The sequence below is a fragment of the Oryza brachyantha genome, chromosome 11 (assembly GCF_000231095.2).
Source record: "Oryza brachyantha chromosome 11, ObraRS2, whole genome shotgun sequence".
In the NCBI taxonomy this organism is placed as follows: domain Eukaryota; kingdom Viridiplantae; phylum Streptophyta; class Magnoliopsida; order Poales; family Poaceae; genus Oryza; species Oryza brachyantha.
In genome coordinates, this window is record NC_023173.2 from 9,216,618 (window position 1) to 9,288,706 (window position 72,089).

Below are 72,089 nucleotides of genomic sequence, written 5' to 3' on the forward strand. Positions count from 1 at the left end.
TTCCTATGCTGTCGTCTTAACCCAACTCCACGGGATAATGCCACTATCCCGTGCGGTTGGGTTAAGACGATCACACGAGAAAGTGCATCTTCCCGTGCAGGTAACGGCCTGAAACCGATCTACCAATTTTTCCAGGCAGAGCCACTTATGGCCCGCCTAGAAATAAAAGGGGCTAGCATCCATAAAAATCATTCATGTAGTAGTGATTACAGCTGATGGCCGGCCTTAATTATGGAAAACCTATACACTTTGTGAGGTGAGCATGGGACACTTTGTGATATGAGTAGGGGTGGCCCGATATTTTAGTGAATCAGATAACTACGATTTGAGCAAAGAAGTTCTTGACCTGACTATAACCGTACTAAATGTTGTTGTGTTGTGCCTTAGCGACTGATACACCTCTCTTGGCATTGACGATCTTGTTTGCACAGATCAACCCTATTCTTGCAAGCAATTGAGAACAAGCAAGAACAAGATAAAAGGAATCTAATTTGCAAATAGTAATTAAGTCTCAAGATAAATGATATAACTGATAAAGTGGGGTTTCGAACATGTAAGCAAGAATCCTAGCCAGATGGGTAATTCCATGGAAGTAGCAATAGCTAAACTTTGATCAAATAATCAAAACCTAAATAACCCTAAAGGAATAGCTAACTATCTAAATAGGTGGAGAAGGTCTTTGGTGCAGCCTCCCCCGGGTTGGGGTGTAGCCACCCTTCGGTCCTTCTTGGGCCGGGGTCCCAGACAAAATTATAAGCCATAGGCTATGGGTGATGCAAGACCTTGTTTTTGTGATTCCTATTGACTCGGATGGAATTTGACAATGAGGTCAGATCCGTTGGAAAAAGGACTCTGAAACATTTCCGAAAAAGGACTCATGGGCTAAAAAAGAAGCATGTAGGATGATTTTGCGATCATTTGACGTCAGCATTGCATCAAGTGGCCGAATTGAATTCTAGAACGTTTTGAACATGGTCTTCATCTTTTGATGCACCATGACAAGCATGGCCCACATACATATGTGCCTCCTTACATGTTGTGTGTCACGCCCGGAGTTTTGTCCTAAGCCTAAAATCGTAAAAAGAAATTCGTAAATAACAATTGGCTTAATTAACTCAGGAAAAATCCCTCTAAAAGGAATTAATTCAGTTAAATCAAGGCTCGCAAATCGACTAACAGGATTTAAATTTAAATTGCAGAAGTATAAAATTTGGCCAAACAAATTAATTTAAAACTCGGCAAAAGTGGGGTTTTCCTTTTTCCCTCCTTTTTCCTTTCTTTTTTCCCTTCCTTCTCAAATTGGGCCGAAGTCCAATTTTCCTCCTCTCCCTTTTTCTTTTTCTTTTTCCTCCTTCCCGGGCCGGCCCAGCCGAGCCGGCCCACCTCTCCCCGCCCGGCCGGCCCAGCCGAGCTGGCCTTCCACGCGCGCGCGCCTCCTCCCGGCCGGGCCGCCTCGGCCCAGCTCGCCCGCTCGCGCGTTCGCGCGACGCCGCGCCACGAAGTCCGCCTCGCCTCCCTCCTCCCTCGCGCCACTGACAGGTGGGGCCCACCTGTCAGCGACCAGGTTCCGTCAGCAGCCCGCGCCCGCGCCGCATCGCGCTAGCCGAGTCCGCCGCCGCCCCGAGTCCTCCGCCGCGCCGCCGCTGCAACCACCGCCGCAACCGCCGCAGCCGAGTTCGCCGCGTCGTCGACTCGGTCTCCACCGGCCGCTCCGCCCTAGCCGGCGCCACCGCCTATAAAATCCTCGCGCCGCCGCCCCGCCGCCACTTTCCCCTCTCCGCCCGAAGCTCCCCTCCGTCGCCGTTAGCCGCCGATTTCCCCGTCGGCCGTTGGACGTCGCCGCCCACCAGCGTCACCACCTTCGCCTCGGCTTCGCCGACCTTCCGCCGGCCCTCGTCGCCACCGGTGGTCGTCGAGCTTCGTCGTCGCCCCTTCGTCCCTCCCGCCGCCGTGCCCCGTCGTCTCGACCCCGTCGGCCGATCACGCCCACGAACGTCGCACGCTGTCGCTCGTCCGCGTCTCCACCTCTGCCTCCTCCTCGCCGACCTGCTGCCGCTCCCCGTCGCCACTGGTGAGCGCTCCGCTCCTCTCTCCCTCTTTCTTCCCTCTTCGCCGCCGCTGCCGACCTCCCCGTGCAATCGGTAAGTGCCGGTCGCCGTCCGCTGCGTCGCCCGCTTGTCGCCTTCTCGTCGTCGTCGTCACGCCGTTGTTGCCGTGCCGTTCGCCATCGCCGCCGTGCGCCACTGCTCCGGTTGCGCCGCCGCTCCGGTCGCGTCCGCCGCTCAGCTGCCAAGCTGCGTCGCTGCCTGGCCGACTCCACCTCACTCCTCCCTCGTGCTCCCGCCTAGCTCCTCTGGCCGCACCCGGTCCGCGCCGCCGCTGCGCAGCGCCGTCGCACCACCATCGCCTGGCGCCGACCGATCTCATCGCATCGGCCGTCGTCGCCGCGCCACCCCGGTGAGCCCGCTCTCCTCCCTTCCTCTGTTTCTTCGTGCGACCGCAAGTGCGCCCCGCCGCTCGCCGTCGGCCGACGTCCTCCGCCGCCACCCGATCCCGCGAGCCGTCGTTTGGTGTCGGGCGCTGCCGGCGCTCGCCGTTGCATCTCCGCCCTTCGCCACCATCGTCGCGCGGCCACCAAGCCTTCGCTGCCGGCGCCCGTCGTCGCCTCCACCTTCCGGCGCCATCGCCATCGCCCCTCCACCTGCCGTCTTCGTCGCCGCGCCGTCGCCGTGGTGGCCCGCCGCCGCTAGAGCGCCGCCGAACCTGGCGCGTTGTCGCCGCCTCTTCCCCGTGCCGGCGTCCGTCGCCGTCTTTCCCTCCCGCCGCTCGTCGCCGCTCCGAGCCGCGCCCCCCCGTCGCTATCTTCGCCTCCTCCGCGCCGACTCGTCGTCGCCGTTCTCGTCACCACCTTCGCCACCGCCACCTCCCCTTTTCCTCGGCCCTCGCCGTCTCCGCCGTCCCCCGCCGGTCGCCGTCCACCGCCGTCGGACGTCGCCGCCCCTCTCCCTCTCCCGGCCAGACCCCGCTCCCCTCCGCTCTGTTCCGCGGTCGCCGACCGACGGGTCCCACTCGTCAGCCGTTCCCCGCCAGCCCCTTCCTCTCTCCTCCCCGGGCCCGCGTGTCAGCCGCCCATTCCCCCTCTCTCCCACTGACAGGTGGTCCCCACCTGTCAGCCGTCAGCTTCCTCTCTCCTCGCTGACGTCAGCAGCCCCATTAATTGCGCAATAATTGATTTAGGACTTTTCTGTTTAGCTAAAAAACCCAGAAAACTTCTAAAACTCATAAGTAATTCATCTAGTCTCCGTTTAGGTCCATTCAAGTTTCATTAAATTCATAAAATTATCAAGAACCCATTAAAAATAGTTTCTTTCTCTGTTTCAGTAGTTTTATAGCCTGTTTTGTTTGTTTTGCCTCGTTTGTCGTAGGTGTTGACCCCGTCGAAGCGCCGTTCGTTCTCGAAGTCGTCGCCGAAGTTCCTCGTGGGTCTAAGCAAGGCAAGTGGCACCCTTCTTTGATCATATTGAACCTATGTTTATAAAATCCCCCGCTTTTACATTCAAACATGCATTGTTTTATGCAAATCTATTTATTGTATTTATCTATTGGGCTTTTACCTATATATCCGTTGATTCCCATTTATTATTGTCATCCCAGGGTTAATTTGACTAGAATTAGGGTTAGTCAATGCTTAGCCATGCTTAGTTCAACTAGCTCACCAATTATTATTTAATTATTGTTGCACTTTGGTACACCTTCGATGGTTGTTATCATTATTCATTTCCCGAGGTGGATTAATACAACTAAAATATTGCTTATGGTGGGCTGTGGGTGCATGGTTTTGAGAGTCGTGCCCATGGCAATTAAGGACCGGTTCTCAGGAAACCCTGCAGGTCTTACACGTACTAACCACAAGCCAGAATGGGCAACGGTGAGACTCGTAATCTAGCTTGTCCCTATTCGACGTACCCAGGCAAGGGTAGGCGTGATGGAGTATGGACGGGCAATCGTGGTGTAACGAAAGCTTCTCCTGCTTCCGGATCTACCAAGGCACAAGAGGGGACTGCCCGACTTGGTGTAAAGGAGGGGGTGAAACCTGAAGTGTGGTGCGATTGTCTAGGGAGGGTTAGGTGAAAGGTCTTATCATGGTTTCCGTACTGAGGTATCGTGGTGATACGTTGGGGCATGGTAACATGCTTGGCAGCCATGTCTTGTGGGTAAAGTTGTACACCTCTGCAGAGTAAAACTATTCGAATAGCCGTGCCCGCGGTTATTGGGCGAACCGACAGACTCACTGGGATTAGTTGAACCCCTTTAATAATTTGATTAATCTTGGAACTGGTTTGACCCTGCGCAATGTGGTGTAACGTTGGCAGTGGTTTGGGTCTGTCGCAACGTGGTTTAACGTTGGACAGAGGGTTGACCCTGTCGCTACGTGGTGTAACGTTCGACAGCGGTCTGGGCCTGTTGCAACGTGGTGTAACGTTGGACAGTGGATGATTATTTTAAATGTTTACTTTACTTTTATTTCAGTTTATTTTATCTACTGTTTTGCTAAATTACTGCAGCTTTTGTGCAAGTTAACCTTAGCCTTTCCTTGTTACCCTATTGCATTCATTATTCTCCCTCTCTTGGGTGTTACTTGTTGAGTACGGTGGTTTGTACTCAGCCTTGCTTAATTTTCCCCCACCAGAGCAAGTGCCAGAGCCGGTGTCAGAAGAAGGCTGTTCCGAAGGTTGAAGTGAGGTTCAGTCCGCCGTCGAGAATGCCTGTGGTGTGGAGCCGTCTTCACCAGCTGAAGCTGAAGATTAGTTGGTCTAGTCTTGTTTTCCTTTTCCGCTGCATTTCGATAGATAATTGTTTTTATTTGTTTTTAAGTCGTGGAACTGTGTATTAATTTGTCATAGTGTGTACTCGGGCTGATGCCTGGACCGAGATTTAATACATGCTATTGTGCAGAAATTCGTGTGAGGAATTTCTGGGCGTGACATTGTGCATACCTAAACAAACAAATATATACATTTACATCATTAGGTAACGTTGTATTTGTAATGCAGTTAAATTTGAGCTTCTTATAAAACGACTTCAACTCAGAGTATATGATGTGATCAATGATGCATCCTTGGCAGGCATGGTCTCATCACTTTGTAGCAACTCTAAATCTATTAGTGCATAGCAATATGATTTGATTTGATTTGTTCTGAATAAACATAACACAAATTCAATTATTGCTAAGTGTTTTTCCTCGAATTAGATAGTTTTAGTTGTAATATTTTGATTTGCACGTGGGTAGAAATCCCAAATTAAATATTTATAAACCTTTTGGCCTCATAGTAGATTGATTCATCTTAAACTCTGAATCTTAACGTGCATTGGAATTTAAAAGTTAGTAGTGAAACACTTTATCTTACAAATCTCAGTCTAATATCGTATACAAATTTAAATATATCATATATGCAACAAGAAGTTGTTGTACATAAATGTTACAAATCCATGAAACTAGTAAAAGAGTTTTAACTCATTTGATTCTCGCCAATATTTTATTTATCCTATTTCTTGTACATGGACGACATATTCAAGATAAGATATGATAATTAAATTATTCATATGTTTACAATTTTAAATTTTTCACTTTTCACCATCGATGATATGTTAAACAAATACATTCCAGACCATAAATATACATTACAGACCATAAATATTAACTATCATATGTACCAAATGGATGTTGGGTGTGTTATTTGAAATTATTTATTATCACCAGCTAAAGTTTTCATCCTACATAAATCAGCCTAACAAATGGAGTGTGTCTTGAAGTATCAACTCGATCTAATGAGATTGACTAAAGAGTGAGTTTTTTTACGTACTTATTACAAATACGAGATATTTGTAAAATAATTTCAATCCATTTGATTCTCTCCCATATCTCACCCATCCTTTTTCTGTACAAATACGAGATATTCATGATATTTATATAGCTAGAGAATTAAACAATATGTGCAGAAGTAATGCATGCATTTCTTGGGATAGCTAACTGGCCGAAGATCAAATAAACACCAATCGCGTGTGAGAGAACAGGCCATACTCGTCACAAGTAGTGCTGCAAACCACAGCCGTGCTTTGCATGCTTGACAGGTGAAGCAACCGCCGCCGCTGCAGACATATAGTCGTGTGCAAACACCTCAGTTCTCGTGAGCGTTCGGCGCTGTGGCGCTGAAAACATGTGGAAACACACGAGGTTCTTCCCTCGGAAGGCTGAGCGAGATCTCTAGCCATGGAAGGGACACGGACTTTGTCAGTTCAGACAATCGATGGCTGGCAGGGCCTTCCCAAGACGATGGCAGCACATATATAGCCACCGGTTGTCTATCCGCCAAATACGAACTGATAATTGTTAGATTTTGCTGTGTTTCTCGTATAATAATAAGTACACTTTAAAATTTATATTTGTCTCAGATAATATATTTATAACATTTATATAGTACTAGTTATCCCATCAATCACAGAATATTCAAATCACTATCTATTTTACTCTAATGTATCTCTCACTGTTTATCGTCTTGTTAATTAATGAGTGACAATTAACTATTCTTTTCACTAGTACAAAAGTGATTTTCCTATACAAGACCCCATGATTTTTGCAAACGGAAGATAATTAGTGGCGTCTGCAAAAATCAAGGGTCATTTTCCCATACGACTGCTTAAGTTGCCCGTATTGAAAAATCGATTTTCCCATATGGGCCTCTTAAGAGGGCCTCATTTTTGCATGCAGCTTATTTAAGCGCCCGTATGGAAAAAAATCGATTTTTCCATATGGACCACTTAAGCAACCGTATGCGAAAATAAAATTTGAAAAATTTAAAACTAGTGTATCTTACTCATATGAACTCCGAATTGGATGATTTTTTTCCTGAATATTTCTAAAATCAAGCTCTATCATTTTATTGTGTTCTTACTGGTATTATATTGCCTATTTTTTCTTATGACTTTGTTTTATCAATGAAAATTTTGAATTCCAAAACTTCAAATAATATTTTGAAGAAATAAATGAGTTCAACCGAAAAAGTCATCAATAACAAAGTTGTATAACTCATCAAGATCTATAACTTCTATTTTGGTCATCTCTTCGTCCGACAAAGTGATTTGTAAGAGATGTATAAGATATGTATATAATGTGAATAAGCTTACAAATCACTTTCTCGGATGAAGAAATGATTAAAATAGAAGTTATAGATCTTGATGAGTTATACAACTTTATTACTGACGACTTTTTCAGATGAAATCATTTAGTATTTCAAAATATTGTTTGAAGTTGTCATAATTTGAAATTCCTATTAAAACTATTCAAACAAAGTCATATAGAAAAATAACCAATACAAAAGTTATAGATCTTGATAAGTTATACAACTTTGTTTTTGACAACTTTTCCATTTGAAATCATTTACTACCTGAAAAATTATTTGAATTTTTTATATTTTAAAATTCAATTTTTTTGTAGTTCAATCAAACTTGAATGAAGAAAGGAACAAAAAAAAATCGGTAGATCTCAACGAGTTCTAAAACTTTATTTTTGGCAACTTTTTCATACAAGTTCATTTAACATCATAAAATTTGATTTAAAGTTCTCACATTTTTAAATTAATTTTTTAATAACTCTTTTCACATGCGGTCCACCTAAGGAGCCACATGTAAAAATCTATTTTTGCATGCGGCTCCTTTAACTGGACCGCATGTAATTTTTTCCCTCGTCCGCACTTCAAAAATTTTCTTGTCCTCTCCTCTCCTCTCTCTGATATCTCACCTCTCTCTTTTTCTTTCTCTTCCTCTCTCTCACTCTCTTTCTCTTCCTCTCTCTATTTATCTCCTCGATCTGCGCCTGGCCGAGGAGCCGGCCCCGGGAGCAAGCAGCGGGCGCTGTGGTAGAACAGCCGACGCTGGGGCCGGGACGAGAAGGAGGTGGCGGGAGCGAACAGCGGTGGCGGATGGGAGCGAGCAATGGCCAGACGGAGCGGATCCGGCGCAGGGTGACCTCCATCCCGCGGATCTGACAGCGGCGGCGGGAGCAAGCGGCGGTCAATGGGAGCGAGCTGCCAGTGCCGAGAGCGAGCAGTGGCGGCACATGGGCGATGATGACGACGATGACACCGACCCCGACAACAACGACGTGGGTGGCAGGGGCGGCGGCAACCCCGACAACGACGATCCGGCGGCGGAGAGCCTCGTCCCGCCAGGATCCTGTGGCGGCGGGTCTCGTCCCACCCATATCCGGAGGCGGGAGCGGCCGGTGGGAGCGGGAGCTGGTGGCGGCGGCGGCGGCGGGAGCGAGGGCAGGTCGTGGCAGATGGCTAGGGTTTGTTTTTTTGGAATTTTTTTTTTTCTGGTTTTTCTCTTTGCATGCGGTCGGCTTAAGCACCCGCATACAAAAATTGGATTTTTGCATGCGGGTGCCCTGGACGCATGGAAAGTTGGAGATCTTTGTAGACGATTTCTTGCATGCAGCTGTGCCAACCGCATGCGAAAATCGTGTTTGTCCGTTTGCAAAAACCGATTCTGTAGTAGTGTTTGCAACTAATTTGACTCTACAATACTAGAAATGCACTTGTTTTGCGACATGGGAGTCTTTAGTTAATTATGTATCTAGTGCTGGTACTGAGACACCGGTGCAAAACTAAATATAGATATGCTTATCATACTATATATATATAGTAATATTCGATAGATATATACTTTCTGTATCTATATGAATTATTATCGTAGTTCTATAAATTTATTCGGATATAACATTTATGTAGAAAACATGGTACGGCAAGGGTCTTGGGTCTTGTGATTGGGGGCCCAGCGCGGCCACACTGCTTCCCCGTAGGGCCGGCCACGATGTACGTATCTACTACACAATGACTACTTAAATGATCCTAAGGTGATTCTTATATGTGTCCTTCCCCAAAAACCAACACATAAGAGGAAATTTTCACCTTGCATACAGAGATAATATTTGCACCATTTATTTAATGAACCGGTAACAAAAATCCACCTAAGCCTAAATATTAAGCCAAACTCCTGTCTCTCTTCTCCCCCGCCACACTCTTACTCACACGCACCCCTTTGTCTTTCTCTCGGCCTCCCTCGATCATCTCCCTGTCTTCCGCCCTCTGCTCCCTCTCCTGTCACCTCTTGCTGGTTGCCATCGCTGGTTGGATGTGGTGAATTTCATGCACAACTGTATTATGTGGAAAAATACGTGTTCTAGCAACGACCATGACGGTAGGTGCTAAAACATGAATTGAAAGAGAGAGCATAAATATGCATAATATTTAGTTTCATTGAATCAATTTAAAGCATTATTGTTGATAAATGGAATATAACGTCATGGACATTGGCTTGCGGTAGCATGCTTGGCAATATCATCATGAAAAAGTTGTATGTTCACTGCTACATAAACTACTCATCCGTAATGCCACATCTTTGATGGATGACCATGACCCATCACACAAGATCTTATCTCTAATACAACAAAAAGGACCCATTTAAAATCACAACGTAGCACTCGACCCGTCTTATATGCATAGTTATCTATGATGGGTCACAGTTCTGACCAAAGACTAATCATCAATCTCATGCCACAATGCAACACACCAGCCCATTGATAGTGTTGCGGTTCGTTTGTGTGTTCTCGTTCTAGTTCGGCTTGTTAGGCTCGTGTGAAGCCCAAGTATTCGGTTGGTAAGTTTGTATAGGTTTTTGTCAGCTTATATACCTAGTTCACCTCAAGCATATCACCTTCGGTTAACCAATTAACCCAAAACAAAGATGGAAGTGTAAGTGACGTGCTATGTGAACGTGGGTCCACTCATGGTGTAGAGTGGGTTGTGTGGATTTGGGGGCTGAGTTGTTATAGGTGGTATCAGAGTCTCAACCCACGCTCATGCTACACGGATGTGCGGATGTGGTGACTGCAGTGCCGTGGCACTGAGGGGAGATCCTAGGCATTCACTAATGCCCTGAGGGGGCGAGAGTGTAATACCGAGCCTATTGGTAGTGTTTTGATCCGTTTGTGAGTTCTCCTTCATATGGTTTGGGCCGGCTTATATATCCACTTCAGCCCAAGCATCGTACCTCGAAGTTAATCCTTTTACACAAAGCAAGGTTAGTGAGGTTCTATGACATTTAGAGTCTAGGATGTTACGGGGGAGGAAACATTCAGAGTGTAATACCCCATAACATTGGCAGTGCTTTCCCGTTTGGTTTGTGGGATTAATCCCACATGGTAAATTTAGTTAGGTTTAGGCTGGATTATATACCCAGCTCATCCCAAACGTAGTACCTACGGATTAACCCTTTTAAACGAAGTGAGGACAAAAGTGTAAATGGAGTGTTGTGTGGATGTTGGTCCACTCGTTGTGTAAAGTGTGTTATATGTATTTAGGGGCTGGCGTGTGTTACCACCAAAGTTTTATAAAATTCCTTATTGGATTCAGATAAGAAAAGACGCAATCACCGATGGAAAATTTATCTGCAAGAGTTCAAATTCAACAGAGAATCATGAAGACCAATGCATGGCAGAGTTAGTTTAGAATTTTTCCTTTATCTCTAAGAGAGTTACAGTCCAATCAGGACTTATTATTTCCTTTATCTAACAGGGAACAGTATCGTATCCAATAGGGATTAGAGTCTAAATAGGATTTGTTATTTCCTTTTATCTATTAGGAATCGTGTGTTGTATCCGACATAGACTACTATCCATCCATGGGTATAAATATATATGCCCAGAATCGTTGTAAATCATCGACATCTATATTATATAGATCAATTACTCTCGGCGCATCACCACCCGAAAGGGGCAAGTCCTAACCGGGGTTGTATCGTCTCAATCACCGGCAAAGGGGTAAGTCCAATGTTCCGCCGGCCCCAGCGATCGTATCGGCTAGATCAGAACTACCTGTTTCAATCCGATCTTCTGATCTACTTGTACAGTTGCTAGTCATCATATCAGTTTCAGCTAAGGTTACCTTCATATCTTGAGTTGATCTGGTCGACCACTTTGGGTGATCTACGTTGGTTTGATATTTGTTATTTGACATATTCAATCCAAAATTGTCTCGGTTTTGTCTGATCTATTGGATTGTGTTTGTCAAATAATTTATATCAGATAGATGTATCTTGCTCATTGTTTTATCGGAGTTCCTGCCGATAAGTTATCATTCACCGGCTCATCAGCATGGTAGCGATCTAGATCTATTTAATATCTATCCTAACATTGCTAGGCATAATATTAAATTGTCTTGGTTTGGTCCAATCTTCCATGATTATTCCAAATAAGCTAGGGTAGATATTTTATAGATCTTGGTCAGTTATCAGTTGATTATAGCCGATGGTCTTTGCCGATCTACATGTTAACCATATTTATACCAATAGAGTTGTTGATTGCCTTACTGCATTATGTTTACACCAATCGACTTTATTTATTTAGATCGGTAGTTATTTATGATGCATCGGTTTTTGAGGATTACATGCAAATGGATTTTAGCCGACCGTAACACATGATTCATTTTTTAAATAATTCAAGTATATTTCTATTGAGTTTCTAGCCAATCCAAGTTCTCAACATCCGATTGTTCAGCCTATTGGCCTAGCACTACTACATCAACATCTCATTGTACTTGTGGTCATCCCTCTAGAGGTAGACATCACAAAAGATGAGGTTTGTTTCTGAGCATTTCTCAAAAGAATTGTTGTTGCATGACATTTTGTCATCCTCGTCGACCCCGGCTGCGTTTGCTCTTCTTGGCACTCTAGCCCATTTGTACCAGGCCCTCCTGATCTGACAATAGGCACAAGGATGGTAGGCATGTGATGACAGACTCCCGTACTTGGATATGTTGGTCAGATCCATTCTGTTGTTGATGAATGTGTAGTGTCACAATGTAATGTGAAAACCATATGCGGAGGAAGGGAATGGAGTTGACAGGTGGGTTCCACCTATCAGTCTTGTGGGGAGGAGAGGGAGGAATCGTGGACTCTGGGCATGAGTAGGCCGTGGGGCGGCCTGGCCCAGTGTGTGAGGAGGAAGCGAGGAAAGACGAAGGCATCGGGTAGAGAGAGAAGGGGAGGAAGCGAGAGGGGAGAGCAAGCGGGCTGGGGAGAGAAGTGATAGGCTGGCGGGAGAGAGGTGGGCCGCCGACCCACTGTGTGGAGAAAGAAGAAAGAAAAGAGAGAAACGAAAGGGGAAAAATTGAGAAAGAGGAAGGAAAAAGGAAAAATAAAAAGGAAAAAGTAGGGAAAAAGAAATGAAGGAAAAAGAGAAAGGACTTGCCTCTAATTTTGCCAAATTTTATTAAATTTTTTAAGCAAATTTTATACTCTGAAATTTATAAATAAATTCTATTAATTATTTTTAACACTGATGGGACATTTTAAAATATCCGAAAAGCTTTCAATTAATTTAATTAACTTGCACAGGATTTTTCTCCTAAATGACTTGAACAAATTGTTTTTAGAAGATTTCTTTAATGATTTTAGGCTTAGGATAAAACTCAAGGTGTGACACAACTATACTCAAGACAAAGCCAAAAGCCAGCAAACAGCTCCTCTGCAGTGACCAATCTCCTCGCGATGATTCATTCTGCAAAAAAATCCTCCCACTCCACCCCGAACACCGCCAGGGTGTGAAAAGCCAGCACATCTTCTCTATTATAGATATCTCTTGGGGACAATCATAATGATGATCGTATCACATAGTATGTTTGGACAAAAAAGTAGATGAAGTATAAATAATAGTAACAGGTAAAACTTGCTGGTGAATTGATATGGTGGCAAATAAAACACCATATCAATTCACCAGCAAGTTTTACCTGTTACTATTATTTATAATTCATTGGATTTTATGAAAAGGTCCCCAAGGAGATACCACAAATTTAGGCGACACTGATGAACAAAATATAACCCATCACGAGGAGAATTATTGTTCCTTCGGTGCTACCTAGCAGTACAAGAAATCTCATGATATATGACGTTTAATTTACGTCATAAACACTGGAAAATATGTCATGTTTCAAAATTTGTGACGTTTGTGTAACGAAAATACATTCGTCACCTATCATGCGTCTCTAATCATGTTCTATGACGAAAATGTATTTTTTCGTCACAAATCTAGTGACGATCCTTATTTCATCATTAGTTTATGACACTTGCTTTCGTCATTATTAAGCCTAGAAAACGTCATGATTTATGTTGTGGCCTACTAAAATCATTGTAATAAGCAACCAATTTATGGGCTAAGCCCATTTAGAAGCCTACCTAGATTTATGCCTAGCCCGTTTATCAATTTAAATTATTTTCAGCACATATTTGCATTGGTATCAAATACCAGGTGGAACAAGCCCATTTTAAAAGCCCATAGACCCCAATATTTGTAGCCATTAGCATCCCGTTAAATTTAGGTATAGCCCATGTAAGGCACGACAATTAACACTGATTTTCAGGTCATCTGTATTGCATCAATTTGTATTAGTAACATTATAATAAATGAGTCAACAAAATATACATATTATAATAGACTCAAAGGTATATAACACAATTACATCCAAAATACAACTAAATATACATCCCTTATACAAGACTAGCCTAATCAACACTCAAGTCATGCCTGTCCAAATACAAGTTTAGACACAACTTCACTAACTAAAAACCAAAAGAGTTCATCCGTGCATGTTACCATTATACTCTGTCCTTCCAAAGACATGGTGATATTGCTTGTCATGGTATTGTAAGACACATTCTCAACCTGCATGGTATTGTAAGTCCTCGCGTCGCACCACCTCCCTCACGTGCCAGCGTGCCACCACCCGCTCACTGCTCGGTCTCGGCACGACTGAGCCATTCCTCCGCTCCTTTGTTTTGTGCCACCGGCTGGTGAGGTCCACCTGTCGGTAAGCCACCCCATTGACCGTTGGGGGTCGGCTGTCGCCGCCTCTTCCCTTGGCTTGTGCCGCTAACAGCATGGGCCCATGTGTCAGCGCTTCTTTCGTGTCACCACCGCTGACATCAACGACCTCCAATAACTGCACAATAAATGATTAAGGATTTTTCATTTTAGCTTAAAAAGACAGAAAACTTCTAAAATTCATACAAAATTCATCTAGTCTCCGTTTTTGCCCAGTCAAATTTCATTAAATCCCCAAAAATACCAAGAATCCATTAAAAATAGTTTCTTTTTTGTTTTAGTAATTTTATAGCCAGTTTTTGCTTGTTTTCCCTTTTTGTCGTGCCAATCATTTTCGGAGCTGACGCAGAGCTTCCTCATGGTTCATAGAAAGGCAAGTGGCACCCCGACGTTGAACATATTGATCCCATGATTATAAAATTCCTGTTTTCCATTCAACTATGCATTGTATTTATATGTATTTACTTTATTTACTTATTGGGCGATTACCTATTATTCGTCCGTTGATTACCATTTATTAATCTTGTTATAGCAGGGGTTAATTTGATTAAATTAGGCTTAGGTAATGCTTATCAATGCTTAGTTAAGTTAGCTCATGGGACTTCATTTAATTAATGCTGGACTTTAATAGATGATGATCACGATTAATTACGTGATGAGGATAATGATAACTAAAATATTGTTTATCGTGGGTTGAGGTGCATTGTTTTGAGATCCGCACACATGAAAATTAAGAACCGTTTCCTGGGAAATTATGAAAATCTTATACATACTAACCACAAGCCAGAATATGCAACGGTGGGAATTGAAGTCTAGCTTCGAACTATTCGATGTACCCAGGCAAGGGTGAGCGTGATGGAGTATGGATCAACCACGCGACATTCTATGTTGCTTCTGAATTCACCTAGGCACAAGAGGTGAACTGCCCAACTTGGTGTAAAGGAGGGGGCGGAACCTGCAGTGTATTGTGATTGAATAGGGAGGGTTATACGACGGGTCCTATAACAGTTCCCCTTTCAATGTTAAAATTAAAAATCTAGAACTGCTTAGAAAACAATGAATAACAATATTCATTAGTTTAATCACTTTTCTACTCTTCTCAAAACAAAAGCTAATAACACGTAATTTTTTATCTGATCTTTGGTTTAGACTTTAGAATAACACTAGATAATTAGTAATTGTGGGAGCAGAGCCCCCGAAGAACTAGATCATTTTATGAACCAATTACAATGTTGAAGTAGTCTTGGCATCAAGTTAAACAATAATATCACAAGTTCGCGACTATGAATGCTCACACTTTGTACAGACACCCAACTTTATTAAGAAAGACAAAGTTCACACAAGAAATAAGTAAATAAGAAAAGAAAAGAACAACAATGTTACAATGAGTTAATTTGATTTACAACGACTCATGAACAAGTCAAACACGAATATGGCCAAACCAACAACCGACCTTTTGACAGAATGAATTAGTGTTTCTTCAGGTCCTACTAATCTAGTGATATAGAAGATTAGCACCAGATAACACAAGCCATTTTACATCATTTAGTCCAAAAGGTAGACTCTACATAAAATTATGTTGCATAGGGACAGTAGGTGAAACTTTTTTTTTGGGAAGGAAAAAAGCTATCTATTTAACGGCAGAGTAGTTAGCATCATTTTTTCTCAGGTAGCTTCCATGCAATGAAAATGTTGTTTTTGATTCTCTCCATCATCTCACCATATGTATTTCTTACCGAGTGATAGAATTATAAGCATGATTTGGGAGTAATTAATTAAAAAGCTGTAGGTATATATAGCTAGACAGAACATCTATATAACTTCTTGATGTGCATATTGCCATGCATTTGAATGTAGAAGAGCGCATATACAGTGTGTGAGTAAAAGTACACAGCAGCGAACATGCAAGCAGAGTGTTTAACAGTTCAGCCTCATTCCGTGTGAGCTCCTCATGATCGGTGTATGCTCAAGTGCAATATGACAGGCAACCTGTGTGTCCTTGCCCTGAATCATGTGAGTATTACTTATTATGACTATTGGAGCATAGTACCTTTCTAAACAATTGATAATTTTACACACAGATAATTCATGCATGCACTATCTTATAAGTTGCACGTAAATGCCATGGATTAACCCTTGTTTGAATTTGGTTGTCACAATTCCGATCAGAGAAACGATGGAAAAAATGTATTTTACATCCATTAAATATAAAAGTGAGTTTGATTTTTGCTTAAGCCGAAACGTGGTAAAATGCATCTCTCATCTCTTAAAATCGGTGGAAATTAGGTGGCAAGGCAATATTTGTGTCAGTTTTTTTTAAGATCTGCTGCATATATTGCTGATTTGACTTGGTACTCATCTCGTGTGGTGCTGACCTAACACTTGAAGCAAAATTAGAAACTAAAAATTGAAAATAAACATGTAAAACACATGTGTAGTAAAAAAATATATAAAAATACAATGGGATCCATATGTCAGCGTGACCCAGTTCCTCCAGCTTGAATATATTTCTTGTGAGCTCAACAAGAACCAACGATGAATTGAAGCTGATGCAGGGCAAGGTAAGCAAAAAAAGATCCAAATTTCACATCCTGTATTCGAAAACTCACATAACTTTTCTGCTTAACCAATCCATCCATTGTTGTTCTAGATAGGGGCAAAATCTCCGTGCTTCACCAGAAGTAGTACTAGCACTAGTCTTCTTGCATTTCAATTCAGGTGCACTGCACTAGTTATGATCGCACCGGTAATAGATACCGTTGTATCCATGTCCATCCTATCGGGATTGAAACTGAGCAATATGTTGTTAGAGAAGTGCTTGCGTCATCGAGCGAGGCTACTCAAATTAAAACTGCACATATCTGAAAAAGTGTTGTACCAGCAAAAGAAACAAAGATACACCTGTAAAAAAGAACAGAGCAAATATACAACGATACTCACCCCATACCTAATAATAATATTTTTATACCGTAATTGTCACTTTATGTGTAGGGCTGAAAACGGAGCGGATAGTTTCTGTCCGCTCCGGAAAAAAATGGATATGAAGGTAGCTCGGAGCGGATATTTCCTGGATAACTCGGATATGGATACGGATACGGATAATTTTCTTCGGATACAAATACGAATACGGTATGGCAGTTTCCAACGGATATGGATATTCCGACGGATATCCGAAGATTGTAATGAGTGGATATCTGCGAACACCTGAAATCAGTTTAGTCCACTTGATTTCAGCTCTGGCCCATCAACCAGTTTACTGCAAAACTGTTTTAGTGCTATTAGACTATCAGTATTTGTTGAACTCATTATGTGCTATGTGGTGAACTTATGTCACTATCTATTACACATGAAATTAAATGTAACGTGTTTAATCTACGATAAGGTCTAAAATGACAACTATCTCGATTAAGTTAGCTATATATATATGTGGTGCTATTTGTCTTTATGAACGGTTTGAGTGGTTTGTATGTTCTAAGAAATGTTTATTTTCATATTCGTGTTCGACTACATTCTATCCTTATTCGTATTCGAGATAATTCGTATTTGTTTCCGTATCCGAGATATTCGTATCCGTTTCCGTATCCGCCTAAAAATATGAAAACAAATACGGTACGTGTGTTATCCGTCCGTATTCGCTCCGTTTTCAGCCTTATCTATGGGTGGACAGCGATCATACTTTTGACAGTAATTGCGTGCTATAAGGTTGTTCGCTTTTAAATGAACTGCTAATTTTTAAAAGCAAACAATTAATACTCACACCGTAAAATTGTTTTCTTTTAAATGTGAAAAACTGGGTGAGATATAGCAACACAATCGAGACTGAAACACCGTGTTCAAAAAAATGACGAGAATTCTCATACACCTATATGATATTAATATTATAATATAGGACAATAATTATGAATGGAGTTTCTAGTATAATAAACGGAGTGATTGGTTGCGATCACTACGTTATATATTTCGTGGCAAATCACACACTTTATTCCAATGCTTATGAGAGGTGTCATAACCTATGGTTTTCTCTAATGTGTTAGGCCATGTTCATTTAATCAGAAAAGAGGTGTTAGTTATATGGCACGTAAAACGTAATAATAAGTTAATATATAATTAATTAATTATTAATTAAAAAAGAGAGTGGCGCTGAATCCCAGAAAGTTGTCAACATGCGTGCGCGTCGGTGACGCGTGATCGGCCGTGGCGCTGGCGATGAAGCAGATAGCGAAGAGCAGAAGGCGTAACCCACCGTAGCAATTTGAAGAAATAATACACAGCACGGCACTGGCCGGTAGGGGTGGATAGAAAGCTCGTGGCTCGTTAGCTTGCTCGACTCGAGATAAACTCGGCTCAGCTCGGCTCGTTTCATTTTTCTAACGAGCCGAGTTAGTATTTTAGCTCGTTAGAGATAACGAGCCAGCTCGAGCTGGCTCGTGAGCTGCTCGTGAGCCTAACGAGCTACATCAAAGATACACGATTCGCCGGCATTCATTGATTCCACCCCGAAAAGCATATGTTCAATACTTTATAGGTTCGTCATGTGATTTGTTGGTTCAAACTTTAATATTTAGATACAATTTCATATGATTTGCATGTTTGAACTGAAAATTTGCTTGTATAATCTATTGAAAAATTGTTTAAGCTAACTTTTCATGCACCGCTCGCGAGCCTAACGAGCCAGCTCGAGCTTTGTAACGAGCCGAGCCGAGCTGGCTCATTATCCACCCCTACTGGCCGGCGATTTCTTAGGCCACCTCCAGTAGATATCTATAAACTCTCTATAATCTACTCTATATAACTTTTTAATAGAAGAGAAATAAAAGGTATCTCTTAATCAAGGGATAGTGTCTTGCACATATTTTAATATCATGTGAGAATGAATTATAGGATCATTTGTACTGAGTTATTTGCTAAGAGCTAGACCGTTGAAAAGTTATCTTTTAGATTACTTAGAGATAGTATGTTATCGCTATTGTTGGAGGTGGCCTTAGCATACATAGGTGATGACTGAGGATAGGAACAACAGGAGGATCATAGGGAAAAAGATAAACGATATATTTTTAAATACAAAATTATGAATAAAAATTTAATATACGTATTCTTACAGATCTAAAAGTCAAAGCCGTGAAATAAACTTCGATGAAAAAACCCTAAAATCAACTCCAAATTTGGGAAAAAGACAAACGATATATTTATAATTAAAAAAATTATGAATAAAAATTTGATATACGTATTTTTAGAGATCTAAAAGTCAAAGTCATGAAGCAAACTTTGACAAAGAAAACCCTAAAATCAACTCCAAACTTAAAATTTTAATTTTAAATTTTGGCTTATAAACATTTGTGTGAGGGAAAAGATGGGGTCGTAAATTAAGGGGGGCCTCGGTTTGTCTTCGTCAATTGGTTGGACAGCCGCTTATGTTACAGCTACGTATGCTCGGCCGATCCAAGTGCTGAACGGTGAAGTAACTAAAATGGCCGCTGAAGCAGTAGACTTCTCAATGTCTCAAATTTAAATGGCCGATCAAATTTCTTATTTAGTCTCATAAATTGAACGGCAAATAGATGATGGCACTGTGCGTGGCGGTTTCGTGTGAAACGATATATGTCAGGAATTTCATGCTCATCAACTTGCAGAGAGAAATCGACCGAAGTAAGTGGAAGACGAGAAAAAAAATAGGGTTAATCGATTCCATGCCACTGTAAATATGTCTATTTAGAAAAATACCATTATAATTCATATATCGGGTGGTACAATTTTTTAAAATCAGATCCATGCCACTACCATGACTTTTCTTCCGTCGGACTCGTCACCACCTCCGGTAAGACGGCAGCTGCGGAGGCGAAGACGACGACGGAGCCGACGGCTCCAGCAGTGGGGTCGGTGACCGGCGGAATGGGCGGGGGGCTTGGACAGGAGCACGAAGAGCGTCGTGAGCGCGGATATCCCGGCCGGCGAGGAGGAAGCTGACGACGATGTCGCGAAGGAACTTGTCCTCCGCGGCGCCATGCGCGTCTCCGGCCGAGGCCATGAACCGGGACAGGAGGTCATGGCTGTTCCCGAAGCCCAGCTTCTGGCGCTCCTGGATCATCGCCGCCGCAAGCCCATTGATGAGCCTGATGGCCTTCTTGATCTCCCTCTCGGACCCGATGTTAAGCACGCGCTTCATCTTCCACAGCAACGGCGACGCCGCGGCGCCCCGCATGGCGGAGAGCCGTGAGGTGGTGTCGAACGCGTTCGCTAGCTAGCTCCGACACGGGCATGTCCCGGTCGAGGCAGCCCGAGTCCAGGCGAAAGGAGATCTTGCAGATGGTGTCGAAGGCGAACCTGTTGGGATCGCTCCCTCTCTTCTGTAGTGTTTATCACAAACACTCACGTATTTTTTACTTGAGTCACACACACGAGTGAACAGATGGCACAAGCTAGAAATGCTTTTGGTTGATGCAGCCACCTTGCTCTTGTCGTTTTCCAGTCATTATATAGACTGATGTACATGCAAGAAGTTACAACCAACTAGCCAATCACCTGGCCAAAACTCACGCACCACGATTCCCACTAAGTGCTAATGACCAGGTAAACTAATTACATACATGCAAAATTAACTACCAACTTTGCCATGCACACACGTGAAACTTTGCTTGCAAGTTTCTACTCCTCCTGGGCGTCGGACAGCACCGGCATGAGCGGCGTCTCCACCTCCTGGGCGATGATCTTGAACGCGTAGGACCGCCAGAGACGCTGCCGAGCTCGAGGCTGGCCATCTTCCGCTGGTGGCGCCACGTGTCGCCGTCGACGTTGAAGATGCCGCCGCCGAGCAGGTCGCCGAGGAGCGCGGCGAAGGGCTTCCCCTTGGGGAACTTTTCGAAGCGGGTCTTGAGCATGTACTCGACGTTGGCCGTGACGGTGCAGCCGAGAACGTGGACATGGACGGTGCCCGTCGGCGAGCGGCGGAGCAGGTGCGCGTACTAGTCGCCGAGGTTGGTGAAGTCCCTCCTTCACGACCCGATCAGGTAGGCCGGCACACATGGCAGCTGCACCACGGCCACCGCCGGAGCAGCAGGAGCACGACGCCGAGCGCCGCCATGCACAGCGCGCACCCAAAGAACACGAGCCCCGCGCACCGCGCGTCCGACGGCAGCTCCACCAGGGCGTCCATGGCGGATCAGTTACACACATTCCACGGCAGTTCCTATCCAAGCACCCCGCCCATTCCGCCGGTCACCGACTCCGCTGCCGGAGCCATTGGCTCCATCGTCGTCTTCGCCTCTGCAGCTGCCGTCTTACCGGAGGCGGTGATGAGTCCGACGGAGAAGGAGGAGACAGAAGAAAACGGAAGGAAAAAGGCACATGGATACAAAAGTGACGGTAGTGGCATGGATCAAATTTCAACAAATTGCAGTGGGACCTACCCGAATACATGAATTGTAATGGTATTTTTCTAAATAGTCATATTTACATGCATGAAACTAATTAATCAAAAAATAAATAATGCGCGACCCAATACCACACAGAATAACAATGACAACAAAGAAAAAAATAAATGTTATCCAAATACAACGGGATTATACGATATAAAATAAATCCTCCAACTACAATTCATGTTCAAACATTATTAAATCGTTTCTTATATTCCTCAGGTACCAATTCTGCATTTTAATACATTATACTGCTGACATTTTTGCCAAAAGTTTAACCCTTAATCAATTATAAAAACATTTAATTATTATTGGAATTAGTACCAAGTATGTTTTAATTATGACTTTTACATATTTGCACCAACTTTATTAAATATTATGAATTGTCACACGAGTGACAAAATATGAACGCCATCATCTATTATGATATAGATACAGTACTATCAAATAAACTGAATCCTACTTTTTAGGGGCTGGAGCTGGGGGCCTTCCAGCCCCATCCCGCCCACCGGTTGCAAAATTATTGTACTACAAGTGGTCGGTATCCCAGCTTAAAATAGGTATGCAAATCTACGAACAAGCAATGAATCTTAATATTTCTTTCTATCAATTTTGCACAAAATAGATTAACTGAAATTGTAAATTTACAATGCGCTGCGCTCTAGTGCCCCATATGCGTACTCAGAAATCAAATCAACAATCACATCTCTCGCTTGCTCAGTCGCATGGCTTCAGCCCCTACCAAGTAGTTGTACTCCCCTTTCAAAACAAATCAACTTTTTAGTTTTTAGATACAATATTTGACTCTTCGTCTTATTCAAAATGCTTTTACGAGTAATAATTTTATTTTTATTAGATGATAAAACATAAATAGTACTTTATATGTGACTAATTTTTTTAAAAAATTTTAAAAATATTTCGAATAAGACGGATGATCAAACGCTCGAGACAAAAAAACTAAAAAGTTGGTTTTCTGTGGGACGGAGGGAGTATGCAGCTAAACAAGCGCTGCAAGCAGCCAAGTGGTTGCATATGTTCTGCATGGTTGATGCCTCCACATGCTCTGCTCCTCATTTCCAATCCGCTGCCGCTTCCACTTGACCACGCCGGCGCCAGCGTCCGGCGAGCACTTCGATCGCTCCCGCTATGACAAAACCGCGAGGGAATCAAGTGATCATGCTGCTGGGGCAGCGGATAAACGCAGTTTCAGGCATAGGTCTTACCCTTAGGCTGCGTTCATGTCCTCCTTTCTAATCCTCTATTCCTTTATTTCTAAGTACATATTTTCCGAACCGTTAAACCGTGTGTTTTTTCTAAAAATATTATAAAAAATTGCTTAAAAACATATTAATCTATTTTATATTTTTTTATAATTAATAGTTAATTAAATATGTATTAATCTTTACTATGTTTTTTTTGCCGGCTAACGAACACCACCTTCTATCCAATATCCAAAGGAACGTGGTCTCACTGAAGTAGTATGGATGGACGTCGCGTTGCTCTAGGTTCCCATGTACTATTATACTGTTCATCTGCGTTTACTTTTTACACTGTTCGTGGATTAGCTCCCGCGTGAAGCTAGCTCTTTCAGGCTCCAGTTTTGGACTCGCCACACGGTGACGAATCTAGGATTTTTAACTAAGAGTATGCACAATAAAAAAAATATCGCATACAATTTCGTAAATTTATTTTAAAAATCGTTAACAATCGTAAAATTGAGAACATGATTCAATTAATACATATCTACTAAATAACAAATTAAGGCTTAAATTCAGTATTAAATTGAAACCATTACTAAATACAATATAAGTAATTTAAAAATTGTACCAATATTTGAAATATATCCATAAAAGAGTACCATGGCTTACAATGCTATTTTTTGACTATTTTATTCTACACTTTCGAAGGGATGTAAAATGTATTGACGAAGATGGTAACCATCTACTACTCCAGTAGCTATATGTATATATATGTGTACATATATTAATCGAAATGGACTGAAACATCCCGAAATAAGATGCTTTCACTTTTCATCTTATTTGATTTTTTTTGGGATTAATATTTTTATTGTTAGTATGATAAAGCATAAAAAGTACTTTATGTGTGACTAATATTTTAAGTTTTTTATAAAATTTTTAAATAAGTTGAATAGTTAAATTTTGGACATAGAAATCGAAAAATGAAGTTATTATAGAACGAAAGGTCTTAGGTAGCTGGAACATCGATGCACTCTCTGAGTTGATTACTACCGTATGTGAATCCATGCTGTTTAATTCAAGATCGATTAAAATTAATTAATTAATTACTTAGTGTGCTGTTGGTTTATTTATAGGTGTTATTGCATACCTAATCTTATTTTGAAAGCCAACTATGTATTTGACCATATTTTTTTCACTTTACAGATTTAACCCGTTTTTCAAAAATAAAGGCGCCGTTTGACCCTGAAGGTAGGATACCGTCAGTTGGAAATGAAAAAAATTAAAAGAAAAAGAAAAAGACACGCTAAAAGACCAAAATACCCCCATCTCTCTCTCACTCACGCGAAAATACACCAGAGAGGCCGGCGGGGCGTCATCTGTGGCGCGGCCGGTGTCATTATGTGTATCTTTTATCAAAGCATTTTGTTTGGATGTTTTGAATTAGGAATGAGAATTCACGTTTTCTTAGAGCAAAACGGGCAATCAGTTGGATTTTTTGCTGTGATTTTTTGCAGGATCTGTAGAGAGCAGCCGGACCGCACTGGACTGGCCGGCGCGCCTCCACATCGCTGCCAAGGTCGCCGACGGCATGGCGTTCATGCATGATGCCCTGTGCGGCGACGGCGCGAACGCGAACTTGTCATTCTCGTCGTCCTCCTCCTCCGAGGAGAGCACGACGAGCCCTCCGCGTTCGGCGGCGGCGCCGCCGCGCACGACAACCTCAAGGCCTCCAACGTCCTCTTCACGGCCACCATGGAGCCCCGCATCAGCGAGTACGGCGTCACCGCGCCGCCGCTGCCGCCGCCGCCGTCGCAGTCGTCCGGGCCGTCTGAGGTGTTCGACCGCGTGACACCGCCGGCGACGACGTCGCCAGCGAACAGCCGATGGTTTGGCTTCTGCAGATCGCCATGAGGTGCATCGATGCCTCCTCACTGCCGCCGACCATGAGAGAGGTCGCCGGAATGGTGAACGCCATCTGCGAGGAGGACGACAGGTCGATCTCCTCGGAAGCATGAGCGCGACACGGACGAACACCAAGCAACTGAGCAGTATTTGCAGTGCAAAAATTACCTCACTGTGTGCAGTTTCGCAATTTTAGTTAATATGCTGTCAAAATTTTGTTAAAAAGCAGTCAAAACCATGTCAAAATTTTATTAAATTAATTTGGATTTGAACTGAAATTAGTTCAAATTTTAGTACATTTCTCGATTTAATCAAACTTCACTAAAATATCAAACAAATTTGTCTCAAATAGTAAACAAAAATAAATCAAATATTACAATTGTTACAAAGTATAGATGTACAAAATTGGGCCATATGTGCAACAATCATTTACAAGCAGGGTCAAATATACAAGAATAAAAACGTCTATTTATGTCTCATTTAACACCGTTAAGCTTACTTAACGGACTAAGGTTAATCAGCGTTTTTATTTTTAAAAAACATGGTTAAATCTGTAAAGTGAAAAAAGAAGAATCAAATATGCAGTTGGCTAGCAGTTATCCTATATCCCCTACTGCCAGCACGATGCCTGCATGGGCCGCGTCCCACCGCGCATCCCGCTTGCTGCCTGCAGCTGCCGCGGTGCCGTTGGTTGCCGCCTCGCGTCCGTAGGTTAGTTTTTCTTTTCTTTTTTGAAAAATACATATACGTATATGGGTATACAGTGTAGGAATACAGGGTATGCTAGGTATACCTGGCATACCCTGTCACCACACGGTATTCCACGGTCATTGTACGCCGCAAAGTATTCACAGTTTACAATAATTACTTTTGTATAGCTATGTCAGGTTCGACCATACCCTTGCTAGAATCTATTATGTATGTAAACTAATGGAAAAAGAAGCCACCAAGTTCATTCTCACTGGTTAGAAAATGCCACATTAATCGAGAGAAAATAGAAAAAAAGTGAAGGGTTGCATTTTTTGGATAAAAAAAGAACATAGATTTTTTTGGAAGGATTGGATTTTTTATATATAAAAATTAATAGGAAATAGAGCCACCACGTTCACTCTTACGGGCTAGAAAATCCCACGTTAATTAAGAAAAAATAAGAAAAAAAAGAAGGATTGGATTTTTTATATATAAAAATTAATAGGAAATAGAGACACCACGTTCACTCTTACGGGCTAGAAAATCCCACATTAATTAAGAAAAAATAAGAAAAAAAAGAAGGATTGGATTTCTTTTGGATAAAAAATGGATTTTTTTTCTTTGAAAGGATTGGATTTTAGTTTGAACGTGGACCGGACCAGGAGAAAAAAAACGTGATTTTTTGATAAAAACAGACCATGGATTTTTTTTGGGACGATTGGATTTTTTAATATGGATCGGACAAGTGGAAAAAAAACTTTAAAAAGTGATTTTTTTAATTAAAAAGTACATGATTTTTTGGAAAAAAAAATAACGTGGATTTTTTGAATGTGGATCGGAAAAGAAAAACTAGAAGAACGTAGGTTTTTTTAGAATCTTGATCGTATTGGATTTTTTTAATCTTGATTGGACAAGGAATTTTTTAAGAGAGAAAAACATGATTTTCCGGATAAAAAATAACATGATTTTTTGGATAAAAAAGGACGTGGATTTTTTTTAATCTGGATCGGACAAGGAGAAAAAGACATGCTTTTTTTTTAATAAAAGAACCCATTTTTTAGGATAAAAGGAAGGTGGACTTGTTTTTGGAATCGATTGGATTTTTTTGAATTTGGATCGGAAAAGGAGTTTATTTAGGAGAAAAAACGTGGTTTTTTGGATTTTTGGAATAAAAACAAAGATAATGGTTTTTTGATTGGAACATGAAAGGAAAAAATCAGCGTTTTTTAAGATCAAGTCGTCGAAGCTATGTCAGCCTTGGGTTCGAGGATGTACTTGTTACAATCTATTATATATAAAAAATAATACCAAAAGGAACTACCATGTTCACTCTCACGGAGTAGAAAATCTCATATTAATCGAGAGAAAATAAAAAAAAAAGATTCTGTTCCTTGCCACGTAGTCTGACACTGTTGAATTGTTCATCTATTTTTATAGATAAGGCCATGCAGGGGAAGGAGACACTACGTTGGTTTTATTTTGAAATCGTAATCCCTTTCTCACATCATGCGAACTCACGCTGCCACTATCCTCCGCCCTACACCGTTCACAATTTGTGTGGGTTTGCCAGAGAGTATAACGTAGGAGTTGTTTGGTTGGGCCTTTTTCAGCCTGCATCACTTACCATGGTAATCAAATCCGTTAGGAGCTATTTGTTTGCGAAGGCCCTCTAATCGAATACCGGCCCAATTATGCTCTGTTCCGCTCCCAGCTAAAGAGGTATCCTATTACGATATGGACAGGATGCGTCGCTAGGTATCTCGTGTCGCACACGAGTCGTCTCCCTCACCCCTATCGCACAGGTACGCTGCCCCCCCCCTTCCCCGCCGCACACATCGCCGTCGGGCGAGTCGCCGTCGAGCGCCGCCACCACCACTACCCCTGCGTGCTTTAGCTGTGCTGAGGCGATTTCCATTCTTATGATCTCTAGGTACACTACCTCCCCTTTGTTCCTGTTCTGTTTTGTTCTAATTTTAGTTCTCTAATTCTTGTATTAATGTTGATTACTTGCTCGACCCGGTAGTTAATTTAGTTCTGAAAAAACGTGTGATATTTTGATTTGTTCGATCTGATGCGTGTCGTAATCAAAAGCTTGTTTTCTGTTAATTATGTGTTCTAGCTGGTCTGATCATAAATTAATTAAAGTAGGTAATATAAAAAAATAGTTTTGCTCTCCATCGTCTAACGTTAATATTATCACATGTTAATGCAACATGTGCACCGCGTATCTCTGCACATGGGGATGTAAGTACTACAGTCTATCAAGAATGCATAGACAGGTTCTCCATTTCACCAAGGACAAGCACTGCGCTATTGTCAAGGGCAGATGTACTGCTCTGCTAATGATCACCCAGAGTCTGTAGCAACTTGCATCATGGTGAACTAACACTAATCCATAGACATATATTAAGGAGAAAACTATGCATCTGGATCTTATTTGTTAGTAGTAGCAAAGCACTTTCATCTGGTTAGCCACTTTTTTTGTGGATTAATTGGTTGGATGCTCCTAATAGGATAAACAAAACTGTTAATTTGCCAAGTAACTGAGTTTTACTCATTTATCACAAGAAACAGAATTTTCAAGAGACTTTAGCTCTGAAGTATATGTGCAATTATATTTTAATGTTAATTATGTGTGCTAGTTGGATATATTCTGCATATAGCTATTACCACGCGATCATTTTTTCTTATTGCTTATAGTTTTTGCATCTGATCTTTATTTTATTTTCATGAATATATTTTTTTCTTCCATTTTCAGATGAAGCAAAGAGAAATTGATGTACTGGTAGTGCAGTCACAACATTTGAAGCTTGTCACAACATTTTGGAGCTCATCTGGTATTTGTGACATTTATGCTAATTTGCATTTGAGATTGTTAAATTGGTAGCTCACATTTCAAGATTATATGCTTGCTATGCGCCCAGATTTTTGAGAACATGCATTATCTATGTTTATTGACAGATATTATTGCTACTAATAAAACTGCAGCTATATATGTGAGTTTAATTATTCATGTACAATTTGGTTGCAATCTATCTTGTTGTTGTTTGTATTCTTTGTTTCGTAAATTGTGATTAGCCTTCCCGGTAAGGTCAACCGGGTTTAAGGACGTGTTTGTTCACAGGCAAAATCGAGTTATATCGCGACTCCATCAAATTGAGTGATTATGAAAATCTATAGGAAGATCAGGAACCCTCGTCCACATCACCCCTCTCAAATATTTGGCCGAGTTTTTGTTTTGAAGCATTAGACTTTTGCTGGTAGCAGCACAGGACAAGATCCATTCCATGGAAATTTTTATTTTTCCTGAACCACAATATTCTGTATCACGCCAGTTATTTATCAAAGGGGGTTGCCGGAAATCCAACGCCTAAACATGGCGAAGCATCGCTCGGGCTGGTACTCTGGTGCAGTATGTCCACCTCCCTGCAGTCAAATTAAGGACCCAATTATAACGCACTTAAACAAATAAAAGCCTTAATATTCGACTTGAATTTAGTTTGATCTTGTTATGGCTTGAAGTGCCAGAATGGATGGATATCTTGTCTGGTATATATATTGGTTTTTCAGTCTAGACTATCAGTCATTTTAATACTTCCTTCATGCTAAAGTAGGTACAATTCGAACAAAATCTCCCCAGCTTATACCTTCAATAGAGTGAAGCACTTTTCAACGAATTTTGTGAGGCTTCAACTAATTCGTCCGCAAAACCTGTAAAGTCCGTATGCCACAAGGAGCTCTTGTGGTTTTGAAACAAAAAACGCAAAACTATTTGGCCAGAACCCAGAAGGGATGCCATATGGTAACAGCAGTGTCTCATGGTCCTTTTCATCGCATGACAACATTTTTTTTTTCTGGTGGCAATGACGATAAACCATTTGCCACAAATCTATAGATCTGAAACTAATTTTTTTGAGGATTTTATTTCCGAATTCACATTACAAAGGCTTTAGAGAAATAAAAGGCTCTGTTCTCATATTCAATATTTATAATCTGCCGTATATTCATTATATTTAATATTAGCAGAAAAAATATACACTAAAACTCACGATATTGTCGAGTTTTAGTTGCATTAAGGATTTGTAAGCTTGATTCTGTAACTTCATTCAAAATAACCTTTAAATAACCACAGGTATAACAAATTAACATGGATATGCTTGATGCGTTGTTACCTTAACAGTAGCGAATGTCAAATTGTTTCCATACGCTATGGTGAATCTGCAAATCAATTGTGTGTCAGATAGTTGTACATGGGAGCAGTTTTGTATATCCAAAACTTATTAGTGATGGATTTTGATTAAATCAAATCAAACAACGACACTATTCCAACAATCTTAAAACTTACCCTGCAGACTGGCCATCCACATGCCAAGCTCTCCAGTCATCCAAAATTGGATAGTTTAATGATCTCACCCAGGCTTGTGTGCCAAGAAATGGGATCACAGAATCGTGGTCACCGCTGCACATGACGAAGGTTTTTTTTATGTTGTTACACATAGATATGATATAGGAACAATTATCAAAATTGGAGTACACATGATGCCCTCTGGCTAACTAATCTGTCTAGTCTGTACATGGTAGAGGACAGATCTCTTGCTGGCAGCAATGGCAGAATTTACTTGATGACACCTCCAGTTGAGTGGACATAATAATCAGGACTACTTTTTGTTTCACAATATATTTTTAGAAGCCTATAAACAAATAATGATGTAAGAATATAAAAACACAATATTATATTTATTCTTAGAGGGAAAATCAATTACATATATTCCTAAATAGTATCCTTCAAAAGAATTTCTGCTTCTTAGGTGAATTTCCGTATGATTCTTTCTTTTATACTTTTACCTAAGTCATCCAGAAATATAGCTTCTTTAAATTTTTAAATTCCATTCCTACCAGTATAAACATGAGAACATTTTGTCTATGACTCCAGGGAGTATCTCGTTATTAAAAATGACAATAGTCTTTTGCGGCACTATATTTATACTCCTTTGACAGAAGTCAATAGTGTTGGCAGCCAATCTGGCACCCCGAGTCCCGACTGCTTCCATTGTATATTATTGCAAATTATTAGCTCGACATATTAATATTAAGAAACAATGAAATTTAAATGGATATCCACATATAAAATCAAGTTTATGTGAAGATTTCCTATAGAAAAAGCATGGATAACACTTTTTCACGGTAAATACATTAATTTTTATTTACTTTAGACAATATTGTAACATATTTTTTACCTGTCCATGTAGTAAAGCACATGCATTCATCTAGTCTCCTATAATGTCACTTTTCACTTTGATTATTTTGTTCGTACTCCATCAGTTCAGGCAGTTTGAACAATGCCAAATGATAAAAATATGAAGCACATTCTTATTTATCCTCTTGTGACCGGGCCTTGCATGGTTTGTCCCTTAGTAGTGGTAACGGGAAAGATTAATACTGGTCCCTCTGTTCTTTGAATGTTCTTTGAAGACAGTGTTGGGTTCACAACGCAACAACAATTCAGTTCAAATACCAGCGTGTTAATTTGTCATGTAGCATAATTCTAGCTACTAATTATTTTCTTCACCTCTACATGCAAAGGAAAATGTAAATAGATCATGTGTAATAATTCGTATACTGTAAACAAGATTTCAGGATGCAAAACATAATAGCTCACTATACTCTTATAATATTTAATCCACTAGTATTTGACATAGAAACATAGTCTATTCACTTAATAATCCCTGGGACATAAAATTATCTACAACATAAATTTATCCAAATGTCAGCCACCTCACACTTTGCACAACTAACCAGACAATGTTACTTACCTATACACTAAAGCGCGATAACCTTTTGATGTAACATTGCGATGATACTTCATGGCGCTCTTGACGTCTCTGGTGTATGGTAGATCATTGTCATGGCACCTAACCCATTCATTCACGCTTCCCTGAGAAATTAGCACGGATAATTTCAAAGGCTGGTTCATATATTTGATGTAAATTGCAAACGAGTAGCCATCTCTCAAACTAATAAAAGGTTACCTTCTTAATTCCAAGAGATTCTCGGGTGGTGTTATTGTTGGCCCAAAAATACAATAAGTAGCTGGCATAGTTCTGCATGGGGGAAGATTTAACTTCAGTCAGGCCTGGTGTAGTAAATTCTGATAAGCTTATAGTTCTCCCTGCTTGGAGGATTTTGGGGATGCCATATACACTATTTATTACTCGCTCCGTTTCGTAATATAAGATGTTTGACTTTTTCTCTTATAATGTTTGATCATTTGTCTTATTCAAAAAATATAGAAATATCATTTATTTTGGTTGTGACTTACTTTATTATAAAAAAAACTTTAAGCATGACTTGTCATTTTTTATATTTATACTAATTTTTTTAATAAGACAAATGGTCAAACGTTATAAAAAAAAGTCAAACATCTTACATTATAAAACGGAGACGAAGGTAGTATGTTTTTTTGCTAAAGATTTAATGTGCCATTCATACTTAATTTTATTCCCTCCATTTACAATTTCCATTCATCACTCTTAGTCTAATCCTTAATAGATAACCATTCCTACGAGATTGTTACAATATATATACAGATGTACTATATGGCGAAGGTTAGACCTACTCACACGGCAATGTATTGAAGGGCGCGCTGGTGGATGATTTAGTACTGCAAACTCCTCTGTCAGTATCTTTCTGTCAATGGTGTGAATGTTTGGATTGGGAGACAGATAATTGCACCTCCTGTACAAAATGTGGGGAGCTGAAACTTCATCCTTTAGCTGAAGTGAAACATCAGAAACAACAAGACCACACATTAATTAGCTAGATGTTCTGGATGAATGTCGATGTAAGTTGTAAGACTCCTTGCTTGGTCATGACGACTAAATAAATAGTGTTACAGAACATTTGAAGTTGATGTAGTTTATTTGTGGACACACTTGGTTTATGAATTTATAACTGTTGTATGTACAAATTCCCAATATATACAACACCCCCCAACTATATATCAAAAGGATCTAGATACCCACTTAAATTTTGAATCGATGATTTCAGACCCTAATGTTCTTGAAACAAATCAAATAGCACCGCGAGATGGCTTAAATGGGTGGCTGGATTGACATGGGCACTTTTTTCAAGCGATTTTTGCCTTGGGTGCCTTGCACAGGAGGCCCTACAATCCCAGATAAATGAATGTCAAAGTAATGTTCTGGGTCAAGGTCAAACAGCGGTGGCGACAAGAGCAGTCGAGGCTGGAGGCTGTGGATACAACAGCGATTATCGAGCACAGCAATGGAAGAAAAGCACCCTCCCTCCTATTGTGGAGGACACGTCCTAGGATGTCAGGGGACTTGGATGAAACCAGTCACTTGGATAGTGGGTTGAATATTTTAGGATAGTTCTTTATAGGCCTCCAGACTATAACTCTAAACTAAGGAAGGAAGACATAGAATGTATGAAATAATCTTATATCGCTGATATCTTGAAATAGCTGTACACTTATATCTCTATTAAGTCGTATATCCTAGGGATTGTTTCCTTTTCTCTATATTGTAGTGCGCTGCCTTGAAGATCTGCATTAGTCTGCTATGCACACTGAGCGGACGCATGTTCGCATAGCATTCTACTTACACTTTCGTCGTCGCTTTGTGTAAAAGGGTTAATTCACGCACACCATAGTTAGTGCACCAAGGTTTATAAGCATGTTCTTATCCATCTAAGCTTAAAGCATGTCCTGTTCCATCTAAGCTTCAAAATTGGTACTAAACCTACGCAATCACTTTTGGGACACATGGGCCTAAAATACACTCCTACCAAGCTTCAAATGGCCTAGAGTGTTACATAAATAAAGGGAGGCCAATCAACCACTAAGAGGATATTCACCCTCTCGAGTGCACAATACTTGTAATCAAGCAACCCATAGCACAATACCATCCATGGATAGCAGTAAGGGTATTGCCTAACATTGTGTTTATGTCCTATCTAAGGGACACCATTATTAGCGATATCTCATATCATCAACAAGAAGGCAATGTCATTCATTGGCGTCTCCATACTCCAAAACTCTAAGTTCTCCTCCAAAGAAGCTTTCCACTTCGCCACGCTCGACTGGTTCACTGATCCGGAAGGTGACCTTCACCAGTACCTCTAGGGAACACTCCTTGCATGCAACACCCAAGGGGGAGGCATGCAAACCCCTTCCGATCGTTGCGCTGCTAGATTCAATCGAATGGAGTCTGTCCTCTAAATAATGGCCCTAAGACAGTGGAGCCTAAGTCTCGTTAATGGGACAGTGCAATTATATATCTGACTGATTCCGATTGCAACGTTAGCAGCTCAAGCAGTGTCTTGCTTGCCCAGGAAATCTTTGTGGTCATCAAGACACGAATGCGCAACTTGAAACCAAATGCCTCAAGCCAATTCTCCATAGCAGAATGTAGGGTGGTGCCTATAAACCCAGTTCTACCACCCATGCATCCTCATGGGGGGCATCGGCAGTGGCAAGAATGGTGGATGGTGGAGGTGGCTGTTGACCAACATATATAATGAACCAAGAAGTCCGCGACCACCTTCTAACTCCCACCATCCTTCGAAGCCCCGGCCGTTCCTGGCAACCAAAGCTCACAATCTGCATGACAACATTAACGCCATCCACTGCAGGGAGGAGAGGAAGACCAGGTGTCACACATCGAGCGTGACTAATAATTCTTCAACATATACTATCTATGATGACCGGATATGCTACGCAAGGGCGCCACTGCTCAGGCTTGCCTCCCAAGATCTAGGCATACTTTTTCTCCAACTTGTGAGGCACCTAGTTTCTCCTGAGCTTTCAAGCCGGTTTCTCTAGAGCTTGAGCTTGATCGCCGGTCTTAGCTTATGGCTAATATAACTTATTTTAAGGACGTACACTCTCTTGAAACAAAATATTATTGATCATATTAAAGGAAAAGGAATACAACGAATTAAATAAATACACAATGCTAATATATATAGGAATTTATTATGTGGATATATAAAAATGGCACATTCGATCAACTTATTTATTAAATAACAATACACCTCGTTTCAACCTCAAACTCCGCTCGACAAAGCTCACGAGCTTTGAGATAAGCTCAGGTTTTGGCTTATTTTGAGTTCGCGTTGAGCTCAAACAGAACAAGGACAAGCCAATCTTGAGCAGCTCATGAGCCTTTTTTTTTTGACAACCAAGCAAGGAAAGGATAGAGGATGAGGAATATAAATTATGTCCTGGATATCTTGGAATAGTTGGTTTTCTAGGGAAGTCCTGGAATAGTTGTTTAGAAAATATCCAATGATGTTTGTTAAGTCGAACATCCTGGGTCCGTTTTCGTTGATATATATAAATCGAGGACGAACACCTGTCTAAAGGATATTTGCCATCTGGAGCGCACAATACTTCTAATCGGGACAATACAATCCTAACTACAAATTAGGGTAGGCTATTATCTCACATCGAGAGCCCAAACATGCAAAACGATCATATCACTATTGTATGTTCGGTTGGTCCTTCATCTGCCCGATAAGTTTGTCGCTCATATCTGTAGATGTCAAAAATGTGATCTGATGTGTCACACACGAAGGTCTCGGAGTCAATCTTAGACAGCTCCAGTGCAGGTCCTAAATTCTTAGAATGCGCGGGCGTGCCAGTCAGTTTGATCCTGCAACTAACAAGATAGACAATAAAACAAGTCGATCGGCTATCGAGCCGATATGTGAATAAATATCTAGCCGATCAGGCATTGATGCTGCTGCGGTTAGCCGATAGGGTAAACGATCGGCTATAAAAAGCTTGTGTCGGCCAGATAATCAATAGAAATATAGTTAAACAAAATATTATACCAACGTAATCCGCCAAGTTACTTATAATCTCAGCCGATCGGACGAGCCCCTATAACCAAATCCAACCAGACGTACAGAGATTGGACTTAACCAAGATAGTATGCAGTTGAGCACGATATGATTATAGGAAATATGAAGATCGATAAGGCTAATAAATAAACCAACGAATTACTTGGAATAGACAATGAATCATTTGTTGCGATTGGCTAAAACCAACTTGCATATAATTCTCATAAGCCGATGCAACATAAATAACTGCCGATATAACTAAATCAAGCTGATTGGTATAAAAATAATGCAGTAAGTCAATCGGCTACTCTATTGATACAAATATGATAAGCATGTAGATCGGCAAAAATCAATGGCTATAGACGACAGACAAGCAACCAAGATCTATAAAATACCTAGCCCAGATTGCTAAGAATAATATAGAAGATCGGACCCAACCGAGATAGTTCAAGATTAAACCTAGCAATGTCAGGATAGATACTAAACATATCTACATTGCTATCAAGCCAATGAGCCGATGACCGATAACTTATCGGCTGGTACTCCGATAAAATAATGAGTAAAATACATCAATCTGATATAAACCATCTGACAAACACAATCTACTAGATCGGACCTAACCGAGACAGTACTAGATTGAATATGTCAAATATCGAATATCAAACCAACATAGATCGCCCAAAGTGGTTGACCAGATCAACTCAAAACACGAAAGTGATCTAAGTTGAAACTGATACGATAACTAGCAATCGCGCAACAAGATTAGAAAATCAGATCGAACCGAGACAATTCTAATCTATCTAAACGATTACCGTGGCCCGGTGGAACGATGGACTTACCCCTCTGCCGGAGATCGAGACAATGCAGCCCCGCGTCAGGTGGCAAGTTCCGCCGGAGTTGAAACCTCGGACAAGAGGGTGGCGATGCGTCGAAAGAAGTTGATCTAATTGATGTGTACATAATTTACAATGACCCGAGGCATACATACTTATACCCTCGGGTGGATGCTAATCCGTGTCAAACTCGACTCCTAACAGATAAAAAGAAATAACAAACTCTATATCTAACACGACACGGTTTCTAATAGATAAAAGAAAACAAATAAGTCCCGACTGAACTTTAATCTTTTAGAGATAAAATCCTAACTAACTCTAAAAATTACGCCGCCAAGCCTTGCTCTTCACGATTCCCTGTTGAATTCGAACTCTTCCGGATAAAATTTCTATCGGCGATTGCACCTTTCCTTATCCGAATCCAATACGAAAATTTACCAAATTTTGGTGTTAACAATCTCATACCGGTTTCTAGTATTTTGTTGGCTATACAACTTTTACTAACGTACTCCTCGAAAAAAGTGAAGCGTTCACCGAATTTGATAGTTTTTCATTTTTACTAAAATTTCCTTATTTCCGTTGTGTTGTAGCTGCCGCTATGTGTTCGTAACAAAAAATGATTTTCTTTGAGACAAGTTAGTAAAATTGAATTCTCACTGATAGAAATAAACATTTATTTATTTGTATTTTAATAGAAAGGTAAACATGTAGGAAAAGTTGCTTTAAAAATCATATAAGTCTATTTTTTAACAACTTATAGCAGCTATTAATTCATTAATCTGTAGTAATTTGTTGTTGAGTTTTTCGTGTCAGTTCGTAAACAGAGGATGCAACCTCACCTGCATTGATGTAATTGTAATAAACATATATATATATATATATATTCAGTGTCACACGTTGGTATTAACCGAAATACTGTCAAAAAAATCAGTGCTGAGTAATGCAGTTGTGCTTCTGCTTGTCTCCTTACCTCCTCAAACCTAGCCAATGCTTGTTTGCAAATCAGATTCTTCGGGTTCTCGTAGTCCTCCCCTTTGCAGTGCTCCATTATGGTCTTAAGAACCGCTCATATATATGCATGTGCAGCAGAGTTAATTGTATTAAGAAATGTACAAGTGTATCTTTAGTAGTTCTACTGAATATAAAATTGACTAACGAAGATATGAAGCGTGTCTTAGTTAATTACCTCGTATAATTGATCCGAAATTATCCCAACTCCATGACAATATGGCACCCCTGATTCGTAGTCAATCCTTTCGCCTGTAACTGGATTACCTACTAGACAGCCCTGAATATCTCTCGAAACACAAACTTATCACCAGGAGTTGGTAGATATATAAACATATATATTGGTGCACTATTATACCATGAGATAAGATATTTTAAGTTAATCTATGCTACCCCTCCCCAGCAGGGTTCGTAATTTCGGATTGAAATCCCCGAAATTTCAGGAATTTTGTTTTTGTCAGTGAGGTCCAATAGCAGTATCTTTTCCTCAAAATTCCGACATAACGAATTATGTTTTTCCGAATTCAGGTATTTCATGAGAAAACGATTGTTGTCAGTATTTGAATTTGAAAATTTTTCATTCAGAATTTCAAAAAAATCAAAATTTCCGGTAACTTGAAATTTTGGTTCCCCCATTATAAAAGTGCTTACTAAGATTGCAAACCCTACTAGCCTACTTCCAAGAGGTACGGCCTCAAGTTTAATCATAGCCCTTGTTTATTAGACTTTTATGTACTGTGTATTAAAATCCATTCAATATTTTCTAAAGCGCTAATAGATCAAAGCGTTTCCTACCTCTATGCCAAGTTACATGTATAAATGTGCTAAATTATCTGGGAAACAACAAAATATTACTTCTATATTTTGCCCTATTACTTATAATACAACAATGATTTATTCATGTTTATGTGTTAAGTTACTTTTATAATTTTTCATAAATTAGTCTGAAGAATATCAAATTCTATGGAGTGATTAAATTGATTAAATATTGGAATTGGTTTGTTGTACATTACGAGTGGAGTACTAAGATGGTTCAAGGCCACATTCTAATACGGGTTTAGTAGCCGGCGCAGAAAATGTAGTTAGGGTTTAACATATCAATAATTAATTGTTAGTTATAAAAATTTCAAAAAATAATTAGTGTGATTTTTAACACAACTTTTCTATATCTTTCTTTAAAAAACACATTGTTTAGTAATTTGTGAACCGTGTGGGTAGAAAATAAGAGAATTTGGCTTAGGAAACAGCATGAACGAACGCAGACTTAAGTAGATAAGCTCACAAAAATACTCTAAATGGCTTGTATCCAGACATATGCCTCACTGCATTTTGACAAGTAATTTAACGTTCCATTGATATCCACGTGAATCATGAAAAGTCTAAAAAAATCTTGCATGCTGGAACAGAGTGTGTACTACCTAACAAACAAACACCGTGTTTTTAATGGCACATGCAATGTTTTATTTTGTTTTCTAATTTATGGTGTATTAAATATTATTGCCACAGCAGAGGTAAGAGAAGTATGGACCGTTGGAGTAATATATCTAACAAGGAGTCCAAACTAAGAAAACTCATGTACTGCAAAAGAAAAAGTCCGTTGTACTATATGTTTTAATAATCACTACATAATCAAGTTGCTATCTCCAACAACAGTTGCTAAAATTAAATTTGGAGCATGTAAAATACCTGAATACTACTATTGTCGGCTTTTGTCATTCTAAACCCAGTTTCAATGTCTGATCGAAAACAGAGGAATACTACTACCATCGGTGTACAAGTCATCACGCTTGTAGGTGAACTGACTTGAGCCGTGAACAATTATAATTCTATAAAAGTAATGCTTCAACTACTGTCAATATTTATAATATATGATAAATTTTATGTTTTTAAAAATTATTTGAAGTACCTAAAATTATACACAAAACTATGCTAACTTGATGACAATCGTAATACAATTTCTTATGTTGGACATACTGAATAATGCCCAAGACTTTGTTGCGAGGAGTTAATGGCCAAGACATGAGTGACCAACCTTCAGATTAAGGGATGGTCTAACGGCAGCTTCAATATCTGAAAAAAAATGGAGAGAAGCGTTCGAGCAAGAACAGGTTAACTAAGCTTGTAACACGCGATGTGGCGATCGATGCTAAAAAGTTTAAATCTCGCATAAACGTAGCGTAAACACCTTCCGAGATCTTCTGCGCGACAAACGGGACGATCTTTCCGGCGCTGGAACATCCACCGACGTAGAACGGATTCGCGAGGTACTCTGGATGATCGCCGAACCACTGGAGCACACGAACAGAGCAGCGAGTTGCACTGATCAGTGATCTCATCAGAGTTGAACCGCGGACAGGGATGACCAAGAAATTTTGCAGACTCCATCTCCATGCGTGCGTGCGTACCTTGGAGAGAAACTTCACGAGCTGGAGCGACGAGGACACGTCGCCGACGTCGTAGCCGCCGGGGTCCCGGGAGAAGGAGAAGCCGGCGCCCACCGGCGAGTCGACGAAGAGGATGCTGGCGACCTTGGTCCACGAGTAGGGGTGGTACCGGAGCCGTGGCAGGCTGCCGTTGTAGGGCTCGATGACCAGCTTCACTGGGCCTGCAGCAACGTTGACGGTGATACATGGAAACGACGAGACGACGACGCTGGCGCAGAGCTGTGCATGGGGGTGCTCACCGATCTCGAAGAAGAAGCCGCTGAGCACGGAGCAGCGGTCGCCGCCGGGGATCCAGAAGAGGAGCGGGTCGGCGCCGGGGTCGCCCTCCGACTCGACGAAGTAGTAGAAGAGCTCTGCGCCGCTCTCCTCGTCGACGGTCACGTACCTGGAACACAGCGACACACAGGCGCCGGAGCGTCTTTCACCGGCCGATCGACAGGCGCAGAGCTAGCTAGCATTTCAGCGTGAACTTGTGGACGTCGTGATGCAGGGACACCCACCCGGTCTCGAGGCGGGAAGGGAGGGCGCCGCTGAGCCCCGGCAGGCTGTCGACGTGCGTGCGCGTCTGTGGCGGCGAGGCGGCGGCGATGGCGCCGGAGAGGAGGCAGATAGCGACGAACAGGAGGAGGGAGCCCATCGTAGGGTAAAGGGGGACCCTGGTTTGTGGTCGCCACATAGCTCAACAGGCGTTTTTTGTACACCCACTTTGATAGATAGGAACAAGAACAAACAAGTTAGTGGCGTGGAATAAAGTTCTACCACGAATCCCTATTTTAGAACTTATGCACATTCAAGATGATTTCAATTGGAATTCAACTCTAAATAGAGAATTTTAAGTGAAATCTCGTTACCTGGAGTTAGTTTATTGAGATGTTCACAATGTCTGCGTCGTGGGGTTATCTCTAATCTAGCAAAGCGAAATTGGTACAGTACAGTAGTAAGAATCATTTTTTTTTTGCTAGATCTGTGTGGTCTATAATTCAAATGGTTTAGGGTTGGCTTAAAGGGTTAACTGAGCGTCGCTTTGTTGCTCCTATGTTTAGTAATTGGTTATAGAGTTTTGGAAAACAAATGAAGTCATTTATCTTGAGGGGTGGCATCTGCTTATTGGTTGCTGTGGCTATTCAGGAATGATATAGTTTTTGATATAAATATAATATATTTGTCTTTACAGGTTATTCTCATAATTATCTACTAGCTCGATCCGTATATAGGCTATCCTCTGAAAGTCTGGTTCATGGAGTACAGTAATTATGTTTCTCAACATTTGGATCCAGTGGCCACAAAGTTTTTTACCAAAGAACATCAATGGCAGTCTAGATTGAGAATTGCATCATAGCTAGGTTATGCTCTTATTACTTACAATAAATTTCAAACTACGCGTCTTAGTATGTGGTTGTGTGCATGTTATCAATGTAGAGTCCGGGTGTTGTGTTGGTGTGATTGTATTAACATGATGTAATCATCTCATATGAATAAAAGGCTATTTGCCTAATAAGCTTGGGTAGCAGATGCTCGTTGAAGCAATATGGAGTAGTTCTCAATGCGTCTAGAAGTTCTGCAAACCGAGGAACATTTCTTTGCTTTACAACTTATTAGTAAAAATAATTTTTATAACTTATGTGTAAAATATGTATCGTCCTGCCATACCCGTCTCGCTGGTGTGAATAAGACAAAAGAGTCCTGTGACCAGGACTGAATTGTTCCTATCTAATAGACCGTCATTACTGACAACACTGTCATTCCAACAAATTATGGTGTGAATTTTGCCATATATATACCTGCACTACACGGGACAAAACGTCTGAATGGCGTAGATTTTTATATAATTTTTGGCACAACTCTATAAATATTACCATATATATACCTGCACTACACGGAACAAAACGTCTGAATGGCGTAGATTTTTATATAATTTTTGGCACAACTCTATAAATATTAGCAATGTGTTTAATAGAAAAATTTCTTAATTCTAGTCTCAAATAACACTACCAATACAAAACACGAAATAGATATTATCACGGTATAGTGTCGGTTCGTCTAGGACCGATATACACGACTTATTGTTCGTCCCTATATTTTCTCACAGAACCGGCATGCAGTTATTTTTGTGTTTCAGCTTCTATTGAGAAGACATGCATGTTGCCGTTGATAGGAATTGGTTAATAGGTCGATCCATGTGAGGATTAATTTCTAGAAACTCACAAAAGCCGAATTTATGATAAACGTAAATTCCGGTGTTAGTATTAAAAACTTATCGGATCTTTTCATGCGTGAATATCCGGGTATGGTAGATGTACCGGATCTTTTCATGCGTGAGAGTCCAGATATAGTAAGCGTATCGGATCTTTCCATACGTGAGAGTCCGGATATGATAGACATACTAATCACACGTCCTATATGTACCAAACCTCTATCTCTCTGCAAACATACGTGAAAACAATCTAGGTTTTGGCTTTTCCTCTGTGCTGCGCACCACTGTCGTCTACTCCATTCCCTCTATCGGTGTGCACCAGCAATCGGGAGAGCAGGTCTCCGGAACCGTCGCCCTCGTGAAGTCTTCCACGGAGAGAGGACGAATAAGGTTTTTAAGAAGCGCTCCGCACGACTGCTCGCTGTTCGTCCATGACGGCTCGTTTTCCTCGTCGATTGGTTGTGGCTCGCTGACGTCAAAATCTTACGCCGCGAGTCGTCAGTGCTACGCCCAATCCTCAGAACAACCTTCTGTACATGTTAGTTATGTTTAATCTAGTTCTGCATCTGTTTAATCTATTCGTGTATAGCTCTTTCGCATACATGTTTAGATTAGATCTGTTTATGTTGGTTGATCCGTATATTGCCATGCTTTCGTTTTACAATGTCATGATTTATTTATGCGATCGATTAAATCATTATATGCTTATATTTTTATCGCAGTTACTGTGGTTATGGTGATAAACGTCATTATCACGACAAGAAACCATCCAAAACAACGATAATCATGCTTCTCGAGGCATCGGGCCATGTGGCAGCCGTGAGTAAAGTACATGACGACATGAGCTCACCTAGCATGGGAATAATCAATAATTAATGTGGGCATCACAACTAGAGAGCACTATCAGCAGGGTTACGGGTCAAGTCACTTCCTAATTACTAGTAGATTCGCATTTCAGCAGTGTTTATATGCGATGCAGCAAGCCAAGTGGAAGCTATAGTTGGCCATAAGGCCCAATGCCCGGCCCAAGGCATGGCGTCACGGCCCGGCCGGTGTTGGGTCCAAGCCAGCTTGGCCCGACGGTTGGGTCTTGCATGGGCCGCACCCTCGACACACTGGGTCGGCCCAGCATGGCCCGGTTCAATAAAAAAATATTTAGGGACCTAAATTATACTTAAATTATTTATATAAGACCTGCCCCAGAAGAAAAGTATGTAAAATAAACTTATTATAGCCATATGTAACATGGTCCAAATAAGAGGACGAGAAATAGACTTATTTCAACAGCCCAAAGAAGTGAGACGAAATATAGACTAATTTAGAAAAGAAGCACGATGGGCTATTTTTCATTTAGGGCCGGCCCAGCACGGCCCAAGTGATATTGGGCCGTGTCTAGGCCGCCGGTGCCAGCACAGTACGCCAGCATGGCCTGACGCATTTTGGAACGAGCTTGACCGTGCCAAATCGGACAGCCCATTTGGCCTACTATAGTGGAAGCATCCACTCATGATCATGCAATTTTGTGCATAGGCTGAATGCCTGAATCAATTCTGTGGGGTGCGAACGATAAATGCGAGGGGGCGCTGGAATCACGAATAGCGTGTGATCAGCACCTCACTTGACAATGAGATTCTGTTCTTGGAAGGCTCGCTTTGTGCTCGTAGGCATCGCATGGTGGAGTATGTGGGCCGGTCAGCTAGTTGACCTAACCTATTAAGTATATATGTCTGGTTGGTTGCATGATCAAATTGACTAGCAGAACATGAACATCGAAGAGCTAAAGACCTACACCGGAATGAAGCAAAACCCTCGGCCATTCACATGGTGGGGAAGATTTTTTTTGTCAACAGTCCCAAAGAAAAACATGAAAAACAAAATGCCTAAGCATAAGCCAACTTGTTTGTAGACATGCAGTGGTTACTTCACAAAATTATTTGGCCAACTTTTGTCAACAAACAACAATATTTATAATTGATATTTCATTTTTTTATACATTCCATAAAAGATGAGTTTTCCTCATCGACCACAATATGACTCCAATCCACCAAATGTGCAAGCTGAGTGTCGAGATTATGTACATCCATTATCAAAGTGGTACGTTGGAAATCCAACGCGAAAACATTGCAAAACATCTCTCTGGTTCATACTCTGGTGCAGTGTGTCCAGCACCCTATATAAAAATAAGTAATGTACAATGTTAAATGCATTCAAAACAAGTAAAAGCATAAAAAACATCCCGAAATGTTTTTCATCATTTTCTTGAATTATTCTTCTATTGCGTTGTAGAAATTGATCTTGAGATATTCAAAGTAGTGACACATTGCGTAATTAATATTGTCTACATGTGAGATAAAGCTATTCTTTGATTTGTAAGATATTGAAGGAATAGCCCACATCATCAATGTTATTCATATATTTGATATGGAAAAAATAGATTACTTTTGTGAGCAAGCTATTCTATGGTTAAAGCTGAGTTTTATGGTTAAAGCATGTCATTGTTTTATAAATGTTGAGTCATGTACACCATCCAACTATAATCGAAACTCTTAAGGTAAATGAATAAAATAATTCACATCTATTCAATACTCTCCCTTATATGCCTCATTAGCAAGCAATAAAATTTGAAATCAGCATATGTGCTTTCGAGACTACGTTGAGTTGCATTCACCAGCTAAGCCAGTTCATTAAAAAGTTTATGCTATTGAGCAAGCACAAACAATTCACTTGTTCTTCAACAATAAGCATTAATTACCAAGTGTATGACATTAATGGTTGGATTCATTTTGCTGATTGCTGTGTGGTGAAGTTTTCATCCATGTAAAACAATATGCTGAATTGAATTTCATCATGAAAAAAAATTATTTATATTTTGCATGTCTATTACATATATTGTTGTTTCTTGCTTCCTAGTTCTCACATGTAGGTTGAAGCATGTGTCATTAAACATTTTTTTATTTTTAGTGGTGTAATTTACCAATATTTTTTAGTGCGCACAAAAAAATTGACATCATTAGCCAATTGCCAAGTATATCCCTTTATTATTATAACTGAAAATTGATTCATACAAGCTGCGAGGTGTATAAATAGATGACATACTTATTTCCTACTCCCTCTATTTCGCAATGCTAGTCTTTCTAGTATTGTCTAGATTCATATAGATGCTACTGAATTTAGACATATATATAAATTATATACATTCATCAATAAATAAATTTAGACAAGACTAGAAAGACTTACAATATGAAACAGTGGTAGTATATTATAAGTTACTCTATCTAGGTTCAACTTAGAACGGTTGCTCACGAAGGTTTTGTGTCACGATTTAGTCCCAACTATAGTCCACCAGGTCAAAGGTCTTCATCATAATATAATGTGTTATCATCTATTGGCTGATTTGGTAATACCACTACAACCTAGATATCCCCAAATTTCATATTTCCAAGGCCTAATTAGCAGCAATGTTTGAATTTTTTGTTGACAACTTCATTAGAGATAACCTTAGCATATAACAATAAATGTAAAAGAATGTGTTTGCTAAATAAGATTTGTGCACTTGCACAAATATATTTTTACCTTTACCGTAGTGAATGTCATATTGTTTTCATATGCTATGGTGAATCTGCAAATAAATTAAACAACATATTATAATCTGAAAAAGTTCGACCTTGTTCAGTACAAACCGAAAAACTTCGACATAGTGACACAATGTATTATAAACTGAAACTGAAAAACTTAATAGTTGCACCTTATTGTTACATAACCAAAACAATAGAACTAACTAATGAACATTGATCTTACCCAGCAGATTGGCCATCCACATGCCAGGCTCTCCAGTCATCCACAATTGGATAGTCAAGTGATCTCACCCAAGCTTGTGTACCCAGAAATGGTATAATGGCATCATGGTCACCACTGCACACAAAATTGGTAAAACAGTTGACAATATTATCATATATCATAGCAGAATAAACGTGCTTTCCTCATGTAGGTATTATGGATGGGTCATGTATGGATTATTGATATGTACAATTTAGTTGCTTGGGAAACATGTAAAAAACGCGCGAATCTGGGGTTGAATGGGGCTGCAGTGTTCAAAATTGCAGACCGCCCCCCCCCCCCCACACACACACCCGGTAAAAAAAAATGGCCTGCCAGCAATTTTACAGTTTTTGTGAATTTTGCAGATTTATTCAAATTGAACAAATTTTTGTTCAAAATTCAAAATATTTCAGACCAAAGTTTCAGTCATATCAATGCCCCCCCCCCCCAACCCAACCCCATCCAGTGAGTGTTATAAAGCCCGCAAACGATAGATTGAGCCATGGTTCAGCGGTTTCTAACATCTTATGGAACAAAGGCAAAGCATTCTAGAGTCAAATTAATTAGTGTGGTTGCAATTATGTGCTGTATAATGAAAAAAAGGTGATACCATTGGATTTTTGATTGTTGCAAAACAAGGTCGGGTTTCCCCTCGAAACCATCCTAGATATAACAGTTTGGTTATTTTTGTGAGCAATTTTAACATCTTTAAGAAAGTACTGCGAGGTACAATATTTCTCGAGTTACTAAAATTTAAAGGATAAATTTTGAGGTGTTTTTTTAAGAAGAGTAAAATTGCCCTATTTTTGAACTTTAGTGCTCGATGGCGAGTACCAACTACAAAACGGATACCAACAGATACTATGAACATAGCAATGGATTTCCAATCTAGAAACAATTGTTTATTAAAATATTTCTCTTTCATCTCTAGATAGTGAATATATATATATATATATATCAAAATTAAAAAAACATGCCTAGCCTTTTATCGTAGAAATTAGATATAGGTACAAGTTTTTTGTCTTTTTCTTTGTAGTCATGCCTTGTAGTTTGAGCAGTCCTATTTAAACACCGGCCCTAGATGGGCTTCAAGCTGGACCTAGAAATAGCTCGTCCAAAAACAACTAGGCTCGAGCCTAACCCGAGCCTAATTAACAATTAATAAAAAACCTCAGGGCTAGCCTGACCCACGGACTTTCTCAAGTCAGGCCGGGCTTATTAAGTCTGTTCATAAATTTCCAGTATTTTTTTTTTTTTGGCTTCAATACATATAGGCATAGGTTCCGCCGGATGCTTGATTGGGCTGGGCCGGACCTGATCTGAACAGGCCTAGTTAATTTTGGGTGCTCTTAAAATGGCGTTAACAAATTGCTTGTACAGCCAACTACGCAATGTTCAGAGATAATATTCAGTTACCTGTACACCAGAGCACGGTAACCCTTTAGTGTAACACTCCGATGGTACTTTGTGCTGCTCTTGATGTCAATGGCGTATGGCAGATCATTTTCGTGGCACCTAACCCATTCATTTACAGTGCCCTGCAAATATTAATTAGCCGTGTTGAGAATTCCAAAACATACAAAAAAGAAAGTGATTGACAGAAAATATTTACCTTTTTTATTCCCAGTGTGTTTCGTGTGACGTTGCTGTTTGCCCAGAAATATGACAAATAGTTTGCGTAGACCTGCGCGCGGTTGCAAATATGACAAATAGCTTGGACAGCACAGTAAGATCAGAAACAGGCTTATTTCTATTTGGTTGGATGATGTTATCACTTATCAAATTAAGACAACAAGAAAATAAATATAAAACAATATATTGTTTTATATTTATTTTCTGGTTTAAGATATAATGTGCCCTTTCAGTATTTTATGATATCTCATTTCCTCAATTGATAACTCAACTTCTGTAGCTGTACAGGGTGGCCGATGAGATTACTTACACCACATTCTATTGAGGGCTGAGCAGGTGGATGCTTTAGTACTCCATGCTCCTTCTCCAACATCTTTCTGTCTAATGTCTCGTGGTACCGTATGGGGGACACATAAATACACTCCCTGCCCAAAATGTACGCCTTCGAAATTTCGTCTAATAGCTGCAGTGAAAGAGCAGTTTATTAATCAAGTTTCTAACCCTTCAAAACAATTACTGGTTGTTCATTAAGGAAAACCCCCTAGAATAAGAAGGACATACTACCTTCGTCCCTATATGTTTTATGTCGTTGACTTTTTGATACATATTTGCCCGTTTGTTTTATTTAAATTTCTCTAAATAATATGTAAAGCTATATATATGCATAAAAATATATTTAATAATAAATAATATGATATAAAAATAATTAATAATTATGTAATGTTTTAAATAAGATGAGTAGTCAAACATGTATAAAAAAAAAGTCATCGGCATCAAACATTTAGGTATGGAGAGAGTAATAGTTTATTAAGCGAACTTTATTTTACCAAATATGACCCATATTTTGATCACACATCTTCTAATTTGTCACAGTAGAATTATGGAGCTATAGCTGTCAGCTACGGCAGTTGACCGAAAGATAGGTTAATTAAGAGACGGTTGCATTGTCCGGGTATGCTAGTATTTAAACCTTAAAATTAATATTGCTAGGAAACAAAATCTAAACAGTCCACGATATATACCCCTCGACACATTTTATAGAACACAAACTCTTAATATGATCTAAGATAATAAAATTATAATCCAACTAAGGAAGGCTGAATCTTTATGGAGTTTTCTATATCCGTATGTTCCACGTGCTAATATTAATGGTGATACTATACAAATAAGAATTTTATAATCTTGTTTTAAAATATAAATTATCTTATAATGTCATTTTTAGTATTTTTATTAACCTACATGCTAGTTGGGCAGTATAGCAAACAGCTCATTAAATAGAGAAACAGTTAAGAAATTAAAACGCTTATGGTGTAGTCCCACGTCTAGATCGAAGGCAAGCTTCATGGGCTTTCAAATGATTAGTTGGCCCACCACGTTAAATCACTATTGATTTATGGTGCATATTTTATAATACATCTAATAGACGGTTAGATTTTTTCTAATTAACGTGAGGGCTCGTAGAAAGTGCCCAATTAGTATAGCTACAGATATAGATAGATATATTTACTCTCACACTTTACAATACATATAACTGTTTGTAGAATATAAATTCTAGGAAGTGTAGGTATACCAATAATTAGCTTAAACTTGATCATTTCAAATAATTTACCCTATATAACCAGAACAATAGCCACTCTTTGTTCAATATTATAAGAGCAACTCCAACAGCTCCTCATCCTAACTTGCCATCTCTGTTTTTTTGGGTAAATTGCAAAAAAACTGGCTCCAACAGCTTTCCATCCAGGTTGCCAAATTATAGCAATTTACCATATCCTCCTATTTGCGCGCATATCTGGGAGTCGGCGTTTCACTTGGCATCCAGGAGAGTACGACGTTCGCGCCTCCACCAGGATATTTCATCGTTCTTTTTTTTTTGTTGTTGTGCCGATGCCCTCCCGTAGCCGCTCGGCACCCCCCCGGAGCCGCTCGGAGGCCTGCCGTCCGGCACCCCTCCCAGCGCCCCCACGCCACCCCGACGTCCAACGAACTCCTCGCAGCCGGCGCCGCGCGTCCGCCCGCACCAGAGCCATCACCGAACGCGTCGCCATTCCACAGCTCCCACCCGGAGGCCCCCGTGTCGTCGGCCGCACCGACGTACTCCGCGGCGAGAACCTTGGACCGGAACCTGACGTGCTCGTCGACGGCGAAGCGGCGCGCGTAGGCGGCGAGGTAGTCAACGACCTAGTCGTGGCGCGGGTGGAGGTCGACGGAGTCCGGCCATGGGAAGTTGGAGACGCGGTAGGCGACGTGCAGCTACTGGAGCTTGGTGGAGGTGAGTGTGTGCGCTACTGGCCACCGATGGACGCGCCAGCCTCGAACACCACCGGCCAGAAGCCCCACGCCAGGAGGTGCTTGCACGCGGCCACGCCGCTCGTACCGTCGCCGACGATCTCCACCCCCTTCGCCCTGTGCTCCATTCAATTTGGTCCAATGGTGTGGTATGTCACAGTTCACCTATTCGTAATGTTTATACTATACTTGGTTTAGAAATGGGTCCAAGTCACGTGGAGGCATTTATTTATTATCGGAGAATTGCCAATCTATGATCTCGTCAACTCAACCGTTTTGGTGACTATGTCTGTTTTGGCAAATGGAATTTAGGTAACCGTTGGAGATAAAATAATTTTTCGTTTGTCATATTATATACCAAGTTGCTAAAACAGCAGATTTGGCAAACTATTTTTGTCTAACTGTTGGAGTTGCTCTAAATAGGCCAGTAGTACGAAATGGGCCAAATAGCCACCCCATCTTTCAGCTGACGAAAATAATTAGTGCTGCTACAGTGTTAGGATTTCTATATTCATCTTCTCCATCACAGGATTGTTGTTTTCCTTTTTTTAGCAACGGGACCACCTTCCACTCTACTGATTCAGGTGCAGCCTTCCTGCTATATCTATTATATTTTGCTTATATGTTGCTCTTTAATAAGCAAACATTGTCGTTATTAATTTACTTATCATAATGATAAGCTCATGAAAGTTATCATAAAATGGTAGTTGTTGAATTTTTAACTATGTGAATATAATCGTCTTACCAAATTTCCTATATTACACGTGTATTGTAGAAAAAATAATTATGCATATATTATTGTGTTTTTTTTTGGTCCAGGTCATTGCGATTGTAGAGTTTGATGTCTATATATAGATTAAGATAATATCATAATGCAAGATATTGTCCACCGACAGAAAATAAGACATATTTTCTATGACCACCCTGGAGAAGCCTGCACAAGCAGCGCAACTTCATTCCATTTTTTTTTGTTTGTTTCAAAGATTTTGTTACGGAGTATTTTATTCGTTCTGTGGAAGGGACTTGCTGCACGTATGTCGGAGCGTTAATTATGATCGAATTTTTTTTATAAAAAAACATGAAAGGTTGAAGAGATTTGTTACAATCTAATAAATGATATCTTTACCGTACTAAATCATTTTTTACCATTAAATTTAGCTGAGTAGAATGGATATGGTTAAAATACAATGATAAAAACAATTTGATATCGTGAAACAGCGTTACTATTTATTTAGATCGGAGTAAATATTAATGTCCCTTTGAAGGGTCTAGAACATCCTCCAGTGTTCGCTGCTACTTAAGTTTCGTCTTTTCACACCTTTTGTCATTTAGTGAATATATTTATATTTAAAGGACGATGTGACATATTCTGTTTACATCTTAGGTTTCACATTTCTCTACCTAATATTATTAGTAGAACGAAAAAACATATACTACGCCCACCCACTCTGATAGTAACTTTCAATAGTTACTCTTTGACCTTCCAAACATTAAAAAGTAATCGTCACGTATAAAACATGGTAAATAATGTAATAATTCATAAAACTATGTTTTTTCATTTATTTTAGATATTATTATAATATATATTTGTTTTATCAGTAGAAAATAACCGTACTCACCTAGTCAGACTTCTTTTTTTTTTAGATCGAACACCTAGTCAGACTGAAAAAGACTGACTTTCCTATGGACACACAAGAAAATGTTGTGTTTTTATAGGCATGTGATGTGTTAATGCTGTCGGAATTCTAGTGAAAAATCATTTCCTTATTCAGGAACTGTCATGAAAATTGAAATCATCTCAGAGAAAGAAAATGGGAGTGTGCTGGTGTTCTTACACTGTTAAACCTGGCTAAAGCTTGCTGGCAAATCACATTGCTGGGGTTCTTATAATCCTCTTCTTCGCAGTTCAACATTATCATCTAATAAAGACCGACCACATGAAGAGTAAACTAGGCTCACGCTGGAATCTTTGCAGGACGTAATTAAAATTTGTGGAAAGCGTGTTCATTTGTTTACCTCGTATAACTGATCTGAAATGATCCCGACGCCGTGGGAATACGGCACTCTCGAATCGTAGTCAACCTTCTCACCTGTTACAGGATTACCTACGAGATAGCCCTGACCATCTCCCAAATTCAAATTACTTTGCCACGGAGTCGTAATCATATCTTGATACGGATATGATATGTTCGTATTTTTTAAGCTTGGTCTGTAATCTGGTTAATTATCTCTAACAGCAGTGCTCATAATTAAATGATCACGCCTAAAACGACGGGATTTGTATCTTTGTTTATAAAAAGATATGACCAATACCTTGAGATTAAGCGTCGGTCTGACCCCAGCTTCAATATCTGTGAACAGAGCAATCCTCATTAAGCTTTTGGGTAACAATGATCGATCCTGGCTCCTGAGACCGTGCAGAAATCTGGAAAATAAGGTGAAAATGGAGCACCTTCCGAGATCTTCTGTGCGATAAACGGGACGATCTTTCCGCCGCCCGAGTCCCCTCCGACGTAGAACGGATTCGAGAGGAACTCCGGATGCTCACTGAACCACTGAAGAAGCAGAGTATCCGAGCGAGAAGAGGATGAAACCAAGAACAACTTAACTAACAGCATGTGCAAACAGCATGTGTATTTTACCTCCCTGAGAAGCTTGACGAGCTGCAGCGAAGCGGAGACCTCGCCGACGTCGTAGCCGCTGGGGTCCCGGGAGTAGGAGAAGCCGGCGCCGACCGGCGAGTCGACGAAGAGGATGCTGGCCACCTTGGTCCACGTGTAGGGATGGTACCGCAGCCGCGGGAGCTCGCCGTTGTACGGCTCGATGACCACCTTCAACGGGCCTGCATTCATGGAACCAAATGCCGTACTCCTCTCCCACATACTACTATTTATAGAGTACTAATCAGTGCAACGGGTATTGGGGACGGTTTGGTTGCTCACCGATCTCGAAGAAAATGGCGCTGAGCACGGAGCAGCGGTCGCCGCCGGTGAGCCAGAGCAGGACGGGGTCGGTGCCCGGGTCGCCCTCCGACTCGATGAAGTAGTAGAAGAGCTCCGCGCCGTTCTCCTCGTCGACGGTCACGTACCTGGAGAACAGAGTATCACGACCTCCTGACGCTGAACAGCGCAAAGGAATCGTTAGAGCAGATGGAGAAACATGGCTCACCCGGTCTCGATTCGGGACGGCAGCGCGCCGTCGAACCCCGGCAGGCTGGTGACCTTGGTGCGCGTCAGGCAACCGGCAGCAGAGACGGCGCAAAAGCAGAGCAGGACGGCGGCGACGGCGAGCCGCGTAGCCATCTCGCCGCCGGTGGAGAGTCAGAGGCCGGCCGTCGACCGACCCCCTCCCAGTCGTACGTTATTGCCCAACTTCACCTCCAGGCTCGAGAAGAAGCGCGGCAAAGGGGCGGTGCGCGGCGACCTGCAGCCCGATCGATCAAGCAGAAGCTCTAGTAGCTAGGTGTCACGGTTGTTTTGTCCGCCACCGCCTCCCTCACCGATCGACCGACGACCGACCAATCTCGGTGAAGCCGTGCCGTGATGGCCCAGCTGATCAGCAACATGGATGCGATGTCTCGTAGTGAGAGAGAGAGAGAGAGAGAGATGGAGCCGTGTGATGGAGTTGGCTGCTGCACGTACGGCACCGCGCTAGCACATGCTGCCAGTACTGGTCACCGGCTTTATCTTGACAAGTTATATATTTCTCATATATGCACGTGTTGCTTACGATTAGGATCGGGTGTCGTAGCTATCGATTCCAGTGGAGAGGTCGGCCATGTTTAGGTTTTCGTAAAAGTCACTCGAACGTTTTATTGGACGTCGCAAGGTTTTCACATGAATAAAAAAAAATAAATTTTAGATTCCAACTAAAAATCACGAGACAAATCTTTTAAGTCTAATTAATTCGTCATTAGCACCCGTTGGATACCGTAACACTTATAGCTAACTATGTTCTATTCGTCTCACGATTTTCCCCATAACTATTTAATTAGTTTTAATGTTCATGTATATTTAATGCTTCATTTAGATGTTCAAAGATTCGATATAATGTTTTTTGAAAAAAGTTTTTGGAACTAAACCGGGCCTAATCTTTTCTTCCTATTCCACTGTATGGTGGGAAAGTATTATAGATATTCACGCGTCTAATTCTAGTTATGGAAAAAATTATAAAAATAAATATACAACTGCACAAACATGAAGCTACGGTAGTTCAAATATGATTTCTAAAATATTATAAATAAATCTGTTTATAGCAACACCGAAGAAACAAAATGTGCGGTGGCGAAGTGGGATGGGTTGGTGTAGCTCATAGAAGGAGTGGAGACTTATTTTACCATACTTAAAAAAGTATCTTTAAGTTACCAAAAATTAAAAAGCAAAAATCTAGTACCTTAGAGCAAGTTCAATAGCATAGCCAACTGCTGGATATAAATTGTCTATAATCCAATTTAATAGTCAATTCATACAATAGTTATATACTACATAATTAATATCCGGTCTGACCTATCACACACACATGTGTTTTGGAGTCTGTGTGCTATAGTTGGCTACAAATCTGTAGCCAGCTGTTCTTCTCTCTCATCTCTTATCAACTTAAAATATGTTTATAGCTGGATTATAATCTGCTATTGTACCTGCTCTTGAGGTACTAAACTTTTACGCTGAAAATTATGATAACTCAGTGTACTTTTCTAATAATGGTAAAAACTATTTCTTCGGAGTTATTCTAATGCTCTCGAGTATAACACATTAAATAAACAAGCTAGTATATATGCAGCCTATCTACTCCACTCCTTGCGATGTGCGCAATTACGAGCATGCACTATGCTCCGACATGGCAGGTGGCTCTAGCCCACAGCATCGGAGCCAGCATGCCACGACGCCATACACCGCACTCCGGCGAAGATGTGCGTTACCTGCAGAGTCCATAGGAGCCTTGTCACAAAATGTCAGAAAGCTGGGGAGATTGAGAGAAGAGAGAGGCGCCAACCGAAACCGGAAAGGAGAGAGAGGCGCCACAGGAGCGCAGTCACCGAGCTCACTCTACTCCGCCGGCCGCCGCGCCGTTGATCCGCGCCGCCGACCGCCGCGCCGCCGACCGCCGCGCCGTCGACGCCGACGCCGGCCACCGCCACCGTCCGCGACCCATCGCCAACGTCCCTGACGCGCCACCGCGTGGATCTGGCGTCCCCGGCGCGCCGCCGCGCGGATCCGGCGTCCTCCGCTCACCCGACGCCTGGATCTATTGCCGTCGGCCGCCGAGGTCGCTGCTGCGGCCCTCGCCGTCGCTGCCCGATCTGCGGCCGCCGCCGTCACCCACCGAGGTCGTCGCCCACCTAGATCCGGCGCCCGGCCCGTCGCCCGCCCTGCTCCGTGGCCGCCGCCGACGCGCCGCCGTGTTCGCCGTCGACCACGGCTACCGCCGAGCTCCTCCGATCGGAAAAGAGGGGAGAGAGCTCGGGAGGAGGAGGGGGAGGGGAGAGAGGGAGAGAAGAGAGAGTTGACAGGGAAAAAAAGTTTTGTGAGACCCATCTAGAACACTTTTCATTAGGGGTTGGTATCCTTATCCTATGTGGCAGACTATGGCTCCTCAGCATGCGTAGTGCATGCCCGAACAGCCAGACCACGGCCACCCATGCTCCTAAGGAGCAGGGCAAAAAGCACTAGCGTGCTGTGCGCTCCTCCACGCTTCATCCATCACTCATCAGGCATGATCCTAATGACGCAACCATTAGGATACTGCTTGCACCTGTGCATGCATTCACACGACTGACCGGCCTGCTACTACACCCAGTAAGCTTTCCATCCGTAGGACTCCGATTGGCACTACCTCTAATTTGGCAGAATTATTGGCACACCACCTGTTGCTGCATGCATACATTAGCAGGCATGCTACGACAACATACTAAGGCCGCGTTAGATGGGAGGGGAAAATGGACTAGGTATTCGGCGCGAAAAACGTAGTAATAGATTAGTACATGATTAATTAATTATTAAGTCTAAAAAATAAAAAATATATTGATATATTTTTTAAAAAACCTTTTCTATAGAAAATTTTATAGAAATATATTATTTAGCAGTTCGGAAAAAGTATGCGCGAAAAACGAGGGGTTTATATAACATGTTGGTGGTGCCGACCGTAGCTAAGTCTAGATATTGCTAACATCCAGAATAAGCTAGCTATTTTTTTTTGATAGTGGTAACACCAAATTTAGGTAAATTCCCGTATTGGATTTGGATAAGGAAAAGTGCAGTCGCCAATAGAAATTTTATCTGCAAGAGTTCGAATTCGATAGGGAATCGTGAAGACTAAGGCTTGGCGCGTAAATTTATCTGTTAATTAGAGTTAATTAGGATTTTATTTTATCTATAAGAGATTAGAGTCCGATCAGGACTTGTGTGTGTTTTATCTAGTAGGAGTTAGAGATAGAGTCCGCATAGGACTAGTTTATTAATTCTTTTTATCTATTAGGAGTTGTATGTCGTATCCAACACGGCTGAAACATCTAGGCCCCGTTGTTAATTTTGGTAATTAATGACAAGTGCTAATTGTGAACTAACCATTACACTTGAGATATGTGTTTCAGTTTAGATTCACTCATAAGTGCTCATGGATGATTATTGACGAATTAAATTTGATAGCACAAAGCAAATTGGAAGGAGTTGGTAATTCTAGCGTTTTAATTTTAAATTGATCGAGGTGAAGGGGCGATCAAATTTTTCCTAGTTTATCTTTAGCTTTGCCGTACTATTAAGAGGGGTAATGACCTAGCAAAGAGAAGATTCTAATTGCCACATTAGGTCATTTGCATAAACACTTGAAACATATTTTCTTTCTTGCAAAACTCACTGGAGTCGGCCAGACCAAGGTCAGTCAGACCGACAGTCGTTGGGCGGTCTGACCGCCGGCCACAGTCCGGTCTGACCGGCCATATTATAATGGTCTAATCGGCCTGTTCAGCCGGTCTAACCGCAGACTGCTGGGCGGTCTGACCGCCCCCCTAGAGGCTGATTTTTGGCCCACAGAGCTGATGGAGCCGTAGTCGGTCAGACCGCCATCAGCTTGGTCAAACCGAGCTGATGGCGGTCTGACCAAGCTGAGGTTGGTCTGACCAGCTGCTCAACACCGGTCTGACCGGCCCGGCCCCTGAAATCACCTGTCAGAGATCCAACGGCTAGTTCTCTAGTCATTGCACAGTAGCACGGTCTGACTAGCCACATACCTCCGGTCAGACCGGCGGCACACAGAATTGGGGCATTTCGACCCCAACGGCTAGATTTTGTTGGTGGGGGTATAAATACCCCCCACCAGCTGCAAGGGAGCTCTCTTGGCTGCCATTTCAATTGCTTATATCCCTTGCATCTCTCACACACTCATTTGTGCTTAGGGTTCATCCATTTAGTGTGTTTGAGGGAGTTCTAGCCAAGAATCAAGTGCATTGCTTCATTGTAGAGCTAGTGTGACACTTGATCATCTCCACACCGATTCATCGCTTGTTACTCTTGGAGGTTACCGCCTCCTAGACGGCTTGTGGAGGAGTTGCCCGGCGATCTCTCCAAAAAGTTGTGGAAAAGACCCGGCGCCGGCTTGTAAGTGGCTCGGTGTTCGCCATCTCCGGAGTGGAGGAAGAACAACCCTAGTGATCGAGGCTTGGGTAGTCCTCTCCTTGGGCCGGCTCCCACTTTGCCCACCCCTTGACGAAGGGGAAGTGTGGTGGCTTTGTGGTTGAGCGGTGGAGTTGGGCTCGCCTCAACGGGGAGTAGGAAACCGACGAGTTTTCGAACCTTGGTAAAAAATTGCTTGTCTCATTGACTCTTGCTCATCAGTTTTATATTTGTGCAATTTACATTCGTAGAGATATACTTGTGACCATTTCACCCTAAGATTGCAAAGCTAGACTTAGAAGGTGTTATTTACTTTCCTAGTGATACTATTGAGCCTATCACCCTAGGATCGCAAAACATAACTTAGTTGCTTGTGTAGTCTTGCTCTCCATCAAACCTAGCATCTTAGGTTAGTTTTTGTTTAGAGGTGATTTATTTTTAATCGCCTATTCACCTCCCTCTTGTCGACATCTTGATCCTACAAGTGGTATCAGAGCTTGGTCTCTCCTGTTTAGGCTTTACCGTCTAGAGAGAAAAGATGTCGGAAGAGATTCACAATGTTGGTAGGGCTCCTATGTTTAATGGCACAAATTATTTCACTTGGAAAATTAAAATGTCTACTTACCTTAAGGTTATGAATGCTAGTATTTGGAAGGTTGTAGATGAAGGATGTGTCATGCCACTTGACTCCATAGCACCCACTCAACTTGAGTTACGTAATGCAAGTTACAATGCTCAAGCCATGAATGCATTGTTCAATTTCTTGAGCCAAGAAGAGTTTGATAGGATAAGGAATCTTGAGACCGCTCATGAGATTTGGGTCAAGTTGAGTGAAATTCATGAGGGTACAAGTGAATACAAGGATGCCAAGTTTCACTTCCTCAAGGTCCAATATGAGACATTCACCATGTTACCTCATGAAAGTGTGAATGACATGTATGGAAGACAATGTCATTGTGAATGATCTCAAGGGGCTAGGAGCAACTTACACCGATCTTGAAGTTGCCCAAAAGATGCTTAGAGCCTTGCCGGAGAACTATGAGACACTTGTCACCATGCTCATCAACTCCGACATGTCAAGAATGACTCCCGCAAGCCTTTTGGGGAAGATCAACACTAATGACATGTATAAGTTGAAGAAGAAGGAGATGGAGGAAGTCCCACCATCAAAGAAGTGCATTGCTCTTCAAGCCGAAGTTGAAGACAAGGGCAAAAGCCAGGCAAATGAAGCTCATGATGACTTGGAAGGAGAAATCGCTCTTTTGGCTAGAAGATTCAATGACTTCTTGGGAAGAAGAAAAGAGAAGGGAAGAGTCTCCAACTTAAATAGAAGAAGAAATAGAAGACCAAACAAGACTCTTTCAAACTTGAGGTGCTTTGAGTGTGGTGAGAAGGGACACTTTGCTTCCAAGTGTCCTGCCAAGGATGAGGATGGAGACAAGTCATACAAGAAGAAGAGTGGAGGTTATAAGCTCATGAAGAAGCTCAAGAAGGAAGAAAGAAAAATTGAGGCATTCATTGGGCAATGGGACTCAAATGAGGAGAGTACATCCTCATCTGGGTCCGATCAAGAAGAAGTTGATGATGATACAAGCTCCAAGAAAAGGAAGATAGCCGTGGTTGCTATCAAGGAGGCTCCATCACTCTTCGCTACTCTTTGTCTCATGGCAAAGAACTCGTCTAAGGTATCATCCTTTAGTGATAGTGAAAGTGATGATGATTGTGATGATGTTTCCTATGATAAGCTTGTGAGTATGTTTGAGGAACTCCATGCTTATAGTGAAAAGGAGATAGTCAAGTTCAAGGCTCTAAAAAAGGATCATGCTTCTTTGAAAGTCTTGTATGAGGAGCTAAAGACTTCACATGACAAACTAACCATTTCTCATGAGAAGCTTAAGGAAGCTCATGACAATCTCCTTTCCACTACACAACATGGAGCACTTATTGATGTTGGCATATCTTGTGATTTGCTTGATGATAGTACTACTTGTCATATTGCTCATGCTACATCATCTAGCATTTCCACCTCTTGTGATGATCTTATGGATGTGCCTAGCTCTAGCTCTAGTTCTTGTGTGTCCACTCATGATACCTCACTTGTCATTGAGAACAATGAGCTCAAAGAGCAAGTGGACAAGCTCAATAAGAGTTTGGAAAGATGCTTTAAGGGCAAGAACACTCTTGACAAAATTTTGAGTGAACAACGGTGTATCCTTAACAAGGAGGGACTTGGATTCATTCCAAAGAAGGGAAAGAAACCTTCTCACCATGTCACTCGTTTTGTCAAGAGCAATGGCAAGTATTGCACTAAGTGTCATGAGGTTGGGCATTTGGTGAACAATTACTATGGTGGCAAGCCTCCCAAGCCATATTTATTTGACTCACACTATATGCTTAGGAAGACTTATGATGGTAGGATTATTGCCAAGTATGTTGGTTCCCCTATACTTGGTGGTAAAAATAATGCCATTTGGATGCCTAAGTCTTTGATCTCTAACCTCCAAGTATGTTGGTTCCCCTATACTTGGTGGTAAAAGAGTTTGATCTTCTTTTATAGGTGAACTACCGCACCGGTGGGAGCCATTGGGTGCTTGATAGTGAATGCACTCAACACATGACCGGTGATAGGGCTATGTTCACCACATTTGAAGTGAGAGGAAAAGAAAAGGAGAAAGTGACTTTAGGAGACAATAGCAAAGGAAAGGTAATTGGTTTAGGAAAAAGTTTAGGAAAAATTGCTATCTCAAATGACTTGTCTATCTAAAATGTCTCTCTTGTTGAATCTCTCAATTTTAACTTGCTCTCGGTTGCTCAAATTTGTGATCTTAGCTTGTCATGTAACTTCATTCCTCATGAGGTTGTCGTTTCAAGTCTTCATGACAAGTCTTGTGTCTTTAAGGGTTTTAGATATGGAAATCTTTACTTGGTTGATTTCTCTTCTAGTGAAGCAAGCTTGAAAACTTGTTTGATTGCAAAAACTTCATTGGGTTGGCTTTGGCATAGGAGACTAGCCCATGTTGGTATGAATCAATTGAGTAAACTTTCAAAACGTTATCTAGTTGTGGGCTTGAAAGATGTGAAGTTTGAGAAGGATAAGCTTTGTAGTGCTTGTCAAGCCGGCAAGCAAGTTGCATGTTCTCATCCTTCCAAAAGTATCATGTCCACATCTAGACCATTGGAGCTCTTACGCATGGATTTGTTTGGCCCAACAACCTATAGGAGCATTGGTGGAAATAGTCATTGTCTTGTGATTGTTGATGACTATTCTCGATATACTTGGGTATTCTTTTTGCATGACAAGTCCATTGTTGCCGACCTTTTCAAGAAATTTGCAAAAAGGGCTCAAAATGAATTTAATTGCTCTCTTGTGAAAATTAGAAGTGACAATGAGTCCGAGTTTAAAAACACCAATATTGAGGACTATTGTGATGATCTTGGTATTAAGCACGAATTTTCCGTCACTTACTCACCTCAACAAAATGGTGTAGTAGAAAGGAAAAATCGTACATTAATTGAAATGGCAAGAACTATGCTCGATGAATATGGTGTTTCCGACTCCTTTTGGGCGGAAGCCATAAACACCGCTTGTCATTCAACAAATAGGCTTTATTTGCATCGTCTTTTAAAAAGACTTCCTATGAGCTAATTGTTGGGAGAAAGCCAGATGTTGCCTATTTTCGTGTTTTTGGTTGCAAGTGTTATATTTATCGAAAGTGTGTTAGACTAACCAAATTTGAAAGTCGGTGTGATGAAGGTTTTCTTTTAGGATATACCTCAAATAGCAAGGCATACCAGGTCTACAACAAAAGTAAAGGTATAGTAGAAGAAATTGCCGATGTCCAATTTGATGAGACTAATGGCTTCCAAGAGGGGCATGAGAATTTGGATGATGTAGGCGATGAAGGCTTGATGAAAGCTACGAAGAACATGTCTATTGGTGATATGAAGCCTAATGAAGTGGAAGACAAGCCATCCACCTCCAATCAAAATGAGCCATCTACTTCTGCTACGCCAAGTCAAGCTCATGATGAAGTGGAGGAGGAAAAGGAACAAGATCCACTCATGCCACCAAGAATACACACCTCTCTTTCCAAGGATCACCCAATTGATCAAGTTTTGGGTGATATTAGTAAGGGTGTTCAAACTCGACCTCGTGTTGCTTCTATTTGTGAACATTACTCGTTTGTCTCTTGTCTTGAGCCAAAACATGTAGATGAAGCTCTTCGTGATTCGGATTGGATAAATGCCATGCAAGAAGAGCTCAACAACTTCACAAGAAACAAAGTGTGGACTTTGGTTGAAAGGCCTAAAGATCACAATGTCATTAGGACAAAGTGGGTCTTTAGAAACAAACAAGATGAAAATGGGTTGGTGGTAAGAAACAAAGCAAGATTGGTGGCACAAGGCTTCATACAAGTTGAAGGTTTGGATTTTGGTGAAACCTTTGCCCCCGTAGCTAGACTTGAAGCTATTCGCATTCTTCTTGCTTTTGCATCATGTTTTGATATAAAATTATTTCAAATGGATGTGAAAAGTGCATTTCTTAATGGTGAAATTGCCGAGCTTGTTTTTGTTGAACAACCTCCCGGTTTTGAAGATCCTAAAAATCCTAACCATGTTTATAAACTCTCAAAGGCTCTCTATGTACTAAAACAAGCTCCTAGAGCTTGGTATGAAAGATTGAGAGACTTTCTTTTGTCAAAGGATTTTAAAATTGGAAAGGTTGACACCACCCTCTTCACAAAAATCATTGATGATGATTTGTTTGTATGTCAAATTTATGTTGATGATATCATATTCGGTTCTACTAATGAGGTGTATTGCAAGGAATTTGGTGATATGATGTCTAGGGAGTTTGAGATGTCCATGATTGGAGAGTTGAGCTTTTTTCTTGGACTTCAAATCAACCAACTCAAGGAAGGGACATTTGTGAGCCAAACCAAGTACATCAAGGATCTACTCAAGAGGTTTGGCTTGGAGGATGCAAAGCCAATCAAGACTCCCATGGCGACAAATGGACATCTCGACCTTGATGAGGGAGGTAAACCGGTAGACTTAAAATTTTATCGTTCTATGATTGGTAGTTTGCTTTACCTTACCGCATCTAGGCGGATATCATGTTTAGTGTTTGCATGTGTGCACGGTTTCAAGCCGCTCCTAAGGAGTGTCACTTAGTGGCTGTGAAGAGAATTCTAAGATATTTAAAGCATTCCTCAACTATTGGCTTGTGGTACCCAAAAGGTGCTAAGTTTAAGCTTGTTGGCTATTCCGACTCGGATTATGCCGGTTGCAAAGTAGATAGAAAGAGTACATCCGGTAGTTGCCAAATGCTTGGTAAATCTCTTGTGTCATGGTCATCCAAGAAACAAAACTCCGTAGCCCTCTCTACCGCCGAGGCGGAATATGTTTCGACGGGTAGTTGTTGTGCCCAATTGTTTTGGATGAAACAAACTTTGTTGGACTATGGCATATCCTTTACCAAAACCCCTCTCCTATGTGACAATGATAGTACCATAAAGATAGCCAATAATCCGGTCAACATTCTAGAACCAAGCATATTGACATTCGCCACCACTTTCTAAAAGACCATGTTGCCAAGAGTGGCATAGTCATTAGCCATATAAGAACCGAGGATCAACTAGCCGACATCTTTACTAAGTCTCTTGATGAAAACCGCTTTTGCAAATTGACGAATTAGTTAAATGTCATAGATTTCTCTAATGTAGCTTGATTTTGTGCATCATGTTTATTTTCTTGCTCTTTGTAAGTTTGCTCTTTTGTGCTTTGATTTTATTGTTTCTTTGTCCTTCTTTCCCTCTTGGAGCATATCACATTAAGGGAGAGCTTTGCACTCTTGCATATGCCCCACCTTCTCTTTTATATGAGAAAAATAACTAACTAGTGCTAGTAGTGCTTTCAAAATGACCAAGTCAACATAAGTCAAATCTTTTACAAAATAATTGAAATTTGAGAACTACCTCTTGGAAAATGTTTCAAAAGGTCTCCAATATATTTTCCAACCCTCTCTTTGCAAGAAAAACAATTTTTGATTGAAAATGCTTTTTTTACCCTTTCTTAAAGAAACTAGATTCCTAGTTTTGGCTAAAATGTGGTTTCATCCTTATAATACGGTTGAGGAGGTTTATGGGAAAACTACTAAAACAATGTTGGTAGAGAAGTCTATTTCAAATGTTTTTTGTATTCAAATCGATTTCAAAAACTATCTCCTTCAAAAGTTATTTGCAAATTGTTTTGGTCCAAAATCCCTCTATAGACCATAAACGGTCACCTCCTAGCACTTAAATGAGTTGTGTCGCAAACCATCATGATTTTCAAATATTATGGATGGATAGAAATATTTCAACTCATACATTCAAAAGAAATTGCTCCAAACCTATTTTATTTATGGATTTTATTGTTTGGGGCAACCGAACTGTGCAAGGGCTGTGCACTGTCGGCTGAGGCCGGTGGTCAGACCGGCTCTATAAGGCGGTCTGACCGGCCAGGTAGCGGCGGTCAGACCGGCCGGTGGGCCCAGGGAGTTATAACTCTCTCTTCCCTGCCTGACCTCTCCTCTCCTCTCACTCCCTCACTTCCCAAAACCGAAAATCCTCTCTCTCTCCCCCCTCTCAAACCCTAACCTCATTCTCCTCTCAAATCCCCTCGGTTTGACCATAGATTTCTCTCCAGTTACACCGTAAGTGATTCTCCTCCGCTTCCTCTCTCCGTTCCATGGATTACTTTCATTTTTTTTGATCCATGGCATGGAACCCTAGGTGAAGCACGAGGTGTTCTTTGATTTGCACAAATAGAGGGTAGTTCTTGGTGCAAATCCCCTCCATTCAACCGGTAAATCCCTCTCCCGTTTGAATCTAATCTCAATTCGGTCTATTTCAATCTCTAGGGTTAAGGGTAGTTCGTCCCTCTTTTCAATCTTCATGAAATAGGACATACCCTTGTTATCTATGTTCCAAATTCTGTATCCCTTGTTGTAGCAATTTTTTAGATTCAAATTTGTGGTTGTTGAAAATTTTGTGATTGCTTAAACTTGTTGGATGCGGTCTGCAGCCACCGGCGGTCTGACCGTGGGTTGGCGGTCGGTCTCACCGGCCTAATACGGCGGTCTGACCGGCCCTCAGCCGGTGGTCTGACCGGCCGTAATACGGCGGTCTGACCCTCCGGTAGATGGCGGTCGGACCGGCAGTCACCATGCAGTCTGACCGGAAGTTGACTTCCGGTCTGACCGGACTCCGGCTTGTAGTCTGACCAACTTTCACAAGTTATAAGCGCAAATTTTCTCGACTTGAAATCTGGTTCTAGAATCCTTGCTAATATCATATCCTCGCTTTGTTGTGTCCTTTCTTTAGAGATGCCTCCTCGTACTCATCGGTAGCTTACTCAAGATCCTGCCAGTGAGTCAGATGAAGAGTCTGATAATTCTAGTGCTGAGCAGTATGCTCAAAGTGACGAAGAGGCTGAAGAAAACGTTGAGGAAGGTAGTGAAGAGGATGGCAGCGGTAATGAAGAAAATGAGGTTGACGAGAGTGATGAGATAGAGATTGATCCCTCCATCCAATTTGTGGTAAACATAAGGAATCGAGAACAATACACTATCTTAAGGCATCATGATCAGTTCTTGAGGCCTAAAGACACTACAGATCCCAGATTCCACACTGCATTCCAAAAAACAGTGTATGAGCAGATTTATGTTGGAAAAGCTTTTGCAGATCACAAATGGATTTCTTGGAGAGATATCAATGAGACACCTGAATTTTAGAGCCTGCATGATCTCTTCAAGCTAGTGGGCATTGACCGCATTGTGACCCTCAAGCAGGATTACAATGAGGACTTGATCCGTCAGTTCTATGCCACAGTATGGGTAGCAGGAGATTATAGTGAGATGAAGTGGATGTCCAATACTCTTCCTTGTTCTATCTCTCGGAGGGAGTTCCGGAGGCTTCTCAACATCCGCTTTGACTTTGGAGATGATCTGCACGAGGAGCTCAATTTCAATCCTCTCTCCATGGACTATCTCTCTCAGTTCTATGAAGATGGAGTGCAGTACACACATGGGAAGGTTGCAGGTTTGAGGACCATTCCTAGTGTGGTCAACAGGATTGTGAGGGCTACCATCCTTCCTCGCCTTGGAAACAATGATGACATCAGAGGGGTGGCCTGGCATGTCATTGATGCTATTATTCAGGGCCGTCAGTTTGATGTTGTGACTCTCATGATGCGAGAAATTGCTATCTCCAAGGGCACATTTACTCAGGGAATATACTATGCACCCTATATCATGAGGTTGATTCAAGATAAGCTTGGGGCTGCAGTTGGTAACTTGAAGCCTCACAAGCAATACAAGCCACGTCTTCAGCTGTCTACTCCTAGGGGTGCTAGAGTGAGGCAATTCACTCAAGGAGCAAGTTCAAGTCAAGCTCCACCTCCTCCACCACCTCCTTAAGGGTTTGCTGCTCATGACTTCTTCAATCCCTAATATGCATACTTTGGCATGCCTCCAAATGACTACTTCAACCCAGTGCTAGGGGCTCTCAATACCCTTAGCGATAACTTTGCCCACTTGCACACTGGACAAGAGGCTATGCATGAGGATGTGCATCGGCTTAGAGCAGATATTGGCTCTCTGAACTCTTCTATGGAAATGGCTGCATTCTCAGGTTGGCACTCTTGCTCGCCGCGTGCAGCTCTTAGAGAGTTCTCAGGCCTTTGTCTACCATTGTCGTCCTGATTCATCCCGTCCATCCACTTCGGCGCGCCCTCCTTCTCCTCCACCAGAGTGATGCTTTTTGGTCCTTGATGCCAAAAGGGGGAGAAAAATCTAGGCTTTTATCGTTGGTTCATGGGACTAGAAGTAGTGAGGTTAGCTACCTCTTTCTATTAGGATAAGTGTTTGGGCTATATTATGTATGGGGTATGAGCTATTACTCTATCTTGTGTGTTCTTTTCGTTTTGTTGAACTTTTTGTCTATTTGGACCCCTCGTGGTCTTGTAATAGCCTATGTCACCTTGTTAGACCTCTTTGGATGGGTTTTATCTCTTTTGGTTAATTGGCTATTATTGTGAACTTGTGTTGTGATGGATGGTGGATGTGAGATTGATATATGTGTGACCATCTTTTGCTCTTGATATCTCTATTTGTTATTCGTGTTTATTGTGCACTTGTTAAGGGGGAGCCTTATTGCAATATGTTCATACTTTCTATGTTTAATTTGTGGTGTTTGTCATCAATTACCAAAAAGGGGATATTGAAGCATCTAGGCCCCCGTTGTTAATTTTGGTAATTAATGACAAGCGCTAATTGTGAACTAACCATTGCACTTGAGATATGTGTTTCAGTTTAGATTCACTCATAAGTGCTCATGGATGATTATTGACGTATTAAATTTGATGGCGCAAAACAAATTGGAAGGAGTTGGTAATTCTAGCCTTTTAATTTTAAATTGATCGAGGTGAAGGGGCGATCAAATTTTTCCTAGTTCATCTTTAGCTTTGTCGTACTATTAAGAGGGGTAATGACCTAGCAAAGAGATGATTCTAATTGCCACATTAGGTCATTTGCATAAACACTTGAAACATATGTTCTTTCTTGCAAAACTTACTGGAGTCGGCCAGACCAAGGTCGGTCAGACCGACAGTCGGTTTGACCACAGGCTGCTGGGCAGTCTAACCGGCCCCCTGGAGGCCGACTTTTGGCCCCTCGGGGAGGCCGATACAGAGCCAACGGAGCCGCAATCGGTCAGACCGAGCTGATGGCGGTCTGACCGAGCTGAGATCGGTCCGACCGGCTGCTCAACGCCGGTCTGACCAGCCCGGCCCCTAACATCACCTGTCAGAGATCCAACGGCTAGTTTTCTAGCGGTTGCACAGTAGCACGGTCTGACCGCCAGCACACAAAATTGGGGCATTTTGACCCCAATGGCTAGATTTTGTTGGTGGGGGTATAAATACCCCCCACCAGCAGCAAGGGAGCTCTCTTGGCTGTCATTTCATTTGCTCATATCCCTTGCATCTCTCACACACTCATTTAAGCTTAGGGTTCATCCATTTAGTGTGTTTGAGGGAGTTCTAGCCAAGAATCAAGTGCATTGCTTCATTGCAGAGCTAGTGTGCCACTTGATCATCTCCACGCCGGTTCATCGCTTGTTACTCTTGGAGGTTGCCGCCTCCTAGACGGCTTGTGGAGGAGTTGCCCGGTGATCTCTCCAAGAAGTTGTGGAAAAGACCCGGCGCCAGCTTGTGAGTGGCTCGGTGTTTGCCATCTCCGAAGTCGAGGAAGAACAACCCTAGTGATCGAGGCTTGGGTAGTCCTCTCCTTGGGCCAGCTCCCACTTTGCCCACCCCTTGACAAAGGGGGAGTGCGGTAACTTTGTGGTTGAGCGGTGAAGTTGGGCTCGCCTCAACGGGGAGTAGGAAACCGGCGAGTTTCCGAACCTCGGTGAAAAATTACTTGTCTCATTGCCTCTTGCTCATCAATTTTATATTTGTGCAATTTACATTCTTAGAGATATACTTGTGATCATTTCACCCTAGGCTTGCAAAACTAGACTTAGGAGGTGTTATTTACTTTCCTAGTGATACTATTGAGCCACTTTCACCCTAGGATCGCAAAACTTAACTTAGTTGCTTGTGTAGTCTTGCTCTCCATCAAACCTAGCATCTTAGGTTAGTTTTTGTTTAGAGATGATTTATTTTTAATCGCCTATTCACCCCCTCTAGTCGACATCTTGATCCTACAGCGGCCTAGCCTCAACCCGAGGGTATAAATATGTATGCCCGGGGTCATTGTAAATCATCTACCAATCAATTATATCAACTTCTTTCAGCGCATCGCCACCCTCCTAACCAAGGTTTCAACTCCGGCGGAACTTGGCACTTTCGTGGGGCTGCATCGTCTTGATCTCGGACGGAGGGGTAAGTCCTACGTTCCGCCAAGAGATGGTAATCGTTCGACTAGATTAGAACTGTCTCGGTTCAGTCTGATCTTCTAATCTAGTTACGCGATTGCTAGTTATCGTATCAGTTTCAACTTAGATCACTTTCGTGTTTTGAGCTGATCTGGTCGACCACTTTGGACAATCTATGTTGGTTTGATATTCGCTATTTGACATATTCAATCAGTATTGTCTCGGTTAGGTCCGATCTAGTAGATTGCATCTGTCAGATGGTTTATTTCAGATCAGCGTATTTTGTTCATTGTTTTATCGGAGTACCAGCTGATAAGTTACTAGTCATCGACTTATTGGCTTGATAGTAATCTAGATCTTTTTAGTATCTATCCTGACATTGCTAGGTTTAATCTTAAACTGTCTCGGTTGGGTCCGATCTTATATGATTATTCTTAGCAATCTAGTCTAGATATTTTATAGATTTTGGTTGTTTGTCCGTCGTTTATAGCCGATGATTTGTGCCGGTCTGCATGCTTATCATATTTACATCAATAGAGTAGCCGATTGCTTTACTGCATTATTTCTATACCAATCGGCTTGATTTAGTTAGATCGACATACATTTATGTTGCATCGGCTTATGAGAATTACATGGGAGTTGGGTTTAGTTGATCGTAACACATGATTCATTGCTTATTCCAAGTAATTCGTCTGTTTATTTATTAGCTTTATCGATCTTCATGTTTCCTATAATCATATCGTGCTTGACTGCATACTGTCTTGGTTAAGTCCAATTTTTGTATGTCTAGTTCGATCTGGTTATAGGGACTCGTCCGATCGACTAAGATTAATAGGTAACTTGGCGGATTGCAATGGTCTAATATTTACGTTAAGTCTATCTCTAGTGGGTTTCTAGCCAATCCAAGCTTTTACAGCCGATCGTCTATCCTATCGACTAAACGATGATGCTATCCTATCGGCTAAACGATGCTGCATCAGTATCCGATCGGTTGGATATTTAGTCACCTATCGGCTTGATAGCCGATTGGCTTGTTTTACGATTCATCTTCTCAGTTGCAGGATCAAACTGACTGGCACGCCCGCGCATCATTCTAAGAATTTTGGTCCTGTACTGGAACTGTCTAAGATTGACTCCCAGGCCTTCGTGTGTGACGCGTCATCGTTCACATTTTGACGTCAACAGATTGGTCGTGCTTAGCACAAAAATTATATATTGGGTGAAATTTCATTTTCAAAAAAACTGTTTAGAATTCATATTTGCTTGTTTTGATACATTTCGTAAAGAAATGAATTTTTCTCACCCACCACATTCCTATTTCCACCCACCATATGTGCAAGTTGAATGTCGAGACCAGTGTACATCCATTATTAAAGTGGCATGTTGGAAATCCAACGCGAAAACATTGCAAAACATCTCTCCGGCTCAAACTCCGGTGCAGTGTGTCCAGCACCCTATATTTGAAATAAGTAAGACAATGTTAAATGCATATTCAAAACAAGTAAAGGAAAAAACTTTTACACCAGTCTTTTATCCTTTTCTGGAATTGTTTTTCTATTGGATTGTAGAAATTGATCCTGAGATAATCAAAGTAATGATACCTTGCACGGTTAGTATTGTACATGGGCGAGATAAATCTATTCTCTGATGTGTAATTACACACAACAATGTGATAATTGGATGTGCATGCCACACACAGAATAACACATAACAATAATATTCTAGGGTGATTTTAGGGTTTTATGGGGATATATTATATTCTCTGCCCTTAACATGGTAGTACCCCAAATGAGGCCTTGGGTGCAGTCTTGCTGGTGGTGCCACAGCTCTCTATGGATCTACGCCTCTACCACCATTAGGTTTTATTTGTAAGTTTGTACCTTTAGTTCTCTTAGCCTCGGTTTTCATATGCGTGGTTTGTTTTTTATTAATCAATTTTGGGATTAATAAGAAATATTATATTTTTTTATGAGAATAAGAAATATTATATTGATGGTTCACTTTTTTATTGAGTAAAACGTTGAAGACTTCAAAAAGAAAAAAAACAATACGGTTGATTGAATTTCATCATACAAAAAAAAATTGTATTTTGCATGTCCATTGCTTGTGTTCTCCTTCTTGTTCCCTACATGTCACATATAGGTCGAAGCACGTGTCATTTACTCAAATTAATTTTTTATTCTTAGTGTTTTTAGTGCTGAAAGAAAAGCTAATGTCCTCGGGTGTTTGTCATATGTATATCCCTATAAATTATTTTTATTGACTGTCTCCTTATTTACCATATTATAATTTATTCTCTCTAGGTTCTACATATAATGGTTATCTAAAATCATTTTTTGGTACATTTTTAGTCCCTATCACAGTATACCAGGTCAATTAAGTTCTTCGTCTTAATACAATAAATATACGATCATCTAGTGGTTAGCTTGATAATAGCATTACAACCTAGATACACCAAAACTACCAATTTACAAGCCTCATTAGCAATAATGTTCAAAAATTTTCTAGACAACTTGTGAAATAACCTTAGCATATAACAATGAATGTAAAATGATGTGTTTTTAAATAAGAATCATGCGTTTATATAATATGTTGTTACCTTTACCGTAGCGAATGTCAAATTGTTTCCATATGCTATGGTGAACCTGCAAATAAATTATATTTTGGGTGAGTGTAGTTCTTCAACAATGTATTATTTACTGGTAAAGCTCGGCACAGCATATTTATAAACTGAAAATCTTTGGCATAGTCACACAGTGTATTATAAACGAAAACATAAACACTCATTAGTCTCACCTTATTGTTACATAAATAAAAAAATAAAAGTAACTAGTGAACATTAATCTTACCCAGCAGATTGGCCATCAATATGCCAGGCTCTCCAGTCATCCACAATGGGATAGCCCAGTGATCTCACCCAAGCTTGTGTACCCAGAAATGGTACAACCGCATCGTGGTCACCACTGCATATTAATTTCGTAAAACAGTTGACAAATTTGCGATATCTTTTAACAAGGTGAACATGCTTCCTTAAACTGGGTATTAATGGTCATGTACAGGTATACATCAGTTGCTAGTTGCAGCACTAGAAATCTTCTAAGAGCATATTACTTGATCTAGAAGTGCACTAACCATTTTACCTACAAAATTTAAGGGTCGGGTTTAAAATGGGTTGAAAATAAAATTATATAGAGTTCTAAGCTAATTTTTTTTAAGAATTAAATAGGGTTATGAAAGAACCCACGAGCCTTGGCCCGTTCTCACCTCTGGCCGTAACAATCTAATGGCAAAATTTTACTCACTATACCCGTAATGGCAAAGTAAAATTCTTCACTTTCATATACACTTACTTACAAATGGTTGATTTGACCGCCGTAAAAATTAGTTTTAGCTGTATGAAAGTTTCTACAGCAGTGATTTCTTTACCTGTATACCAAAGCACGGTAACCATTTAGGGTTACACTACGATGGTACTTTATGCTGCTCTTGATGTCAAAGGCATATGGCAGATCATTTTCGTGGCACCTAACCCATTCATTTACGGTGCCCTGCAAATATTTAGCACGTCGAAAATTCAAAAACATGCTCCTTTATTGATGCCAGTTGCCAAAAAAAAAACAAAAAACAAAAAACAAAAGTGATTCCTAGAAAATGAAACGGCACGACCATTTACCTTTTTTATTCCTAGAGTGTTTCGTGTGACGTTGCTGTTTGCCCAAAAATATGACAAATAGTTTGCATATTCCTGCGGTTGCAAATATTCACCAAATTCAGACAGAACGTAATTTGAACAGCACAGTAATCACAATGGGCTCGTTGGTTGAATGGATGTTGTCAAGGAAGACAAGTGGACAGCTAATATAGTGTTTTATATTTGTATTCTTACTCATGATAGAATGAGTCCTTCGGGGAGTCATTGTTTGGCTTATTTAGGGAAAATATCAAATGACTTATTTGTAAATAGAAAATAACTTATAAGTAAAAGTTTTATACATGCGTTCTTAGTGATCTAAAAATCAAGGCTAGAAAATAAACTCCGATGAAAAAAAACCTAAAATCTACTCCAAACTTATGGTTGAAAATTTAATTATTTGCTTATAAGCATAAGCAGAAGCGAAAAAACAGGGCTCTCAGTATTTGTTGATAGCTCATTTCCTGAATTCCTATATGTCCAACTTACATACAGCCTCATCGTGTTTTGCTACGTGTTTTTAGCGATCTAACAGAAAATATTAATAATTAGAAAATAATTTACAAAAAAGAACTTATTGATAATTTATGTATAAAAATTTTATATGCATGTATTTTGTGCTCTAACTGCAAATATTAGAAAATAAACTA

At 41.1% G+C, this 72,089-nt stretch overlaps 3 protein-coding genes, 1 long non-coding RNA gene and 1 pseudogene across 5 annotated transcripts in view; all 5 read right to left on the bottom strand.

Moving 5' to 3' along the window:
* Positions 1–19,489: 19,489 nt before the first annotated feature.
* LOC121055792 lies at positions 19,490–21,199 on the bottom strand (annotated as a pseudogene).
* A 7,279-nt stretch (positions 21,200–28,478) lies between these two features.
* Positions 28,479–39,922, bottom strand: LOC102713949 (serine carboxypeptidase-like 7). The gene is made up of 13 exons (XM_015842420.1): positions 39,786–39,922; positions 39,525–39,670; positions 39,247–39,446; positions 39,027–39,129; positions 38,874–38,911; positions 37,020–37,121; positions 36,804–36,887; positions 31,757–31,909; positions 31,166–31,237; positions 30,950–31,071; positions 29,482–29,595; positions 29,309–29,354; positions 28,479–28,562 (listed from the first exon to the last, which is right to left on the bottom strand). Exons 1-13 carry the CDS (start codon positions 39,920–39,922, stop codon positions 28,479–28,481), a joined length of 1,401 nt encoding a protein of 466 aa, XP_015697906.1.
* Positions 39,923–43,315: 3,393 nt separating this feature from the next.
* On the bottom strand, positions 43,316–52,797 carry LOC102713677 (serine carboxypeptidase-like 7). Of its 2 annotated transcripts, XM_006662801.3 has the most exons (13): positions 52,388–52,797; positions 52,162–52,307; positions 51,862–52,061; positions 51,672–51,774; positions 51,533–51,570; positions 51,236–51,337; positions 51,055–51,138; positions 47,241–47,393; positions 46,911–46,982; positions 46,715–46,836; positions 45,278–45,391; positions 45,053–45,098; positions 43,316–43,649 (listed from the first exon to the last, which is right to left on the bottom strand). In XM_006662801.3, the coding sequence occupies exons 1-13, from the start codon at positions 52,519–52,521 to the stop codon at positions 43,566–43,568; spliced, it is 1,398 nt and encodes a 465-aa protein (XP_006662864.1). In that variant the 5' UTR covers positions 52,522–52,797; the 3' UTR covers positions 43,316–43,565. The 2 variants fall into 2 exon arrangements, with proteins under 2 accessions (XP_006662864.1, XP_015698087.1); XM_015842601.2 differs by lacking the exons at positions 51,055–51,138; positions 51,236–51,337 and having other exon boundaries at positions 52,388–52,796.
* Positions 52,798–53,643: 846 nt separating this feature from the next.
* Positions 53,644–54,789, bottom strand: LOC107305290. Its single transcript, XR_001551421.2, has 2 exons — positions 54,212–54,789; positions 53,644–54,137 (listed from the first exon to the last, which is right to left on the bottom strand). It is a non-coding gene; the product is annotated as an uncharacterized LOC107305290 (long non-coding RNA).
* A 14,154-nt stretch (positions 54,790–68,943) lies between these two features.
* The window catches only part of LOC102714510 (serine carboxypeptidase-like 7), a 6,600-nt gene continuing 3,454 nt past the window's right edge, over positions 68,944–72,089 (bottom strand). Inside the window, exons 9-13 of the mRNA XM_006663332.3 lie at positions 71,422–71,493; positions 71,175–71,296; positions 70,598–70,711; positions 70,348–70,393; positions 68,944–69,202 (exon numbers count right to left, since the gene is read on the bottom strand). Of these exons, the coding sequence (XP_006663395.2) occupies positions 69,119–69,202; positions 70,348–70,393; positions 70,598–70,711; positions 71,175–71,296; positions 71,422–71,493 (438 nt within the window). The 3' untranslated portion in view covers positions 68,944–69,118. The remainder of the gene's footprint in view (positions 69,203–70,347; positions 70,394–70,597; positions 70,712–71,174; positions 71,297–71,421; positions 71,494–72,089) is intronic.

What these genes read in the sequence shown, in the direction of transcription:
- LOC102713949 (XM_015842420.1), bottom strand. Translation starts at nt 39,922, where the DNA reads ATGGGCTCCCTCCTCCTGTTCGTCGCTATCTGCCTCCTCTCCGGCGCC. An exon ending in CCTTCCCGCCTCGAGACCGG is followed by an intron (nt 39,671 to 39,785) that starts GTGGGTGTCCCT and finishes GCTGTGTTCCAG; the next exon opens with GTACGTGACCGTCGACGAGG. An exon ending in TCGTGAAGTTTCTCTCCAAG is followed by an intron (nt 39,130 to 39,246) that starts GTACGCACGCAC and finishes CGTGTGCTCCAG; the next exon opens with TGGTTCGGCGATCATCCAGA.
- LOC102713677 (XM_006662801.3), bottom strand. Translation starts at nt 52,521, where the DNA reads ATGGCTACGCGGCTCGCCGTCGCCGCCGTCCTGCTCTGCTTTTGCGCC. An exon ending in CCGTCCCGAATCGAGACCGG is followed by an intron (nt 52,308 to 52,387) that starts GTGAGCCATGTT and finishes TCTGTTCTCCAG; the next exon opens with GTACGTGACCGTCGACGAGG. An exon ending in TACCGTGCTCTGGTGTACAG is followed by an intron (nt 45,392 to 46,714) that starts GTAACTGAATAT and finishes TTTTGTGTGCAG; the next exon opens with TGGTGACCATGATGCCATTA.